Genomic DNA, 72,089 nt, shown 5'->3' with positions numbered 1-72,089 from the left:
CCATATGCAAATGCTGTCGGGTGCATGATCTATTGCATGGTGTATACAAGACCCGATTCAGCTTATGCTATAAGCATTGTCAGCAGATTCATGGCTAGTCCAGGGAAGGAACATTGGCAAGCTCTTAAGTGGATATTGAGATACTTGAATGGTTCAAAGGAGATAGGACTCTGCTATGGAGGAGCCGACATAAATGAAAATGTAATTGAGGGATTTGTAGACTCGGATTATGCAGGTTGTGTTGATTCAAGAAAGTATATTTAAGGATATATATTTACTGCTTATGGTGGAGCCATAAGTTGGAGAGCCAGCTTACAGAAGGTTGTTGCCTTGTCCAACACAGAGGCAGAATATATGGCTGCCACTGAAAGAATAAAAGAAGGAGTTTCGTTACATGGTTTTATAAATGAAATTGGAGTTGGTCAAAGTGAAGTGATTATACATTGTGACATCCAAATTGTCTTACATCTTATCAAAAATCCAATGTTTCATGAGAGGTCCAAGCATATTGACATCAAGCTTCATTTTATTCGAGAGATTGTGGCAAAAGGATAAATCAAAGTTGAAAAGATAGCTTCTGAGGATAATCTCGCAGATATGATGACTAAAAGCTTACCACTGTCCAAGTTTCAGAGATGCTTGGATTTGGTAAAAGTAACAAAACCTTAAAGCATAAGGGTCTGCAGTCAACACCAATCAAAACAAGAGGAGAAACATAAGACAGAACCAAGGTGGAGATTGTGAGAGTTGGTCCTTTTTCTGTACTTAGATATGAGGATGCGACTGATTCAGTTGTATTGAATAGTGTATATCAGTTAGTTAGCATAACTGAATTTCAAGTACAAGTATTTTACTTCTTGTGATGATCGGATAGGTAATTTCATAACTCTCTGAAATAAATAATAAAACTTCTCTCTTGGGGTGTTGGCTGCCGTGGAGTAGGTACGTATTGAATACCGAACCACGTAATATCCATCTTGTGTTCATCTTCTTCATTCTTATCTTTCATGTTTGCTGTGTATGTGAGAATTGTGATAAACTTGTGATCGTGTTCTTTGATTCATAAAGATCATAGGGGTGTAGAAATCACAACAATCTGGATAATACAGGACTTAAACGATTAGTGATGGCTCGAGATGCAATCTTGTAACACACATTGCATAAGCTAATCGGTCTGAAGTCCTTCATGAGCATCGGATCTTTTATTTTTGGGATGAGAGTTACCAGCGTGTCATTCCAAGAATCGATAGTGGCTGCTGCATTGAGAAATTGGAGAATGGCCCTTGACACATCCTCTCCCACCACCGACCAGAACTTCTGATATAAAAAGTGCGGGCATACCGTCCGGTCCTGGGGCTTTGTCTGGGTGCATATCAAAGAGTGCCCGCCGAACCTACTCTGCAGAGAAAGGCCGACAAAGTTCTTTATTCATTTGCTCATCCACAACATGGTTTATCGCATTAAGAACGAGCATCATATCAACAACTGGTCGATCACCCGAATATAATCTAAAACAATGTCGGCCATCCCTTGAGTATCTGTGCACCAGTCACCATGGGCTGAGATCAGCCCCTGAATAGAGTTATGTGAACGCCGCCTAGAGGCAGTAGAATGAAAATATTTGGAATTTTGATCACCATCTTTCAGCCACGCCATCAGTTCATAATTTTCCTCAGATATATTGCCTTCAACCAATTTCCTAAAAGGTATTTTAGGCAGTGGAGAAAGTGTGGTGTCACCACTAATTCCTTTTCTTCTACCCACCTCACGTGCCAACCTTTTCCACTGCTTGGGTGATTTCTTTTGATGTGATTCAGCACCCAAACTTACTAACTGCATGTGCTCGTGCGTTTCAGGTAATGATAGTGAGGACTTCATAGATGTGATAGCAGTATCATTATTTTTGGATGGATACGAGCATGAATTTGTATTCAACACTGTTGTCTTTACGAGTTCAAGAGCATTAACCTGATGATGGGAGGGCTCCAATCTGGCCAGCAGAGGGTCATCCAAATTCATATAGGCTTGATCTGCTGATTCATGGGTACCCTCTTCATCCGACGATGATTTGGTTTTCTGTGATTGTTCGTACTATCGCTCATTTGATCAGCTACCCCTCCCATTTCCGAGGTGAGAAGAAGCACGTAACCAAATACGATACTGATGATTGGATTTAATAAAATCTCCTCGTGCATGAGAGCTATAGGCAAATTATGGCAGTTGGGTTAGTCCAGCCTTGGGGCTCCTTAAATACCAAGGGCCATCCGACAGCGCCCGCTTACGATCCTCTGGGGAAGAAAATTCACAAACAAACCAGAGATTCGATGATCGCCTTCTGTTTTGTTTGCAAAATGCGAGGCATTTGCTGCCGAAATGCCTCCCGATTCACAGATTGTGGCGATTGCACTTTCGCCACCAAGCAGATAGGAAACTCTAAATAATTATTGGTTAGCCAATGTCATTTTATTAAAGATTGGAAAATCCCTCCAATCAAGTATTTTCGCTATGTATTAATTGTATTCATTTACGGAGTAAAATTTTAATTTGATTTTTTAATAAAATTTTTTAAAAAATTATTATAAATAAAAAAATATTTATGTTGAGTTCAAAAATGCAAGCAATCTTGATTTTTATGATAACAAAACTTGTTATTGTGTTTCTAACATATTTAGTTAAGTGTGCAGTTGATACATCACATTTTGGAAATGATAAGCTGCTCAAACAAAATTCCAGCACACCTTAGTTTCTGGCGAGTTGAGTTATTTTGATGATATCTCATAGCTCGATGATCCAAATGACCAGCAGCCAAAACCATTGAATAGCCAACTCAAAAATATTCCAAGTAATACATCAGACCAGTTGGACTAAATTGGATGTTATCTAGATCAAACTGTCGTCTCAAGACTGAACTAAAACTGAACTAGACGAGCTTAAAACAGACATCAGTAGAGCTTGAGCAGTTCTGGTATTTTGGTCATATCTTGCAGCTCGGTCATCCAAATGGAACAATTCAGTATGTGTTACGAAGATAAGACAAGTATCTACAAATTATATTCAAAAGTCAAAGTCTGAATCAGAGCATCAGGAGTTGATAAACTGCATTGAAATATCTGGTTCTGCACTGAAATTTTGCAAAACAGAATTTCAAACACATCTGAGTATTTTGAGCATATCTATCTCTTACAAAATCCGAATTGACTGATTCTTGATGCGTTGGAAAGACAGGACAAAGGAATACAACTTTTATGTTCATCACTTTGCCCAGAAGTTAATGAATCAAGATATATAAGCAAGAAGACCTGACTACTGAAAAGAGCAGTGCTGAAATCTGAAGTGCTGAAAAGCAGTAGACTCCGAAATGCAGCAGAGTCCAAACCAGTAGTCGCTAAAAACCAGTAGCCGCTGAAAACCAGTAGGCGATGCAACCAATAGCTGTTGAAACCAATATAAAGCCAGTAGCTACTACACCAGTAGAGTCCAAATCAGCAGAAGATGAGGAAAGTGGCCAGAAGCATGAATATGACTGTTTCAATAATAGAAACAGTACAAAACCATTACTAACGGTCATATTCTTGTATCTAATGTATATATCTCTCTTGGAGGCTATAGATACAACATCATTCAGAAAATCAAAGAGAGAAGAAGAGAATATAAACAGATTTATCAGCTAATTGAGAGCTTGACCTTGGTGTGAAGAACAATACAGAATTCTTGAGCTTTCACAGTCAAGTTCTTCACACCTCAACTCACTCACATACATTTGAGAGATAATCTTCATAAAATAGTTGGGTGAGAGTCTTTGCACAAAGACGTTAAACAATGTGCAAATCTTTGTAAACTTTGTAATGAGGTTTGGATGTGTTGTCCATTTGAGAGTGAGAGACTAGAAGTTTCAATTTAGGCAGTGGGTATGTCCTAAGATTGGAGTGGGGCAATTACAAGAAGTTTTAATGCTCAAAGTCTTCTAGTAGAATCATTCTAGAAACAGTAGAAGGAGAGATGTAGAAGGATTTGGCCTTCGAAATTCTATAAACAAATTCGTGTATCTTTACTTTATCGCATTTACTTCTTGTTGTTGTTTTTGGATGATTTGTTAAAGCATTTTATGTGTTTTTTAAAATACCAAAATGTTACATACAAAGTGTTTGATAAATGTTTCAACCAAACTGTTTTTATTATCTCAACTTGTAATATTTTCAAACGATTTTCAAAATGCTTAATCGGTTTTTTGAGGAATATGTTAAGGGTCTTCCGCTTGATTTTATAATCAAACTCAATATAATCTCTCGATGCTCGGTTTATTTTAAAATATTTCAAGAACGAGTTATTGTAGCTCAAAATATTTTAAAAGTGTGTATTCACCCTCCCCCCTTTACACATGTTTTCGATCCTAACAAGTGGTATCAGAGCGGGTCATTCTTGAAAGAGCATTTGAAACTGATTTTATCTTCAAAATTTTGGATTTTGAGATTTTCTAACATATATGTGCCTAGTTGAATATTTTTGACAGCTTGCAGCGACCTTGGAAAAAATAACATAACTTCTTACTCGTGTGTCCAAATGACAAACCGCTTTTTGAATTGTAAACTAAATTTGTAAAGGATTGCAGCGGCATAAAATTCGCGCTTGTTCTTGCACGAGGAGGAGCAGTTTATTGGTTAAAATCTGCGACAGAAAACAGGGCATGGATAAGAGTTGGTGTTTTTGTCAAGAAGTTCAAGGATGTTACACTCATCAATAGAAAGAAAAAAGAAATTCAAATTTCAGTCACACAACATCAAGAAAACTCGGTACAATTGTTCTAAAAACTTTTATACTTTCTTACAAAAGTACTTGAGTTGATGCCAACATAATATTCTATTTTGTGCTAGCATGTCTTTGGTGTTAGAATGTTTAGCAATTCCCTTACAATCGTGATTATACTTAGTGACTAAAAATGACTCTTAAATGTTTAATTAATATTTGAGTTGGCAAATATATCTTGATTTTGTGTTGTTTGACACTTTGAGTTCATATTGTATATTCTTGGTAAAGCTTTTGTGTGTGTATATATATATATATATATATATATATATATATATATATATATATATATATATATTTGTGTGTGTTTGTGTTGAATATGTCTCATAAATGTCTTAATTTTGATTGAGTTGAGATTAGTTATTTTGTGCTATTATTTTTGAATTCATGTTTTTGAAAATTTATGAAATGTCATGTGCTATAAAACTTTTTGATTTCTCTCTAATTTTTTTAATGTCCATATTATGAAGATAGGGGGAGTATTGATTTTTTGACTTGCAATTGTATCTTACACATACTTGCGCTTTTATAATTTCAAATATCAAATTCGTTTATTCGAAAAATGATTTGGGTTTAAACTTTATTTTCTCTACTTGCATAAGTAACCACTTGTGTTTGTGGAAAAGGGGAGAAGTAATATCATTGTGAGATTATTATTTTGTGAATACCCTCTACAAGATTAAATCTTTTTAGAATCATTAGTTGAAGGGACACATCATAAGCTTACTTGTTTTGGGATCACAATGATATTTTGCAACTTCTTGATCTACTTATATTTGTTGAGTACATATGGTGACAAAGGTAGAGAAATATGAAAAACGATTTGGTCAAGTCAATTTTTATTTATCTCTTGATCTTTGTGATAAATCATAACATGTGATATTTTCAAAAATTTCTCACGTTTTTTTTTGGCATTGTTGTCCGAAAATGCGATTTTTTTAAAAAAAAATAATCAAGAAAGGATAAAAATTCATTTTGTGCATACATATTTAAATGAAGTTATATTCATGTGTTAGTCACCACTCACCCCTCTACCTTTATAAAATTCATTTATTCAAACTTTGAGGGGAAGCTATAATGTGTTCTTATTTTAGTATTTCAGACCTTTTTTATTTTCACAAAAGGGGGAGAAATATGTTAGATAACAATATGATTTTTTCATTACTTGAGTTTCAAATTCATATTTTTATCCAAGTTTTGCGATCATAAAAAATGGGGAAATTTTTGAGTTCGAAAATGCAAGAAATCTTGCTTTTGATGATAACAAAACTCATTACTGTGGTTCTAACATATTTACTTAAGTATGCAGTTCATACATCATATTTTGGAAGTGATAAGCTGCTGAAACAAAATTCCAGCACACCTTAGTTTCTGGCGAGTTGAATTATTTTAATGATATCTCATAGCTCGATGATCCAAATGACCAACACCCAAAACCATTTAACATCCAACTCAAAAAATTTCAAGTCATATTTCAGACCAGTTGGACTAAATCGGATGTTATCTAGATCAAACTGTCGTTTCAAACTGAAACTGAACTAGATGAGCTAGCTTAAAACGGACATCAGTAGAGCTTGAGCAGTTCTGGTATTTTGGACATATCTTGCAGCTCGATAATCCAAATGAAACAATTCAGTATGTGTTACGAAGATAAGACAATTCTCTACAAATCATATTCAGAAGTAAAAGTCTGAATCAGAGCATAAGAAGCTGATAATCTGCATTGTAGTATTTGGTTCTGCACTGAAATTCTGCAAAGCAGAATTTCTGACACATCTGAGTATTTTGAGCAGATCTCTCTCATAAAAACTCCAAATTGAGTGATTCTTAATGCATTGGAAATATAAGACAAATGGATACAACTTTCATGTTCATCACTTTGCCCAAAAGTTAATGAATCAAGAGATATAAACAAGAAAACTTGACTACTGAAAAGAGCAGTGATGAAATCTGAAGTGCTGAAAAGCAGTAGACTCCGAAATGCAGCATAGTCCAAACCAGTAGTCGCTAAAAACCAATAGCCGCTGAAAACCAATAGCCGATGCAACCGGTAGTTGTTGAAACCAGTAGACAACTAGTAGCTAATGCACCAGTAGAGCCCAAAATCAGTAGAACTCAAATAGTGAGTAAAACTCAAAGATATAAAATGAATTATAATTGGAACTCGTATTTATAATAGTAATAAAATATAATTATTGATTTAAATAATAGATTTACAGAAAAATAGTCTATAAAAAAACAAAAATATTTAAGTTAATTCATAATTTTTACTCTAATATATTTATAATAGTAATAATATAGATAATAGATAGATTAATAAGAAAAATAAAATATACTATACAACCGTTTTATTTTAAATAACCACATACTATCTTGTATGATCCATAGAATAATAGTGTGTATAATTGAAATATATTTTGTAAAAAAAACACAAATAAGAAAAGGAGGATATAATAATAGTAGATGTACAAAATATGAGTGAACAACAGAAAAATAATGTGTAAAAAAACAAAAATATTTAAATAAATTCACAATTATTACTCATATATTTAGAATATATAGATATAGATATAGATAATAGATAGATTAATAACAAAAATAAAATACACTATGCAATTTTTTTTATTTTAAATATCCATGTAATATTTTGTAATATTAATAGAAAAATAGCGTGCATTAAATAAATTAAATATATTTTTTGAAAAACTCAAATAAAAAGGAGCAAATAATTCACATAATACGAAAGTGGATAACATAAAATATTGTGTAAAAATTAAAATATTAAGTTAATTCACAATTGTTATTCATAAAGCAGTCAATTTAGGTTGGGCCCGCAAAATCGGCCACCCCGTCACACAATTTAAGTGGGTTAAGTTGAATTTTTTTCAACCCAACTAAAGGCGGGCCAACCCGCTTGAGCTTGGAGAGATTTTTTTTTTAATTTTTTTTTTACTTTATGATGATACATGTATTTTATTTTAATGAAATTTGTGAAATTGTTTTATATTACTAATTACTTACTTTATATAAAGTTTACACGTGTGAAATCAATAAATAAAAATTTTATTAATATGTTTTTATTAATATTTATTTATTTATGAAATATATAATTAATTACAATGATTTTTATTTTTAGTGAGCCAATCTAGGGGCCGATCATCCTAACCCGCAAAACAGTGGGTTTTTGGTGGGCCGGCCCTTCCCGCTATCGTTTGGCCCGTCTGACAGCTCTAGATAATCGTATATATATTTATAGTAGTAATAGAATATATAATAGATAGATTAATAAGAAAATTAAAGCATAATGTGAAATTTTTAATTTTAAGTATTCATATACTATATATTGTAAGATAAGATAATAAATATTATTTTTATTATTATATAAATTAGTATTCTACGTACTTGTTCACGTGTGAATTATATAATTGCATAAAATAAATTAGAAAGAATAATAAAATAAAATTTTAAAAACATTAATAGTATTTTACCTTTTTATTTGAAAGAGTGTATGATATAATTTTTAAATTAATTAATTAATTTAAGAGATACATAAATAAATAATTAAAAAACACATTATTTATGTAATAATAAAAAAAATATAGCTATGTAAATTACAATGAAACTCACACACACATTCACACACATATAATAGTTTATTATTATTATTATTATTATTATTAGTAGTAGTAGTAATAGTAGTAGTATTTCACGTACTTGTTCATGTTCAAATTATATAATCGAATAAAATAAGTTAGAAATGATTGTAAAATAAAATTTTAAAAATATTAATAGTATTTTACTTTTTTTTATTTGATATAGTGCATAGTGTAATTTTTAAATAAATAAGTTAATTGAAGGGTCACGTAAATAAATAATTGAGAAAAAAAAACACATTAATTATGTAATGTTGAAAAAGGATAGTCATGTTAATTTATAATGTAACTTTATAGATGTAATAAATAATAGATTTATTTTAAGTATACATATACTTACTATCTTGTAAGATTCACAGAAAAATAGTGTGTATTAAATAAGTTAAATATAATTTGTAAGAAAAATACAAATAAAAAAATGAGGAAATAATAAATAGTAGATGAACAAATATGAGTGGAAAATAGAAAGATAATGTGTAAAAAAACAAAAATATTTAAATTAATTCACAATTGTTACTCATATATTTATAATAGATTAGAATAGATAATCGATAGATTAATAGCAAAAATGAAGTACATTATGCATTTTTTTTATTTTAAGTATCCATATACTATCTTGTAATATTAATATAAAAATAGTGTGCATTAAATAAATTAAATATATATTTTTTTTAGGAAAAACTCAAATAAAAAAAGAAGCAAATAATAAATACTAGAGTCACAAAATACGAAAGTGGATAAGAAAAATAGCGTGTAAAAAACAAAAATATTTAAGTTAATTCACAATTGTTACTTATATTTATATTTATAAAAGTAATAGAATATATAATGTAATAGATAGATTAATAAAAAAAATAAAGTATGATTTGCAATTTTTAATTGGAAGTATCCGTATGCTATATTGTAAGATAAGATAAGAAAGATTATTATTATTATTATTATTATTATTATTATTTTGGGTTCAGTTCAAGATTTTTTTAAAAAATTTCCTTGTTTCGATCTCGATCCCGAACCCGGTTTTGTTATTATTATTATTATTATTATTTTGGGTTCAGTTCAAGATTTTTTAAAAAAATTTCCTTGTTTCGATCTCGATCCCGAACCCGGTTTTGTCTATGCTATCCATTGGGATAGTGCCCGAATAAAATCCAACGGTTTATTATTTTTAAAATTTAATATAATATTATTTTAAATGAGATAATTACAAATGAAAAAAATATATGGGCCTTGGATTAGCACATGACGACAGAGCCAACGAACCCACCGCATCCACTCTGACTTGAATTCGTACCAGGGGCCAAATAATTTAGCAAGTCATATTTTTTGTCCTTTATTATTTTTATTATTACTGGCCTGGTGAGCTTTAAAGTTTGAACAGTAGTAAAACATAGTAATCATTCTGTTTTTGCGCGACAACAAATTGCGAGAGAGGAATGGAACTCAAGGGCACTCCTATTGACCATGGATTCTACATGCCTCCGGAGTGGGAGCTTCACTCCGGATGCTGGATTGGTTGGCCGGTGAGTTCGTTTGTTCGTCCTCCAACTTTTTGTTTTTATCTGTGTGACCTCTTTTGATTCATTTTTCGCCTGCACAAACACTTCTTTTTTTTTTTTTTGGGTGAATTTCTTGTCTTTTGGATGTTCTGTTTGGTGGGTTTTTTTTTTTCCTTCGATGGGATTTCAGGGCCACTGATGTTTATCAACAATTATTTGTGCTTTTTATCGGATTGCGTGGTTTTCAGTTAGATCAAAATTTTACCTCAATTCTGCGTGTCATAGGAACGTCCAGATAATTGGAGAGATCACGGAGTGCATGCTCAACGTTCATTTGCCAACGTTGCCACTGCGATTTCAAGATTTGAACCCGTTAACGTGTGTGCTAGTTCTGCGCAGGTTGGCATAACTCAGTTTTTAGTATTCTCTATTGCTCGATAATCTTTCTAGGGATTTTTTTTCTTGTTTTTAAAACGATAACATAAACGGCAGTGGGAAAATGCGCGTCGTCTTTTGCCCGAACAAATCAGGCTGGTGGAGATGAGCATGAATGATTCTTGGCTCCGTGATACTGGTCCAACGGTGAGCAATGATTGCTTCGTTATTTTTAAAAAATCTATTTTCGTTTATGATTAATTATATTTTCATAATGGAAGTAATTTTTTGCAGTTTCTTGTGTCAAATACTGAGAACCCGGGCAGCAGGGTTGCAGGGATTGATTGGAACTTTAATAGTTATGGTGGTAAGTCAGCATAGTTGACCCTTTAGTTCTTGTTCCCTGAGATCCTATGCCTGGGTCTTGCGCTTGAATATCACACCTTTTTTTGTCAGATTTGTATCAACTAAAGAGAATAATAGTCTTATTATAGCACTAGAGTATCCTTGCAGTTTTTATTTTATTTTATTATTATTATTTTTATTTTTTTTGCGGCGTTGGCCTACCCCTTCAAGTGCATCGTTGTTTTTAGCTTCTGAATTCTTGTTCTTTTATGTTGAAATTTTGTTTGCCTTTGGCCAGCGTTGAAGTTTTGTGCATGAAGATAAATTTGTATGCATAAATTGTTTCGCATAAAACATGTCGCCTTAACAAGGAATTGCTTTGTGTTACTCAATATCCAACTTCTTGAATTAAATTAATTTTTGCTTCTCACGTGGAGAACTGACTACATAGGCAACCAAGATGTCACTGTTCCTTTTAAATGATATCACACCCGGTGTATATTTATGAAATAGTTCTGTTGCATTTCATTCATCTGGATAATTTCTCTCTCGTGGAGTCATCTGTCTCTCTTTGTCGCTTCTCTTCTATGATTCCAATTTACTTTTTTACTAGAATCCTATTTTTCTGGGGCCTTATACTGGCTTGTCTGTTTTTCTTATGTTCTGCAACAAAAGTTTTCTAGGTGTGTTTCTTTGTTTTATGGAAAGAATGTTCATTCCACATTTATCATATTCTCTTCTTAACATGTGACAACATGTTCTAACACAGACTATTTCATTTACGTAGGCGTAGATGAAGGTTGTTACCAAGATTGGAGCCTTGACATCCTTATTGCTAGAAAGGTTGGTCAAGTTCTAACTAGCTGCAAATTTGAGACTGTCCAATCTTTAATTGGTCCAAGGTACAATTTACCACATTTTCATGTTTGCTTCTTAACATTTTTCATTTTAGGTTCTGGAAATTGAAAAGCTTCCAAGGTTTCCCCATTCTATGATTCTTGAGGGCGGAAGCATTCATGTTGATGGGGAAGGTTTTTGAAATGCTTCATTTCCCTTTTTCAGTAAACAGAAAACTTGCAAGAACCTGCATGCAATTTGTTATTCATGCACTGGAATAGTACAAACTTGTTAGGAACTATTTGCTAATAATCAGTGATTGCAGGACATTGGCCCTATGTTTCTATAAGAGAGAAATATCTTGAAACTAAAAGAAATTAATAGAAATAAAAATGATATATAATCATATTGAATTGAATGCTGAAGTTCCTGGGGTTTGTATTTTTTATAAAGTGAATTGAATTCCTGTAATTCATGTCTTCAAAGTTAAAAAGTTGCATTCTGTAAGTCAAAGTTTAGATCTGATAGATGTGAAAATATGGAAATTTTGAGAAAGTCAAAATTGTTTTGGAAGAAGAAACGAGCACCCTGATCCAATATGATGTTGCTGGATATAGCCTTTCTATATCTCAGAACTTGAATTGGAATGAAACTGCTTGCCACCAGTTTCCTGATTTGTTGATTTGGAAATAATCATTTTTTACCAAAAATACGTGATGTTTGTCTGAATCATTATCCTAAGTTGGTTGTTTAGACAACATTTATTTGATGTGAAATAGATGTTCTAGTTAGTGAATGCACCGACATGTTAAATATAATCTGAATAACCAATCCTTCCTGAACATAAGCATTTGCTAGCATAAAGGAAGTTGATTTTTTAGTTACGTGAATACTTGCATAACAATAAAAGTAATGTGAATAAATAAATTTTGTTTCTTCCTTCAGGGACTTGCCTTACAACTGAAGAGTGTCTCTTAAACAAGAATAGAAACCCTGGGTTAACCAAAAGACAAATTGAAGATGAGCTCAAATCATATCTTGGAGTCAAGAAGGTCATTTGGCTGCCTCATGGGTTATTTGGTAGTTTCCTTGTTCACTTTCTGGTTTCCTTTCAAGTTTTGGGAGACCATTTAAATATTGAAACTTGAAACTTTGGCTAATCATAGGTGAAAATTTATTTGACAGGTTTGCTTTATTACTTTGTTAATCTATGTTGAAGATAATCAATCGTTCTTCTTAACAAATAACTTCAAGTCTATTAACATGTGAAACCTTCTTGGTTTCTCTTGGATTTCCTTTTGATTGAAGAGGCATGGTTTGTCAATCAGATATTGCCAGCACTAAGTTTGGATAATGGTTTTCCAAGAAGATGGTAATAATTGAAAGTAATTTTTTTTTTATGTATGGTGGCGATTTTTGTTCTTCACTAATCTATATTAGCTTCTTCTTCATAGTGTTTTATCTCCTTCTTGGCATATAATTTAGTAAGCAAAAATTTTTGCTTTTGTGAGTGAAAATTTTTGCTTCACAAACCCTTTAAATAATCAGTAAACTTCTGGTGTTGTCATAAAGACCAAAGACACGGTTCTTGCCCTTATTTACATTGGGTTGGGTCGTTGGGAAAAAAAAGAGCAATAAAACACGCACTTTGTCAGTGCTTAAAGTTTGTCTTGCTTATGTTTTGAGACAAGATTGAACTTCCGTTTATTTTGAGACAACAATAAATATAATTAGCGTGACTTCCTGTAAAATGCCACTATCTCACTTGCTTATTTATTGGTTATTTACCATCTAAGTTTATTCTATTTTTTGAACGAGTCATTAGGATTTCAAAGCATAAAATTTTATCCTTGAAAGCAACTTGGTGTCCTGATTCTTAGATCGTGTCCTCCAGGCGACAATGACACTAATGGGCACATTGACAACATGTGCTGTTTTGTAAGACCGGGTGTTGTGTTGTTGTCGTGGACTGATGATGAGAGTGATCCGCATTATGAGCGTGCTGTGGAAGCCCTTTCAGTTCTTACTAAAGCCACAGATGCCAAAGGTAGAAAACTAGAGATAATCAAACTTCATGTGCCTGGGCCACTCTACATGACTGATGAGGAGGCCTCTGGCTTGGAACAGGTAGAAAATTTATGCTTATTTTTCATTCGACTCCCTGTGTTCTGGTTCCATTCCATACTGCTCATTGTCTAATCTAATCTAATCTAATACTGCTCATTTTTTTGGTCTAGCTGAACCCCAATTTTTTCCTTTCGTATCCCAAATATTAACTCTTTTTGGCTCGAGTTTGGCTATATTTAAAGTTTGCATTCAAGCTATCTATGTAAAGGCTCAAATTGTGGCTTGAGCTTGATGATTAAGTTTGAACTCCATATTCAGCAAATACTCAAATTATGGTTCGAACCATTGAGCTAATTCAAATATATAAAATATTAGTAAATGTACAAAAGCCCACTATCAACTCATAAGATATCGTACCAAATGATTCAGGCTTGAATTCAACTTGAAAATATATTATGTTCGGTGGCTTTGAATAGAGATCGAATAATGTTCATGACAGCTCAGTATATTTACAGCCGTAGATTATTTTAGAAATTATGATTCTAGGAAATGGTTATACCTTTGTTTTACTGATTAATGGGTCCTGCTTATGATTGCATCTATAATACGATAAGATTAGCTAGTAGTTAGATCCCTAATTACTTCCTTCGCGAAAGTATGCACCATTTTTGCGCTTTGCAATGAAAATGCACAAAGAGTTTGTCTATGGATAATTATAACACCTATCCGCTCAAAAAAGGCTACCACTACCATCATAATGCAAAGACTAAAAAAATATAAATTCGAAGATATATTGTGATGTCTTGTTCCACATCCAAATGATGGGGCAATATGAATTGGCTTATAAAAAAGTGTAATGGATTCCTCAAGAAACTTTGATTAATCATTCTTATTCTTATAAAGTGAATGCATGTGTAATGTAATGATATGTAGAAACAATTTTGCAGTGCCTCACTTTCACAGTCACCAACGTTTCTACTTTTGGCTTGATGTTTAAACAGGCTGGTGATGGTACGCCAAGGGTTGCTGGCATGAGGCTGGCTGCTTCATATGTGAACTTCTACATTGCCAATGGAGCAATTATTGCACCCCAATTTGGTGATGAAAAATGGGATGATGAAGCTCTTCGTGTCTTGTCTTTGGCATTCCCAGATCGTGAGGTGAGAAACTTTAGTTCATGTTAAAAATGGACACTCATCAGTCAAGTGGTGGGGTAACCAATTTTTGAGTTTCTATTATTTCTTTGAAGTTAGCCAGGCTTATGGCATGAGTTCTTTTGATCCCATTTACCCTCTTGGGGAGAATTTTGTGCTCATTTTCAGTTTCTTCATAGTGATCCTTTACACGCTATGGATCATATGGAATATCAGACGTTGATTTGTTGTTAGTATTTATGGTTCGTACTCGAAATGTTCTACATTTTCGTGAAAATATCATTTTCTTGAAATTTGTGGTTCAGATTGTTGGAGTCTCAGGTGCTCGTGAGATTGTACTAGGAGGAGGAAACATACATTGCATCACGCAACAGCAACCGGCCAGTCCATAATATCTTTTAGGGTGCAAGATTGCTTTGAGTATGAAGTCAAACAAACACATCATGGAGATGAGAACAGCTCAGATTTGAGCAAAAAGGCGCGGTGATTCAACTGGAGTTGGGTTGTACAATTTTCCAACTGATGTTTAACAATCGACACTATTAGATTTCTTCCATGTTTTGGTGATAATTTATAATATATTTAAGGGAACAATTACATCTACCTCCCCAAGATTTATCATTTTTTTACAAAAAGAATCCATGTAAATATGGCCTTTAGAACTTGAATCCAGTACCATAATTGAAATAGAAACTGAAGTATGAAGGTTTCATCACGGCAGCAAAGAACTGGACAAATCGGACGGATTTTACCCTTCCAGCTGCTGTTTTGACCTCGAATCTTATAATTCTTGAAGGTATAACATGTCATTTTGAGTTTAAGTTTCGATTTTTCGGTGTAAAGATGGTGTTTGAGTCAAAATCTTGACCGGATCATGTGGAACTTTGCTAGACAGTTTGAAATCAGGAAAAACGGGTTTTTTTTATTTCTAATGTAAATTAAAAAATAAATTTCAAAAATATCGTAAAATCAAAAAAATTTCAAAAATACTGTAAAACTCCAAATCTGACAGCGGATGCTGTGTACACGTAAGCAGCGTCCTCCGCCACGAGAAGAGGACGCTGCCCAGTAAGCAGCGTCCTCCGCCACGAGGAGCGGACGCTGCCCAGTTGGCAGCGTCCTATCCCACGCGGCGCTGTCAAATATATTATTTTAATTTATTTAATCCGTAAATAATAAAAAAAAACGTGTTGACGGATGCGCGTAAAATAATTTAACGCGTAAACAATTAAATAAAATTAAATATATCGTCTAACGCGTAAACAATTAATTCTACGCGTTATTGTATTACTATATATATGTTCACAAATGTTATTCGAATATCACTCATAAAAATATCAATCTCTTTAAAATTCTCTCGTTTCTTTTATTCGTTTTTCATTTTTATTTCAACAAATCTTGTCGAGAATGGAAAACATCGATATATTTTTATATTTTGGTGGTCATATTATTGTGGATAATGGATCGATTGTGTATAGTATTCCTTATACTAGACCGATGCGAGTTCTACGTTCCATTACTTTGTCCGAGTTGGTTGAAGCTGTGCATCAAATATTGAGGATTGATCCAACTACTTTTACTCTCAAATTGTCAACGAAATATTCTTTCATGGAAAATTCATCTTGGCATGAAATTCAAGTCAATCTTGTCGATGACAACGCTTTAGAGTTTATGATGCAATCTTCCAATATACGTATATTACATTTGTACGTGGAGGCAAACGAAATTGACCATCACGTTGGTCATGTCGGCCAAGAATCAGATATTTTACACGTCACCGAAGGAATGGACAACATGTATCTTTATCCTGAAAGTGGATTGTGGGATCAATTTATCGCCGACACATGCGAACCTGATCCTGCAAGTTGGCCGCAAAGTACACGTGTTTGGGAACAAAATTTTGGTGAAGCAAATTGGAATTTAGAAATTCAAAATTTTGTGCCACGTGTTGATGATCCTAGGAGTGAAAACGAAGATATCCAGAGAAGCGATACAGAGCCAGAGATGTCATACGGGGAGTTTGAGGAAGAAGATGATGACGATGTTGAAGATGTGAATGATGATGTACATGTGAATATCCATGTAAATACTGACGAGGGAACATCATCTCGTCCACCACCTCGTCAGAAATTACAGAGGCAAGATGTTCCATTCTTTTCTACCACTTCTGATATGCCATCTTTCTTCAATACATATTTTGGAGAAGAGATTCCTGATTCTATTGGCGTACCTCATGACATGCGGACAAGATACTATAATGAGGAGAGAGGAGAACTATGTGTAAACATGGTTTTCAAGGATAAAAAAGATCTGATTGCATCTGTGAAGGATTATTCGGTCAGAGTTTCTAGGCGTGAATATCTTGTCGTTGAGAGCACACGCATTTTGTGGAAAATTCAATGCAAAAATGATTCTTCCACTGTCAGATGTCGTTGGGGTCTTCGCGCATCTTTCAAGGAGAAAACAGGTTATTGGAAAATAACCAGATATGGTGGGCCTCATACATGTATATCAACCAACGTCGGCATAGATCATCACAACTTGAATAGCGATATGGTTGCACATACACTATTGGGCATTGTACGATGTGATCCTTCGTACGAGATTAAATATATAATAGAGAGTGTGAAAGATAAATATGGATATCAAATCTCGTATACGAAAGCGTGGCGGAGTCTGAAACGTGCAGTGAAAATTGTTTATGAAACTTGGGAGAGCTCTGTTCAATTACTACCGAAATATATGCGTGCTCTTTGCAAATACAATCTGGGAACAATTGTCGACTGGAAGCATCTCAGAAACAATGAAGAAATAAAAACATTGAACTATTGTTTTTGGGCATTCAAGCCGTGTACTAATGGATTTCGACACTGTCGAAAAATCATTAGTGTCGACGGTACACATTTGTACACAAAGTACAAACACAAAATATTGATCGCTGTCACTCTGGATGCTAACAATCAAGTGCTACCATTGGCTTTTGCAATTGTGGATGAAGAAACGTCTGATTCCTGAAAATGGTTTTTGGAAAATGTTGGTCGGCATGTTGTATGTGGCGAAAATGGTGTGTGTCTAATATCTGATAGGCACAAGGGAATCGTGCGAGCCATTGAAGATATACCTTATTTCAAACCTCCACAAGGTGTGCATCGTTTTTGTTTGCGGCACGTGTGCTCAAATTTTAATTCCAGGTTCAAAGATGTGCATTTGAAAGATTTATGCTGGGAAGCAGGGAGCCAACATCAAATTTGTAAATTTGATGCAACAATGGAGGCAATTAAGAACAAAAATATTTTGACACACAGATATTTGGATGGAATATCAAAGGAAAAATGGAGTATGGCCCATGACGGAGGTTGGCGTCGTGGAGTGATGACGACCAACATGTCCGAGTGCTTAAACAGTGTGTTGAAGGGAGCTCGTAGACTGCCTATATCTGCAATAGTACACTTGACCCTTCTGAGATGTGTTCAATACTTCATTGAACGTGTGACGAAAGGTCAACGTATGGTTCAAGAAAATCAACTGTGGTCGGATTATGCACGGCGAAAGTATGAGGAATGGGCGAAGAAATCTAGTGAACATCGTGTTGTTAAATATGATGTACGATCACAAACTGCTCAGGTTGCGACCGGAGGAAGGCCAAGTCGCGGCCAACACATGCAAGTGGTGAGAATATCAACAACAAATTGTTCATGTGGTAAATGGACAATTTTCGGCATCCCGTGTTCTCATGCTATTTGCACCGCTAAATGGCACTCGTTAGATCCCACGACACTTGTGCAACCATGGTACAATATATCGGAGTACCTCGCAACGTATGAAGAAAGATTTGAACCTCTTGCAGATGAAAGATATTGGGATCGTCCTACCTTTGAATTGCAACACAACCCAGTTAGACGTGAAAGAAGAAGAGCAGGTAGGGATACAACGACTCGACTAAGAAACGAGATGGACAGGCCGGTAGCGAGAGAGAGACAACAACGAAGAACGAACAGGTATAATCTTTGGAAATCTAATTTGTTGCTAAAAATATATTGTGTAATATATTTTAAATTGTATATGTCTATTTTTTGTATTTCAGGAGCATCAGATGAACGTGGACAATAGATTGCGTGAAGAAAAATTGTAGCATATTTGATATTGGTTTAAATGCATTTATCTATTACACTACTAGCATTTTTCTTCATATTGGTTTGAATCAACTTAATAAAATATTTAAAATAATTGTGGTGTAATTAAACAAAACTCATACGAAAAGAAAAAAAACAAAAATCACATGCATAACTAATTATCAATTACTATAAAACAAAAAATATATATCATGATTGTTCATGACAATTGCAGTTATACAAATGACCATCGGTACCACAAGCAGGTGGTCTACGTCTACGTTGTCCTCTACGCACAACAGGAGCATCAACAATTTCTTCACTCCTCTCTTGTTGCTCATCTGAATAACTAGGGAATATTACAGGTGACGGAACGTTTCTTTCAGGAGCCAGAGTATTGTGTTGACCAGCATTAAGAAGATCTGTAAAACTTTGGATATTTTCACAAAATGGAGTATGATAACCGGCATCAACATATGAACCAGATGGTCCTGCACTGTAAAATCCACCGAATGGTCCGGTATTGTACAACCCACTAGATGGCCCTGCGTTGTAGAACCCACCAGATGGACCTGCGTTGTAGAACCCACCAGATGGACCCGCGTTGTAAAACTCACCAGATGGCCGAGGAGGAACAAACCTCGATGATGACTGATGCGAATCAGGGGATGACACACCAAAATTTTGTGGAATATTATTGTGTCCGCCAATATCTAAATTCGATTGATATGGCCTAAAACCAAGCCCAGTTACTGCAGGAGATATAAATCGTACAGTAATGCGATCAAACCATGGAAAGTAATCATCATCGACTTGCCTAGATCTTCCGTGGCGTTCGCCTCGGGCAACATTACTCAATTTTCCATTCCAAAGAATAATTGCATCTTTATGATACTCTTTCCAATCTGTGTTGCGATGACCTGTTCTATTAACATTGTGTAGGTTATCGTTGTCAACTGCAGGCCTAGGAATAGATTGTCGCATTTTGAACTGCCTCAAGACCCGGTCAGGACGATGCATCTCCACAATATCAAAATAAATCAGAGGACAAACACATCGCCAGATTCTATTATCGTATGTACTAATAATCGCTTTAACATCAGCATTTTTTTTGTTGTAAACTATCCAGTTAAACTGCATAATAATAATAAAATCATTTTTAATTAATAAATATAAATTAATATAATTGTTGTAAAGTTTCAATAATCCAATAACACACCTCGACATTAGTCATACGATCGAAGCAATCTCTTATAATTCTAACAGCATGTGTTGGTGAATGAGTGTAACTAAAACTAAACACATTTGACCACCTACAATAAAAAAAGATTATTAAAATTATTATAAAATGAATTTGTAATTTATACAATGCTAATATTTTTCAAATATTATCGTGCACCATAAGGAGCATATGGAATATTTTCCTCCAATTCATTTTGGCGCACAATAAGAGATAATCCATTCATATCAGGATTAACAAATGTAATCCTGCTCCATGCCCATACCTGCCATCAGTAATAAATTAAATTAGAAATTATTATAATGTGATATTAGATGAACTTCAAAATTTATACCTGTAAGATAAATAGAGGCCCGGATATTATAGCTTTTCTTATCCGTGTTGCATTGCATAACTCACGATATAGGAATGCCAGAACTGCACTTCCCCAACTATAAGATCTTATGCGTTCAATATCCCGAAGTAGTTACAAAAAAATCAATCTAACAGATCCTCCTTGATAATCTGGAACCATGATTCCTCCAATAATCATTAATGCTACACAACGGGTATATTTTACGACATCTATTTCTGGACTATTATCATCGATATGTGCAACCATGCAATGCTCATATAAAGCGGTCATCGATAAGTGGCCACCTTTGAAATGCGACGTAAGTGGCGTAAATCCCAATAAATTCAAACATATATGCTGCCACTCTTCAACTCTGTGTGAAACATCTATACCAATTACAGGCTCACCATCAATAGGCAGACCCCAAATAATGGAAATATCCTGTAAAGTGATGGTTGCTTCACCACATCTAAAATGAAATGTATGTGTTTCATGTCGCCATCGTTCAACCAAAGCAGTAATTAAATTATTATCATATTGTCGAGATCCACACAGCAAAACACCATAAAACCCCATGTTATTTAAATATGCAATCACACGACTGTGCAGACCATGATCATTAAATAACTGCCAAATCAAATTATCGGATCGTTTGACTCGAACTATGTCATCAATTGTTTTTGTGGAAACTTCTGACGACATATGTGTTGCTTGTAAATATAGCACACTGGAATCTATTGGCCCTCGATTTGTTGTCATCCTGACAAATATACTAACAATTATATAATGCAAACCAATAAATACATATTATAAAATTACAAAATAACAAAACATAAAAATAAAATAAAATAAAATAAATTTTAATCTATGCATATAACAATATATGTCTATATATGACACATATTTAATATAATAACGATAACAATAAAGTATATATATATATATATATATATATATATATATATATATATATAATTTTGCTATCCTGCCCACTCACTGTGCCCACCTAATGTGCCCACCATGAGGTGTCACTCAACTATTGGATGTGATGAATTGTACGTCCAATAGTTGAGTGTCACCTCTTGGTGGGCACATTATGTGGGCACGGTGGGTGGGCAGGATAGCAAAACTCTATATATATATATATATATAAACGTTATTGTTATTATATTAGATATATATGCATATATATTACCTTATTATTGATATATATATATATAATAATAATATATATTCTATATTTATATAGTATATCAATAATAAGGTAATATATATGCATATATATCTTATATAATAATAATATATATTTCAATCTAATAATATATATTCTATATTTATATAGTATATCAATAATAAGATAATATAATAACAATAACGTTTTATATATATATATATATAATTCTATATTTATATATATTATAAGATTAAAATAATAACAACACGTAACATAACTATTCTTTATATTATTATATTGAAATATATATATATATATATATATATATATATATATATTTCAATATAATAATATATATTCTATATTTATATAGTATATCAATAATAAGGTAATATATATGCATATATATCTTATATAATAACAATATATATTTCAATCTAATAATATATATTCTATATTTATATAGTATATCAATAATAAGATAATATATATTCATATATATCTAATATAATAACAATAACGTTTTATATATATATATATATATATATATATATATATATAATTCTATATTTAAATATATTATAAGATTAAAATAATAATAACACGTAACATAACTATTCTTTATTATTAATACATTTAATTTTTATTATATTAATATAATATATTTAATTATAAAAAAAAGAAATTTGAAATATATACTAAAACATATTATTAAAATAAACTTAAAATTCAAAATAATGCTTAAAAAAATTCTGAAAAATAATCCATACCTTCGAATGACTTTTTTTTTTTATTATTATTACATTTAATTTTTATTATATTAATATAATATATTATAAAAAAGAAGAAATTTGAAATATATACTAAAACATATTATTAAAATAAACTTAAAATTCAAAATTATGCTTAAAAAAATTCTGAAAAATAATCCATACCTTCGAATGACTTTTTTTTTTTTAGTACCTACAAGCAACAATTAAACATATTTCAATTATAGTAACTCAATTAAACCAAAATACCCAAATTTCAAAACCCTACTCTCGAATTTACCTTCAAATTTTGAAATAGAGCTCCAACAAACCTAAATATCTTCTTTCTAGCTTGAACAACGATCGGCGGTGATGAACGACGATGAAAAAAAACACGGTTGGTCAGTCGATGTTTCCGAGAGGGCGAAGAAAACTCGAAAAATTGGTGTAAAAAAAAAATCTTGTTGCAAGGATTCCGAAAGTACTCTCGGATTTGCAATTGGACGAACGATGACGGAAAAATCTACGGTCAAAGAAACTAAAATTGAGAAGAAAAAAAATGCCGTAGAGACAATGGAGGAAGAAACATGAATTATTGAATTCAATTCACAGAGGTGGGTGGGCGCAACAAAAAACATGAATTATTGAATTCACAGAGGTGGGTGGGGATTAATGGCATCCGGGACACTTGGAGCGGATGGGGTGGGGATTAATGGCATCCGGGACACTTGGAGCGGATGCTGCTGGCGTGGCACGCCACGACGCAGCATCCGCTCCAAGTGTTAGCGGACTCTGCCACGTACACCTGAGCATCCGCTGTCAGATTTGGAGTTTTACTGTATTTTTGAAATTTTTTTAAATTCACGGTATTTTTGAAATTTATTTTTTAATTTACAGTAAAAATAAAAAAAACCCCAGGAAAAACCCTTTTAACTTAGTGCCTGAAAATCATGTTGCTTGAATCTGATTATGAGAATTTGCTTTTGGTGTCTCAAGATGAATCGTAGATGTGAGACGATGCTATGATACACTGGGAGAAACACTTACCGTGTATTTGTACAAGATTTTCGGATGAAAATCTCATTTGAAAATACACATGTGCGACTTATTAGTATTTTTTCCATCGAACATCTTGTACAAAATATGCACCAAAAGTTTTTCTCCTAGAGTGGCATACAACATCAATGGATTGCCTTCTTTTCTTTTAAAGATATAACGTAACTGTCCATACTATTGACGGGATTTTTGCTCATCTCGAGTATAGAAATTACAAAGAAATTTCTAAATTTACATGAATAAATTAGGAAAACTACCCGCAGTCAACAAGAATTGAACCTAAGATATCCGCTGCTGGATTGCCTTCTTATTATTTAGCTTTAAGCCAATTTTGGAGCTCAAATTCAAATTAAAAAAAAAATCGTTTAAGGATTCATTAGTTCTTATGCTCCATTCAAATAAATACTTTCGCAAAAGTAATTTAGATGATATTTTTGCTGTAAAACGGCACCATATATAATATTTAACTGATTGTTTATATTATTTTTTATTTTTTTATTTGGTCGTGTCATATTTATTTTTTATTTATATGAAATTTGAAATTTTGTATTTTGATTTTCATTTTAAATGCTTTGTTCTAGAAAAAATAGGAGTGTAAAAAATGAACCTAACCCGACAGGAGTCAATCTCAAATCTTGGGTTAGGGTTGAAGGTTTTTGGGTTAAGGATTCAACCCGAAAGCTAACTCGAGAAAATTAATCGCGTTCGGATCGTCCGGATTGACCCGAGATGACCCGAATTTTTTATTATTATTTTTATATAAAACTAAAAAATATTTGCTATATTTTTATATGTTGTACGTTTGAAAAAAAATTATTTTATATTGATCGAATAGATTTTCATCATTTAATATTTATTTTATACAATTTTGATTTTTTAAAATAAATTTTGATTTTTGTAGTAAGTATACTTTAAATTTTCTACAAATAAACTTTTAAATTTAAATTTAAATTATATATAAGCTTAGATTTTGTTATTGTGATTTATTATTTTGTTAAAAAATAAAATTAAAAAAATCGGAATGATCGAGTTAGCTGGTTCGAGTTCAGGTTGGTCATTTTCGGGTTGAATCGGGTTTGGGTTCAGGTGAAAAATTATAAAATAATATTCTCGACAACTCGACCCACAGAGATGTAGCCAGAAAAATTTTTAACCCGGGGCTGGCTGTTTCGGTAAAAAGTTAAAATAATATAAATTAAATATTTTAAAAATAAAATATAATAAAAAAATAACATATAATCAAGGAATAGTTGCAAAACATTTAATGGTAAAAATATAAACTGCTGATGTTTCAAGTGAACTGATTCGTGAAAATTCTTGGTGGTTGTAAAAGATATAAGTTTCACATATATAACATACTAAATTTTCCTCTTCAATATCAATATTCTTACAATATAATCAAAAGAAAAAAATATGTTGTTTTAAGTAATATAGATCAGATCATATATACCATGAAAAAAAAATCACACGTGAACGACTCAAAAAATATCTAATCAGTTATAATAAAAGAATGAGAAATTTTCTTGTAAAAAAAAGATTTAAGAAATTAAAATGCAAAAATATTTATTTCAAATGAAAAAAATTCAAAATGACATAGAAAATTATAGAAACTAAATCATTTCAATAATATATATCAGAAAATCTGCATCACAATTATTTTTTAGAAATCCATGATTTCACACATCAATTAAATTAAGCGGTTAAAAAACAAAATCCAATTTAAAAAAACACAAAAGTCCAGATAAAAATTGAATGTTCGGAGCGAGTGAGAATAAACTTGAATGAAAAAATAAATGAAGAAGAAGATGTGTTTCATATGCTTAATTCACTTTTTTTGAAAAACAATTTTATAAATCAATTAGCGCAGATCCCACAAATATATTTCAGAAACATATGCTTTACCAAGTCTACACAAATATGTTTTAGAAAATAGATTGAACTAAGTATTGGGCTAAGCAAAAAATTTAGGATGAGCTAATATTACAATTTTAACCTTAAATAATTAAATATACAATATAACTAATAATTTTTTTTTAGCATTGGCTGGACCGCTGGAGCCCACCCCAACCTTTGGGGTGGCTCCGTCCCTGCCAACTCGAACCCACCCAGCTTGACAATAAAAAACATCTTATCGATAAAAAAAAATTAGTGTATTGTATTATTTAAGAGACCTACTTTTAAAATTCGTTCTATTCCAAAAAAGAAAATGTCAGGTGTGGCCTAATGATTATCAATATGCAATGACCATTAATCTAATTTATAAATATAGTGTAAACACGAGTTTCACAAAATTTTTTTAAAGGACTTAAAATTCAAAAAATCGGTCTCTTAGGCCAAATCCAACGCTGCCATTTTGGCGCAACATATTCTCTCGAATGGGGGCACTATTTTTTGCGCCAAAATAGCATCCCCATTTTTGCACCAAATTTGATGCATGTCTTTAGTTTTTCTTTTCTTAAAATTTTTTAATATTTTTTATTTGTTTTTTATAATTATAAATAATAATTTAATATTTATTTTATTATTTAATAATTAAATATTAGAACAAATTTTTTTATAATTATTCATTTAATTTAATCAATAAATATTTAATTATTAATTTAATACAATTGTGTAATTTAAATGCAAATAATTAAAATAAAATGCAATTGGACTATAAATACCTAATTGAAATACGAATACAAATTGAAATAAATAATTGAACTACAAATACATAATTGAAATACACGATTAAAATACACATGCAAATTGAAACACAGAATTCAAAATACAAAGACAAAGACAACAATTGGAACAAAAACACATTTAAAAGATAATCAATAATATGATGGTAAATTATAGAGCTGTCAAAGCGGTTCGGGCGGGCAGGCCAACCCGCAACCCACCAAAACCCGCCTGTTGGCGGGGCGGGGCAGGCCGACCCACTATTTAGACGGTTTGAGAACTTATCAACTCAACCCGCCTATTTGACGGTGCGGAGTGGGCCGAGGCCGACCCACCATTTTTTAGTTATATTTGATGGGTTAGGGCGGATTGGCCTACAACCCACCACAACCCGCCACTTTGCGGGGTGAGGCGGGGTGACCCATCATTTAGGTGGGTTAGAAATTTGTCAACTCAACTCGCATATATAGAAGGGTGGGATGGGGTGGGCTAACCCAGCGGGCCCAATCCACTTTGACAACTCTAGTAAATTAGATCCAAATCCTCCAATGTCACCCAAATATTTTCCAAACATATCACGATCTTGTTGTTCAAATGATTTTTTTTTTTTTTTTTTTGCATAATTTTTGCTCGTTCCTTTCGAACAATTTCATGCATTTCTGGATCACCAATTGTGCTCAAATCCATATACAGAACTCTATTTTCCTCTTGAAGGGCAGTCAATGTCAATTCTTGTTGTCGAGTTTCAATTTTTTTTTTCTGATTTTCTAATTTTAATTTATTATTTTGCAGTTCAAGCATTTTAAGATCAACATTTTGATGAAGTTCAGTGGATCCCTTTTCTAGTACATCAATAAGTTCGTGATGCCCTTGTTTCATTGTAGATAATAATTCTGAAATGTTTTCATCTCTTTTTTTCTTTAATTTTTCCTTTTTAACCTCAAGAGATCGATCGGATGAAGTGTCATCTACATTTTCATCACTACTTATATTAATTGAAAATAAATTTATTCCATGAAAACCTGATGATGGAGTCTCTGATGTCTGAGTTTCTGAATGCAATGAATCCAAGTTTGTGACATGAATTTGAGGTACTAAGCTCGATGGATGGATGTCACCAGAGAATTTTTCAAAATTGGTCATACATGATCAAATTTGAATCCTTTGTTGTAATTAGGATCTTGCATGAACAGATCTTTTGCTCTGTTCAACTGCATAAAAATACCTAACTCATATAAGAGTTTAAATTAGTAAACAAAAAAATCTAAAAATAATACTCACAATATCCTCGTCAGATGAACCACTTGGTTTGAGAATTTTGATTTGGCGAGTACATCCCCTAAGTCTTCCAACTTGACGTATTATAGTTTTTATGCGGCAATACAATGATTTTTTGTTATGTAGTAGGGTGTTTGGTTTGTTGTTGTTGTAAGCTTCTTCAACACCAGTCCAAAACTGATCTTTGGATTGATTGATACATATGATAGGATTTTGTGTTACGTCAAGATAAACATGACATAGAATCATATCTTCTTCAATGATGTAAGAAGCAGTTCTAGCATTGGATGTCATTGACTTGCTTGGAAAAGATGATAAGATTGAAGTTTGTAGGTGTGATGGTAATGAGTCTGCTATAGTTTATTTATACCGAAAATACAGTAAGATTGAAGTTTGTAGGTGTGATGATAATGAGTCTGCTACAGTTTATTTATACCGAAAAGACAATAAGATTGTAATCTTATCAAATGGTTAAGATTACATGTAATCTGATCCAACGGTCCTTTTGTAGATAAGATGGAATCTAATCTAACGGGTGTGATATAATAAGAAACCTATACCAACGGTCACGATCTAGATCTGAATATAATTCATCCAATGGTTGTCATGTAGATAAGAAATCTATGCCAATGGTCAAGATCTAGACCTGATTATAATCCATCCAATGGTCGTGATATATAGATATGAATTCGAAATTCAATGGTCACGATCTAGATCTAAATATAATTCATCCAACGGTCCTTCTGTAGATAAGATGGAATCTAATTCAACAATGAAAATAAGATGAAAATCTAATCCACCGGTTGTGATATAGATTGGAAATATAATCCAACAGTGATGATCTAGATCGGAATATAATACATCCAACGACCATAATATAGATAGGAAATCTACTTCAACGGTTCTGATATAATCCATCCAACGATTATATTCTTAAAAACCAATATATAATGTGATCGAATTATCCTTTTTTTTTCACACCACTCATTTTACCTTCTCATTATCTTGAAAATGAATTCTCAATTCAAATCGCATGTATCGTCCTGTAGATCATCTTCGTTATCGGACAAAAAAGATGAAACACAGAACGATTGGATGAATGTTATTGAGAATTTTATAAATAAAAGAAAAGCAATTTTAAATGTTATAGCTCAAGAGAAAGAGTTGGTTGTTGCGTACATCGTCCAACAAGAACAAGGAGCCACATATAGAGGTTCGATTCCAAGTCACGTAGTCATCCATCGTGATCGCAAAATCATCGATCGTAATATGTTCAACGATTACTTTGCTGAAAATTCAACTTAATGAAGCAATGTTTCGAAGACAAATCCGAATGTCTCGAAATTTGTTCATTCATATCGTTGATGGGGTAAAGAATCACGATTCTTATTTTATGCAATGAAATGATGGTGTGGGGCGGCTCGGTCTATCGACTATGCAAAAAACAACAGCCACATTGCGAATGCTAGCATTTGCTTTACCCGCGGATGCCACTGATGAATATATCAAAATTGATACTGCAATTGAGTGTATGCAATAGTTTTGTCGGGCTATAGCGGAAGTTTTTGCATAACGATACTTGAGATCACCTACTTCCGAAGATGTTGTCAGACTACTCTATATAGGTGAACAACGAGGATTTTCAGGGATGTTGGGAATACTCGACTGTATGCATTGGAAGTGAAAAAATTTTCCAACGGCTTAGGCAGGCCAGGTCATAGTGGTTCTCCAACATTTATTTTAGAAGCAGTAGCTGATTACGATATTTAGATATGACATGCATATTTTGGTATGCCCGGATCCAATAATGATATAAATGTGTTGGAGGCGTCCGGTTTATTCTCCAAACCTGCACAAGGTATTAGATGTGTTCATCGGCCGGTTCGGTTCGATTTTTGGTTTTTTATTTCGATTTTTTCGGTTTTCGGTTTTAGAAATATATAATCTGATATCCGAACCATTTTATTTCGGTTTGGTTTTCTATTAAAACGGTTCGGTTATTTCGATCGATTAATTCGGTTTTGATACTATTATTTTAATTAATATTATAAATATATTTTAAAATATAATATGCTATATTTTTACATGATTTTTTTTTGTAAAACCTTAAAATTCAAAGTCTAAATGACTTAAATAAACAACAATCAACTAAAAATTATTAAAAATAATTATTTATTCATTAGATATCATCTCATAAAATATATAATATAAATAAATATATAAATAAAATTATTAATTTAATGAAATTTCGATTTTTTCGGTCAGTTTTTGGTTTTTACATATATAATCCAAAACCGAACCAAATAATTTTGATTTTAACATTTCTATCCGAATTTCAAATTTGGTTTTCGGTTCGGTTTGGTATTCAGTATTTTCGATTTGGATTTTTGATTTTATCCAAAGTTTGAACACCCCTACAAGGTATTTCTCCTACTGCTCATTATACAATTGGAGGAAAATAATATGATATGTGATATTACTTAGCTGACGGTATTTATCCGAAATGATCAACTATTGTGCAAAACATTCATGATCCACTTGGTTCGAAAATTTTTTTTTTTGCAATGAAGCAAGAATCTTGCAGAAAAGATGTTGTGCGTGCATTTGGCGTTTTTCAATCAAGATTTTCAACTATGGCATCCCCAGCATGTGGTTGGAAGAGAAACGTCATTTACATGACATAATGGCAGTGCTAATTGCATCCACACCCCCTGTGAAAAGTCTAAAAAGCATAAAATCCCTTAAAAATATTAATAGGCTAATGCATCCCGCAGTTTTTTAAAATGTAGCACATTTCACCCCTATGTTATACAAACTCGGTCACATTTATACCCTCTCATAGGGGTTTTTATGCTAATTTTTTTAAAACATAGGGTCTTACATGCTATTAATTTTACACATGGGGTTTTATGTCTTTTAGACTTTTCACAGGGGGTGTGGATGTAATTAGCCCCATAATGGCATCATGTATCGATCATAATGTACAACATGATTATCTAAGACAAACGTGATCTCAGTGCACTCATTCAAGATGCGAGAGAAACATCAGCTCCGGACGTAGAAATGATTGTCGATGAGCATATAAAATTTCAAGAATTTCTCGGTCGATATAAAAAAAAAAGACAAAGATGCTCACTTTGCACTATAAAATGCTTTAATTGATAATTTGTGGGATGAATATAGTCGTTCAAATGTTTAAAGTTGTATTTGTATTGTATCCATATTATGTTTGAAGTTGTATCCGTTTTATATTCGTATTATGTTTGAAATTGTATTCGTATTTATCAATTTTAAAAATAAAATTTTCATATTATCTATAATTTAATTAATGTAATAATAATTAAATAATTTTTAATAATTTTTGTATATTATTTACGTTTATTAATAATAAAATATTATTTATATAATGAAAATATTAATTATATTGTTAAATTTGTAGATATTAAATAAATGATAAGAATTAATATAGGTAAAATAAAGAGACTATTCCGAGAATATTTTTTTTGGTGTAAGATTTGATGTAAATGAGTTGAAGATGGATGTTGTGTTTGGTGCAGAAATTAGTATTTTAGTGCAAAATTTGCACCAAAATAGTGTTTATGGTTGGAGATGGCCTTAGTGTACAAGGGCGGAACCACATTATAGCCCGAGTGGGCCCGATTTTTTTTTTTGAATTTTGTATATAAAATTTTTGAATAATTTTGGTTTAATTTGGTGGTAGCCCGGGTAGTTCAATCAAAATATTAAATGATACGAGGGCTTATAATTTTAGCCCGGGTAGACTAAAAATCCTGGGTCCGTCATTGTTAGTGTGGACAATTAAGTTTAAACCTATTAATCATTTCATGATTTAGTATGAAATTGATTCACATGGTAACACATACGGACACTATATTCCATGTTTATTTAATTTAATTTAATTTAATTTAATGAAAAGAGCGTATTCTTCTGTTGACCGAAATTATTATGTTGATTAAACGAAGATTACTAAAAGAGGAAATGTTATAATGTTCTGCTTAGTTGGATTAATATTATAATCCAATAAAAGAATGTTTGGTTGCAATTTTGTGTTTAGATTATTTATCCCACTGCTATCTTTTTATCAGTTTTTATTTATATTATTAAAAAAATAACAGTTTTAATTCATTATCTTATTCTAAATTTAATCAATCAAAGCAAACTTATTATAATTATTTATATTTTCAATTATCATAATATTATATATCTACACAATATTATTTCATCAACAAAACTAAAGGACCCTTAACTGGAATGCACCTAATCTCATTTATCTTTGACTGAGGCCATCGGTATTTATTGAAATAGTGGCCCACCATGTTAATTGGCATTAAAGAATTCTATGATTTTAATTTTTAATTTTTCTAAATTATGTACCAACTTCTTTATTAATGGAAACACCTCATTTTTTATTTAAAGGGAAACTGGATAATTTTATGAAAAATTTGTTTTTAATGTAATCAATTTGATAGACTAAAAAGCAATTATAATCAATATAATCTCTTTTAATAAAATAGAGAAAAATAAAGCTTTAATTTTTTTCTTCTTTTAAAAAATGAAACTTTACAATAAAGCGGTATTTTATACATTTTAAAATTTTCGATTTTACTGTTTTTACAATAGACTTCACATTTATATATACATACATCTATATCCATACAGTGCATCTAATAGGTAGCATCACCCCAGCGATTAACACATGGGTGATTGCTCATAAGATCAACTATATATATATATATATATATATATAAATGTGTATGTATGTATATGCATATATATCCAAGAAAAATTTTCAACAACTTCACTTGTTGAGACTATTGTGGTTGTCTCTCCACACACACAAAAAAAAGGCTCCTCACAATTAGACATCAAGCCATTTGCAACTTTTTTTTTTTTCAGACATTTATATTCTTTCCCCTCTCCACATGTTTGAAAATCACAGCTTAATTATGTAGAAGGGCCTCAAAAGATTTGCATGCCATCATTCCCAACACCACATTTAAAAAAAGGTAAGTCCAAAACTTGCTCGTGCTTTAGAAGGAATTTAAATCACTTTAGCCTATTTTTTGGGATTTGATGGAATATTTTTGGCTCTAATCTCTGTATCAGTTTCACCTTAATTTTCACTCTAACATAAATGGGATTCATACATTGATGTTCGTTTGTGTCAGATGTTCAAAAAATGATTTACGAAAATGAGTCATAAATCAAAGAAATATTAGTCTAAGATCATACATCAAATTAATCAGTACACGGTCATTATATTGAATGTATAATTTGTTTGATTTATTCAAATTAAAACATAGGTATATTGGAGAATACAAGGGTAAATTAATGAAGAAATGCGATCTCTAAGCTACTAGATTCTTGATTTATCCATCCATGTACACTAAATTTGTGTTCTTTGTGTGAAATTTGCAGAAAATGGATCCATCAAAAGGGAGCACTCATTCTCCTTGCAAGTGCTTGTTTGAGGTATGGTGAATGAAAATCTTTTGGTATTTTTTTCTTGACGAAGGGCTAAAAATGTAATTTCCGCCGATAACGTAGAAATATTGTGTCTGATGTGCAAGATATTCAAAGTCATTCTGTAAAATCATGTGCTTTTAAATGCATTAGGACTTTTGAAGCCACTCCCCCCACCAAGAAATGGACAAAAACATAAGTTTACCTTATTACAACTTAGAACATGTTCCGGTTTTCCAATGGGCACCACCTCAAAAACAATATGTCAGTGCTGTCTCCAAGCCACATATCATCATGTATTTGTAAGCTTTGTTCAACTTGTGTAATTTGGTGGTATCTGTCACTCGAAATAATGTCCGTTTTACATGTAATTTGTCTGAAAGTATAAGATTCGCAAACAACATCAGGATTCGACCGTTATATAGTTTCAAATATTTGAGTTGCAGCGTTTCTATATGTACAACAAGAAGATTTTGATCCTATCCTGCGAATATTAAACGGTATACGTTTTTAAAATTTGAATTGCATTGATATATAGTTTCGGGTATTTACTAATTTTATATTTCGAAATCTAGATCAAAATCTTGATTCTTGTATAGTGATATAATTTGTCAATTGTCATCAAACAAGGCAATGCAGGATGATCATTCGCAGAGTCCACGTGGACGCAGAATCGCATCCAAGAATCGACTCAAAGACTTGATTCACTCCCTGGAAACATCTAAAGAACTGCTCAAAGCATTGAGTCGCATTTGGCGCCTTGAACATCAAACTTCGGCGAGTTTATCGCTTGTCTCAGCTCTGCAGTTTGAGCTTGATAGGGCTTGTACACAAGTCAACAAGTTATTCAAAGAAAAAAGCTCGGAAAGGGGCGAAATTGATCTGATCTTGAAGCAGTTTCAAGAGGAAAAAAGGATTTGGAAAATCGAACAAGAAGATAGGATACACTGTGCCATTAAGTGCATCTCTGGAGAGCTCAGTAAAGAGAGGAAGTTGAGGCGACAAACTGAGAGATTGAACAAGAAACTCGGGGGCGAACTTGCAGGAATGAAGGCTTCTCTATCTGTGGCAAGCAAGGATCTTGAGAGTGAGAAGAGGGGGCGTAAACTTCTGGAGCAAGTATGCGAGGAAATGGCTCGGGGCGTAGGAGAAGACAGGGCTGTGGTAGAGCAAATAAAGAGGCGGTCTGATAAAGTTCGACAAGAGGTCGAAAAAGAGAGGGAGATGCTGCAGTTAGCTGATATATTACGCGAGGAACGCGTTCAGATGAAGCTTTCGGAAGCCAAGTATCAATTTGAGGAGAAAAATGCAGTTCTTGATGAGTTGAGGGATGAGCTTGAGGCCTATTTGCAGTTCAAGAAAACTGAAAAACAAGACAAGGCCTCTCCAACATTTGATAAGATCAAGGAACTTGAGGTGTATTTGAGGGAAACTTTGCCTGGATTGTGCAAATTCCAATCCAATGATCAAGAAAACATCGAAGAAGTACGTAAAGAAGAGTGTGCAGATGATCCACATTCCATCAAACTAGACGTCGTGGACGACATGAGTAAGAGTTTCCAGTGGAGTTGTGCAGTTAAGAATGATGGAACCAAGAAACCAGCCATTTGTACAGAAACAGACAAGAGTACAGAGTGGGAATTTAGTACCAATAAACAAGGGGATTTGGAGGTGTTTGATAACAGAGGGTTGTTCGAATTTGCATCACAGTCTTGGAAAGTAAGTATGGAAGACGAACTCGAAAGGTACAACATGATCAAAGATCTAAGGGATCACATTGTTTCTTGTTCAAGAATTAATGCAACAGCATCTCAAGACTTGGATGATCCAGCCCAACAAAGTCATGTTGTTTCTTCGAAAGACATGGAGAGGGTGGCATGCCAAGTATAGCGATGATACGACGACGTTTTCGACTCGTTTCAGCGAGATCATCTTATTTAATGTATGCTAATATTTCTATTGGGAAAGGGTAGAAATTAAATCATCTTGCGTCCAAGAACGTAGATCCAATTTTGTTCCATAAAAAAAACACAAGTATATACACTTGGATGTTACATTTTTCTCGATAGGTGTCACTCAAATAATTGAAAAGCTCATTCAAATTGTGATGCTTTTCTTGTCATCTTGCAACATGGCCTAGTTTTAATGGCCCCATATAATTTATGCATGACATAGTCTCTCTGTGTGTCTTCTGCTTGTCAGATTTTACAAGGCTACAATCACCCACAAGTTTGTACCCATCCAATTGACATTAATTTTCCAATCCTTACGCAATCGATCTCACTACTATCTCCCTTCAAAATATTTGTGATGAACTTCATTATACAATATATTCTTTGTCAGTTTGATATATCATTTTCGCCAAAGGAGGACGGAGGAAGTCGATAGTACTATAATATTTGTGATCTCAGAAAATTTAAAAGGAAATGGAATGTAAAAAACATATAATGTGCTTGTCAAGATTCTATAGAAAGAATATAGAAAGAACGATCACTGACAGCTCACCCCTATATTATTAATTAGGCACTGGATGTTGTTACATGCATGTTTTGTTTACTGAATAAAGAAAATGGTTTTGTTTTGACTGCTGATACCCAATAATTGTTGTAAATAAAGAATTAAAGAAAATAGTGTTGGATTATTATTTATTCAGGTCACATGCATTCAAATCATTGGTGACTACAGCTGGAATTGGAATTGGATTCAACTTGATGTTTTTATCAACATAGTAAGGGACATTCAAACTTCTACAAAAAATCATATACTTCACTGTGACATTATAATAAGGAGTCCCTAGATTCCGAATGCCTCCCGCAAAGATCATACATATTTGTATCTATCTGCGCTAGGGACGGGGGGCGAGCAGCTGGCGCGCGAGGATATCCTCCCAACCCACAACTTTTTAAATAAGAAAATTTCACAGAGTGACATAATGAGTCTAACTCTAAACACAATAACATGCATAATGCTAGATTACAATAATCTGAAATATGTAAAGAAAATTACATCACGTATCATCCAATGTATTGACAATAAAACAAATGATCACTAGCGTGCAAGTAAAAATAAAAATCATTAATTTACATTTCATCTTGAATTCACTGCAACTAAATTTAAGGAGTGGCTAGAATGCGCTATGAGCCTTTAAACTGCACCAAGGCACGCTTCATGGTGAAAGCATGAATCGAAGGAATCGAGAGCCTTAAGTTTAGGAGCATTCCTTTTGTGGTTTTAATATCTATGATCGGATTCACAATCAAAATCCATATCATGGAGACGGATGATTTCCAATATATCAAGAAAATAAATCCGGGCAACTAGCTTAACATCGAAGACAAGTCATTCAGGGGATGATCTCAGTTTTAAGAGCCCCTGATTGTTTTAACACCACGGGTTAGAAATGTACCATCACTATTGAGTGGTCTCAGATTTCCCAGATGCTGAAGTGAATGACACAGGACACATGTGGTGGTCCTTCACGACGAGACTGAGAACTTCGGGACGAGCATAGTGACCAACCACATCAAAATCAAATTTTGCACGTACTACGTCCCCAAGATCTGCATATATAAAGTTATTTTGATAAGAAACGTCTTGAAAGGAATACATTTGGTCACTTGGCAAAAACCACAAGGCAGCCAAACTCGATAAAACTCAAAACCAATTATCAAAGTTGTAAATTGGAGGCCTACGGCCTACCTAAATCAGCAGAAATAAGCGCCTCTCCTTCATAATTTGGGCCTGCCAGCACAGCTCCTGATGGTGAGATTATGACGCTACCGCCAGCACAAACAACAGAATCTGGTGTAAGATCTTCGTCCACGCCAGAAAACACGTACTCAGGTGGTGGTGGATAATCTTTCCTTCGACAGAACTGGTTGGCAGATAGAACGAAACACCCACCTTCCAGAGCAATGTGGATCATCGATGATTGCCACACATTTCTTGCATCAGCTGTGGGTGCACAGTATATTTCAACACCTGAAAACATCACCATCCTGAAATCAAGCAATATGTGGATTGGCAGATCATGATATTAGAAAATCGAGTGGACCAAGCCTGTAACTTAGAAAGCATTTTAGCCTGTGGAACACTATATACTCAGACTCAGTATCATAGTATGGTTGGGAGCTACAATTCCCTGCGCTAATCCAATTATCCAAGTGGCTGTTTACGTGGTAAAATTATCAAAATATGACGCTTGGATTACTTCATAGTTTAAGTGATTTGACTTATAATGTCACTGTCAACTATAAATCTTGGTACAATGGCAAGTGGTTCGTCCTGTGTAGTGCCAGTCTTTTTGTCGTATTTTCGTACAGTGAAAAGTATAAATACCACTAAAAAATCTGACCTTTGGCATACATAGCTGTCCTTAGAAGTGGCATCCTGTTTTCCCAACAAATTGCTGCACCGATTTTTCCAACTGGAGTCTCAAAAACAGGAATTGTGGATCCATCGCCAAAACCCCAAATTATGCGCTCTAGTGCTGTTGGCATGACTTTTCTATGCTTTCCCAGATAACGACCTTGAGAATCAAAAAACAAAACGGCGCAGTACAAAGTATATCCGTCTCTCTCGATAACACCCATCACTAGATGCACCTTATATTTTCCCGCCATAGCAGCCAAACGATCAACTTCAGGACCTGAAACGAAAATCATATTTTCATAAAAACTCCAGTCCCAGAAACTCAGAGCTAACTTGCAGCCACATTCTCTTAAGATATACACATTACGTGCTTGGTACGAGATCTCAAGGGTTTATTTAAAATAAACCCTTTTTTTTCATTAAGACACAAAATCCATGTGTATAAAAAAATTAAAAAAACATATATATCTTGTGATATGTTTGGTGTAACAACTTTTTACATTAAGTTGTGAAAGACAAATGGAGAATCACTTTTTTAGAGGTTGCAAACAACACCTAAAAATAACACTCTGGGTGTAACGAAAATGAGTGTATCCACCAATGAACCTTTTTATATAACTTCACCAACCTAAGCAAGAATCATCACTGATGGTTGTACAGCAGAGTTACTCTAGCTAATTATAAGTTTCTGTAATGGTCACAAAGGATGCACACACTTGCCTAGACCTATATAGGCCCGATAGCTAGCCTGGCCATGTTAAAAGATGTGACTAATCAGCATTTCAGCACGGGAAATTCTGGAAACTTGTTACTTCTTCCTGTTGAACTCTAACCTATTTTATTTATTTCTGTTTATCCATTTGTTTAAAAATAATGATAACTCATTATCCCATGCGAATAAATGAGGAAAGAAATAGGATGGGAAGGCTTGATTTCAGGGATATTTTTTATTGGCCAGAACTTGGGTATAAATGCAAGTGAATATCCATAAAACACAGAATTGCTTCCTAAATATTGCTACAAGATCCAGAGTTCTCTCATTAACGAGCCTCTACTCAAATTCATCACGATAGTGAAAAAGGGACGAAGATCATCCAAGACAAGAGTATCACAGATCTTAACAAACAACCGATACACCATCCCATAACTTGGTCAATATCCCTAGGCAGTAAAGGTTTCATGCTGCAGAAATCTCAATTCAAATTCTTCAGCAAATCCCCACATTCTGCCGACATCTATGTCACCTACGACTTCAATTTCAATGCTTCAACAGCAGTCAAGCTAATCTTATGGTATAGTATCAGAAAATGCAAGGCAGAAAACTGTATTGATAGTGGACTCACGAAATCAAGACAGCCATTATGTGATAGTATGGATGCTAAAGATTCTTACCAGGAACATCGATAGCAGCAGCATGATATTTTCGGAAATCTTCCTTACCCTTGGCCGTCCGGTTGCCAATTGTAACACCAAAATCTGATCCACGGGGATAGCCACCTATAAATGCTTCCGGAAACAAAACCAACTGAGATCCATATGATGCTGCTTCAGCTAGAAGCCTCTCAGCTTTATCTATCAGAACAATCAAGCATTTTCAGTACTCTCACTCAGCAAATTCCAAAGGGCAGAAGTTTCTTACACATGAAACAAGAAGCACAGTGTCTGCCCTATCCCTTTCCCATCAGGTGCAGCAAGCCACGGATTTTAGTCTAAAGGGAAATTCACGGGTTTTCTAGTGTAAGTTACATTTGAAATGCGACATTTTCCCCCCTTCCGCGAACTCAATACGAGGTGCTGACACCAAAAACTTAACCTTATTCCGATTATAAACCTCATCAATACTATTTCAACTGAAAATAATAATTTCCCCCCATCGTAAATTTCCCACACCAGCCAAACATGAACATGCATAATACAAAAATAAAAGCATCAAGATTATAAACCCAAATAGCAAATGAATCCAATTGTCAAGAAAAATGAAAAGAAGTTGAAACGGAGGCAACCAAGAGTGGCGGCGGTGTCGTAGAAGACGGTGGCGGCCTGAACCACGGTGGCGCGAACGGTCGGCGGCCCAGAAGCATCGGCACCGCCCATGTCCACCTCTGCAAACAGTGGTCCTTCACTCACAGCTGAACTTGGAATCAAATCCATGTTTCTTTTCTAGCCTTAGGTAATCTGCAACGAAGTTTTAAAGGAAAATGCTCTTTTAAAAAAAAAAAATTTAAAAATAAAATTGCTCAGGCTATATGTAATATGGGTACAATTATGTATGCTTTATTATTCAAATACATTTTATACAAATCATAAATTAAAAATCTAATCATTATTATTTAATGTACCAATTTACAAACTCAACAGAAATTAGGAGCACATTTTTTGGGGAGCAATGCTATATGTACAACCAAATTTGTACATCAATTTTTACACCACAAAAAATTCAATATAAAATTTTAATTTATCAAATCTCACAATACATTGAATACAAAATCTCACGATATCATATCAAAATGTCACAAGATAATAGCAAAATATCACGATATAATTGTTGTAAATATCGTTGTACTGTATATTGGTTGTACCTCTAGCATTATTCTTTTTTGGTTTAGTAGTTTTGGGGACAACATCTAGCTGAACCTCTTTTTTTCCAAGATATAGCTGGATAACTATCTATTCGAGATAATCATCCTAAAAAAGGTTTTAATATGGTTGGTATAACACACAAGCTATTTGTAGAACTCAAGCTGGAAATATATGAATCTCTGGTTGGTACACTCGAAACTTTTCTATTGGTTTGACAATTCGGATATCATTCGACTGATAATTATGCACATTAGCCGATATCTTTCAATGATTCAAGAATGTCCTCTTATAAGACAAAGTTACCTTTGTTTGTTTAAATGTCAAAAAAACATTAATCGTGACATACTATGAAAAGAAAGAATACAAAATTAAAGGGTATTCACGAACTATCATCGACAATAAAATCTTTAAGTGCAACATGTCTCCATAAAATAGGGGAAAACATTTTATAATTTTTTTGGTCAGGTAATTTATTTATTTTTTTGTTTTGGTTCATTATTTTAATTTTTGATCTTGGTAAAACAGTTTATGAATTTCGGTTATTTCGGTCTATCTACGATCGAAATATTCAATTTTCACCAAAATACGATGATTAGGTGATGGATAAAACACATTTTGATGTCACAAACATTAAATTGTTACGATGCAATGAAAACAAGAATTGAAGTTTGTTTGATTTGTTCTATTTTTTAAAATATTAAATCACTTTCAAATAAATTAATTTTCCTCCGAAATCAAAATTTCACAAATTTTTTTTGGCAATAATCAACGTTTTCCCATAAAAAAAAAGAACTTTATGATGTTAGATTAACCAAAATAGCTAAAATTCAAAAGTTATTGTGTCAAAATCAAAAAAATAAATTAACCAAAACAAAAAATGAGACAATTAATTGGATAAAAAAATTATTTCAAAAAAAAAAAAACCCAAAATAATTTATTTTGTTCAAGTAATTTCTCAAATTAGTCGGGGAAGTGTCAAAAATTCGAAAAATGATCCAATTTCAGGCCTCACCCTTGTGATTGGAGTAAAAGCCCAAAATAATACCTATTTTTAGGCCTATTCCCCACATTATTCGTCCCTGGACTACATTTGGCTATTTTTAAAAATATGGGGGGTGAAAATCGCATTTGCAATTCAAAAGGGACTAAATATGGTTATATATCTCTACTCTACCCCCAAGTCCAGTGCATACATATATAATTCACAGGTGTTGAAGCATTTAATTTTATTTATCACTGTTTGATTTATTTATGGAGTAATAATAAAATCTCACTCTTTTCATTTTGTTTGCTTGTTCAAATTTCGCACCCTTTCAGCAGAGATTGCCATGCCGCAACCCGAATATCCTAATCCGACCCGACCCGGACCGGAGGACCAGCGTCATCCAATGGAAGGCGGCTTTGAATCGATGCCCGTCATCGACGCGGTACCAATTTCCATGGTGGCTCCAGATGATGATTTGGCGGAGCCGACCACCAAGGTGGTGAAGAGGCGGAGCATGGAGGAAATGGCCAAGAAGCCCGAATGGCTGCCGGAGGACTGGAAGATTGACTTGAGAGTTCGCACCTCTGGCGCCTCTACTGGACTTATTGACAGAGTATGGTTTCTTTGCTTCTACCGTTGCTTTTGTCTCGTATGATTCGTTTGTAATTTTTGTGCATTCTTTTTTTTTTTGTTCCTTCTACAAGTGTAGGTTTCTGTTACTGCTCGACTGTGGGTTCTAACCGAGAATGTAAATAGACTTTGGCTATATATTGAATTGATGGGAAACATATAAGTTTCTTGAATACCCACAAATCTGCCAAGTTTTAAGTGATAAGCTTGTTCAATCTTGAGTTATGTTTGTTACCGAGCTTGTTCGATTCTGGGCAGTAGTCGGGATAAACAAGAATTTGTTGACTAGAACACACAGTTATGCAATTTGTTATTAACTAACTGTTGGTAGAACTCTATAAATTGGTGAAACATTATGGTAAAATCCTTGCCTGGCCTCTATAGGTAACTGATTTTTTCCTTTTCAGTAGTTGGGCAAATTGATGACATTTTCAACTAAAAGAAAAATGTGTGTTTGTGTCTTCTTTCGGCACTTTTATTCTGTAGTATTGTTTTTGTAATGCCCAATATTCCATTTAGAAAAATGTTTCGACAAATTCAGATTGGCTTTAACATTAACTCCACATATCTGGTGGTTATCTCATTCCAAAATAACCATCTAAAATTATGAAAAATTCAATTTGCAAATTCTTGCTTTAACTTGAGAATGACGTGCTTGCTTGTTATAGGAAATAGAGGGCCCCTTTATTGTGGCAATAAGTCATGGTGATCTTAAGAATGAAATTTTCCATTTAGCAACTCGAGGAAAAATATGGAACTTATTGTATTTGTATGTAGGTTACCCTTTCTTGCAGCCTCTGTTGTTTATGTTAACGGCAGTAAATGGTGCCTATTTTATATCGTGTCTTGAAGCCAAAATTTCAGAAATAAACAAATAAAATATTAATTGTCGGGCCAAGTTTGTTGTGTACTAAACGTGTGCAATACATTATACATATCCAAATAATTTGTCCTTGCAAAGGCTCAAAACAATAACTTGTGCCCTTGTTGGCCATAAACCATCCCAGCAAGGATCCGAACCCATCGGCCAAAGAGGAAATTATTTACAAATGCTACACGCATGGGAAATTCAAGAACTCTCCAAGTCTGGGATACTATTTAATTTCTCTCTCTTTGAATAAATTATCGTCAATTATGTTTTGTTACAATAAAATAGGATGTTATCTTTCTTTATTTCTATTGGTTAGCAGATTTTGAATTTTTTCTTTAACATGAATGAGGGACAGTTTTTTGTATTTATTGAAGGAATTCATGAATAAAATTTTACCGTTGCATTCTTACAAAAATATATTGAATATGAGATCGCGAGGTTCTCTCCAAGGAGCCTCGATCACGTGTTCACATAATAGGTTGTTAAGGCCGAAAATCAAACAAGCAAAAAGGAGATCGCTGACTTTGTGGTTCAACCATTTACAAGACCCATAACTCGATCCGTTTTAAGGGGATGTAGCAAATTGGCATCAGAGACCAGTGTTATGGGTGAATTGCAAGGATTTCAGCAGGAATTTGAGGTTTTTCTTATAGTTGTACAAGGATGACAAGGCTGCATCAGAACGCCACCACCATGAACTGGCTGAACAACTGGTACTGTTAGCTTTCACTCTACCACTAACCACACAGGCAATCATGAGAGCCATATCAGAGCCGCACCAGACCAGAACCCCGTTCCTGGCCCGCTCGCTAGTTAGGGACCATCGGCATCCCTAAATTCTTTAAGATTGATGTCCCATGCTACAATAGCCAAAACAATCTGCTAGGTTGGCTCCAGCGTTGCGAACAGTTTTTCTGCTAATGCATTCCAGAGGAAGAGAAAGTGGGCCTTGCCGCTTTTCATTTGGGGGGAACTACGCTAACAAGGCTCCGTCGAACACTGATAGTGGCGGTTTGGACAATTATTTGCACGAGTCGGGATTCTTGCCAGCTAACCAGAAGTTCAAATATTCTTTAGTGGAAGAACGTATTACGATGGAAGTGGATTGCGACGAGTCTTGCTAGATTGTATGAACGGAGGCTAGATTGAACCCCACCCACTTGGCGTATCACACCAGCACCTCGTTCGCCATTAGTAAAAAAAAAATTATCTCACACAGAAATAGAATAAAGATGCTCACGCAGACTATGTTTTAACTGTGACGAGGTTTATACACCTCGTTACTAATGCAGTTATTTAGCTTTGAAAGGAGTGCAGACAAGCCAGTTGATCCACTTGAGACAGAAATCCTGAATGATCCATAAATTTACATACATGTGCTTAGTAGGATGTGGCGGGTCCAAACAATGCAAGTTTTGGATTTATTCAGCAAACTTCTATCCCGATTCTTATTGATTCAAGGAGTACTCACTATTTCTTGGATACTTCATTGACCGCACGATTGGGACTCCACGTGCACCAAGGAATGGCTGTAAGCGTCATCGTTGTCATTTGTCATGACAAATGTTTAGGTTGTTCTGGGGCCTTCCTGGACGTGCTTCTTAGCTTGGAAAGCCAAGTTTTTTGTATGGAATTTTTTATTCTCAACCTCGGGGAATTTGATGCGGTCTTAGTCATGAATTGGCTCAAAACCATGGACACTATGCACTGAGAATTCACTGCGATGAGCATAAATACTTCAGGAATGGCACTGCCATTGAAGTGTGTGGCCTCTGCAACAGCCCTACCTTAGCGAGCCTTGCTTCTTGCAATCTTTATCTGCTACATGAATTTGACCATACTCACCAATTACAACTGCTTTGTGAATATTTTTGACGAGTACATGGGTCTTCCCTTAGCACGCCTACTATTGGTTGTATCTTGCAATTAATCTTGTGATTCTTGCTCTAATCAGTACAGTTAGGATTCACAGTTATTGCATCTGACCTGGAATATCAAAATTCTTATACTCTAGGACTTTACAATACCTGCAGGCCCTTAGTGGCTTGAATAAATTATTTTGAACATTACAGCAAGAACTTTATTGCTGGGCTCTTCTTGTCAGCTTATTCTCTCACTTCCCCTAATCATTGTGTTTGGCCATCTTGTTCCCTGTGAGAATCTAACCATCTTTATCTTTTCACTTTTGTGGAACTCCTAATGCCAGAAGAGGAACAGATTTTAGTCCTGTTTTGTTACAGTATTGTTGAAAACTTCAAGCAAAACCCAGAAGAGTCTAGAAATGGAGTTTCAGGACCGATTCGTTGCATACTTGATGATGTGCCTAGCATAAGTCGTTGACCTGTCTCGATGAGGATAAGTTCCACATTCCATGGAGCTAACAACAGCTAGATTTCTGTTGAATCACCCTGACACAGGACTAAAATCTCTTTTATTCTTAGCTTATTAGGTGAGCGTTCCAAATTGGTTCCCCATGGCTGGAGATTGGAGAATCAGTTTTGAAGTCTGGTCCTCCAGGAATACAGCTAAAATGCTGATAAGGCGATTTCCCTCAGTTTTTTGTTCACGAAAGATATAGATCTGTTGCATCTTTTTTGCAGTAAAAGATATATATATTTTGAAAAGTAAAAGATATATATTTAAAATATGGGATTTACTCAATATTTTTCATATATGCACTTATATACACTCGTATGAATTCTGTTTGCATTTATGTTTTGTTCATTGGATAGATTTTAAATGTGATTTTTGTGCCTGATGAAGAACATGTGTTCTCCTTCCATAAAGTTCTTTTCTACTGATATTTTGAAAACCAAAAATCTATTATTTCTCATTGAATGTAATTTTCTTTTTTTACATTTTTACATAAAATTTGCCTAAGACTTTAGCAAGTTGAAGGATGGACTTCATAAGTGCTGACATTTGCAAATGATAAACATAACTTAATTAAAACTCTATAAATACGTGTCAGTTTCTCCTTGTAAATATGAAAAATTATTTATACTGAAAGGTTTAAATGTGTCATGTTTTTGGTGACAATTTAGAATTTTGGTTTGTATTAGAGAAAAGACTTTGTTGGTCCTGCTGTCCACTGCCTTACATGAGTTTATTTGACTGATTTGGAGTTCTAAGGTTGCTCTAAGTTGTAATCCTATTCTTGTTACTGAGCAAGTGGGGAGTTTACTGCGAGATGTTGACCTACAAGTTTGTTTAGAGCACTATTTTGATTCTAAAGTTTAAGGTAGAGGCTCGGTCGCATTTATAGATGTTGATGTTTTTCCCTTTTCTTAATATTTGATTATGTTACTTTTTTAATCACCTGTTATTATGGTAAATCCAACTTGAGATGTGATCACCAACACTACTTACCGGGTAATACTTTATTTGATGATAGAGATCAGCACTGCAATGATTGCCTCTTCTCAAATATTTTACTGGGAAATCAGATCTAATATAACAAGGTTTGGTGACAGTTATGTTAAAACATACACAAGAGTCAAGACTATGGTGTCTTTGGCAGAATTTTGTTTCATAAGATAGTGCCTGCAAGAAATGTCATAGAGCTAACCACGTAGGTTGTGTATACCATATTTCAGTCGATGACTATTCTCTCTTTTGTTCATGGTGCAATATGAGCCATTCAGTAGTTATGAATGCCGGTATGTGTTGATCCATGTCATTCTTATTTCTTTAAATTGTTACTTTATGTAGTTTAAGAAAAGTGCTGCTTATATTAAAGGTCCTTCTGCTCTATATTTCTTATGCATGTGTCGACAATTACTGTCGTTTCGTTTCAAGTTCCCTTTTGACATATAGAGGATCCACCTGAATGGCGAGCAACTTGAAAATGGGACTGTTTTAAGAAAATGATCGAGTCTATACAATAATAAAATGTTTTTCTGTATTTGTTTTAGGCTGCGTCCTTTCCCCTCCTGAAACTATGTCATCCTTGGAGAAAATTACATTTTGCAATTAGGTTTAAATTTTCTAATAAGTTGTTGAGTTCATTTTTATTTAGATGTTCTAATCCGTTGTTGAGTTCATTTTTATTTAGATGTTCTAATCCGTTGTTGAATTCATTTTTAGTGCTATTATTTTGCAAACAATTATTCATGATTTCCTATGATACACTTTCTTTTGTGTTCCAAAAGTATTCAGTCATTTTATCTATTTCACATGTTTTTTCGTAGGCAATGCCTTTTCTTATGCATTTCTAAATGCATGCTGTCAACTATGTCGATGGCTATTTGTGACTAACATCCGGCATATGCAGTACTTCTTTGATCCATCGGGACGCAAATTTCGTTCCAAACATGAAGTGCTCCACTTTCTTGGAACAGGCAAGAAGCTTAAGAGAAACGCCGATAACGTGGTTAGTGAGTTTTAATTTTAATTTTAATTCCGATACCCACTTTACAATTCCGTCCTTCAAATGTTGTACACCGGTGGCAACCCACCATAAGGCGGGGTGGGGCGGCCCACCTTCTAGATAGGTTGGGAAAACACCAACCCAACCCAACCCAACCCACCTATTTCAGGCGGCGGGGCAAGCCAACCCAGCAGGTCTACGTGTAATTTGACGGATTTTAACGGGCCAACCCGCACTAGAGCTGTCAGACGGGGTCAACTCATGGCGGAGTAAGCCGGTCCGCCAAAACCCCACTGTTTGGCGGGTCGAGGGCGGGCCGGCCCCCCATCCCGACGGGCCAGAAATCTTCAACCCAACCCAACCCAAGGTGGGTTGCGGGTTAGGCAGGTCGGCCCGCTGGTTGGCTCAACACAAATAAAAATAAATAAATAAAAATAAAATTACTATAAATTATAAGTTTCATTTCATAAATAAATATTATGGAAAATAATTTTTTTGGTCCATTAACTTGTCCATGTTTTGGTTTTGGTCCATTAACTTTTCCAATGTGAGTTTTGGTATACTAACTTTGCATTTTCAGTGTTTTTTGTTCCAATTTCATACGTGTCAGCTTCTGATTGGTCCAAAATGATGATGTGGACCAATTAAAAGCTGACACGTATGCAGTTGGACCAAAAAACACTGAAAATGCAAAGTTAGTGCACAAAAATCCACATCGAAAAAGTTAATGGACCAAAACTTAAAGGGGATAAAGTTACTGGACTAAAAAACTTATTTCCCCAAATATTAATAGAAACATATTAATAAAATTTTTAATTATTGATTTTATACGTGTAAATTTTATATAAAGTAATTAATACAAAAAAATTCACAACTTTCATTAAAAAATACATATATTACCATAAAGTAAAAAAAGATAAATTAAATTTTTTTCTCCAAGCCTGTCGCGGGTTGCCCCGCCTTTAGTTTAGTTGAAAATTTTTTAACCCAATCCACTTAAATTGTGTGACGAGGTAGACCGACCGACGAGCCTAACCCGAATTGACGGTTCTACTTGCAACCCACCACAACCCACTATTAGGCCCGCCCCACCTTTTAGACGGGTTGAAAAATTGTCAATCCAACCCCACCTATTTTGTATGGCGGGGCGGAGCGGAGCGGGGCAACCCGACGTACCTATCGCATTTTGACAACTCTAACCATGCATAAAAATATGGTCTTGTTCCCGCTATGTTTCGTAGCATGCTTTGCTTTACTTGATCCATCTTACATCTCTTGCAGCCTTCTGGGAGCAAAAAATCGAAAAAGCCTAGCAGCATACCATCAGATATCCTGAACAATGTTCAAGCAAATTCACCGCAGAGGACATGAAATGGTGCTCGAACATTGCTGCGCTGCGTCATTGTCGACTTGAACTGTGTGTTGGCCTACCCTTTCATCGGTTCATGGACGAACATTATAGTTCTTTTTCCTGCATCAAATTCAAATTATCTTCTATTGGACAGCTTATATAGGACGAATATTTGATTGAAATCTGTAGGAAATCTTTTAAATTATATGTGAGTTTGTTAAACCCATCAGCATAAATAGACTTTCAGCCCGATGCACAATTTTATTCACGATCAGGGGAGAAGAATTACGTCCCTAAGTTAGATTTGTGGCAGACAATTGCAACCAATCTAGGTTATGTTTAAAAAAAAATTCGGTAAATAGTGTGGAATCAATACTGTAGGATAATATTTGGAAATAAATTCTCAACGGTTATATGAAAGTTTTGTTGCAAAAAGTAAATAATAAATAATGTTTTCAGTGAATGACAACGTAATTTTAACTATGTTTCAATCATTATGTTATGTTGATGTTGCAGAAATGAAGCATGGAAAAAGAGTATGGGAAATTTTTGAATGAAAATTTAAAGATTAAAGTATTTGTTAGTTTGGATACAGAATCTGTAACTTAAAAAAGTGTTTCAGCTTCCAAAAAATGCTTCTCAAACATTACAAGTGCTTTCATAAAAAAAATCAGAAACGATTTTGGCGTATCAAAATTTTGCGAAGAAAAAATGCATAAACATTTTTTGGAAACAATCTCAAACATTACAAGTACTTTTACTAAAAAATTAGAAGCTATTTTGGCGTTTGAATAAATATTAAAATATTTTTATTTTTATTTGAAAGTGTAGCTAAAAGCAAAAGCTAAAAAGCTATAAATTCCAACATACCATCAAACCATCAAAAAGAGTTTAAGATGAGCTAATAAAAAAAGAGTTTAAGATGAGCCAATTAAATTGACCTAATAAAAAAAGCTACATACCTAAAAAAAAAGTTTAAGATGAGCCAATTATTTTTATTTATTTTCACAATAAGATATAAATTGACCTAATAAAAAAAGAGTTTAAGATGAGCCAATTAACCATCAAACCTAATAAAAATAAATAAATAAAACCATAAAAAATAAAATTGAAAATGAATGACAATGGAAATTCAAATCTTGTACTTCTTTAAAGCTACAAACTCCTAACCAAATAAGCTACATATATATTTATATCTTATTGTAAGTTTAGTTTCTTAAATGTTATATATACTAGTGAAAAATGCACACGCTTTGCATGTGTAAAAGAAAAGTTTTTTTTTAAAAGTAAATCATGGAGTTAATGAGAAGTTTTCAGTGAAATATTGGGTAGAAAAGGGTAATTTTGGAATAAATTAATTTGGTATCCTTAAGGTAGTTACTTTAGCATACTCATCTTTTATAATATAGAATATATATATATATATATATATATATATTGAACAAAAAATTCATATATAATAATAATATTTCGAAATTTTTTTGAGGAACCGTACTATAGATATGTCCTTGCGTGCATCAAGCAGCATGTGTACATAGTGTATGCAATGTATGCAGAGTGCGTGTAGAAACTGTGTGCAGTGTGTGTGCATATAGAGAATGTGTGATGTGTGTGTAATATGTGTGCGTATTTGCATAATGTGTGCAGAGTGTGTGCAATGTGTGTGCTTGTAGAGAATGTTCATTTTTGTATAGTGTGTGCAAATAGTGTGCATGTAGAGGGTGCACTGGTGTAGTGCATGTACGTGTATGCAGAATATGTGTAGTGTGTGTGCAAAGTGTGTGCATTATATGTTTGCGAAGTGCGTGCAATATACGTGTGAGTATGTGTGCGGACTGTGTGCAATGTATGTGCATGTTTATATGTGTGTGTGAATGTGCGTGCGTGCAGTATGTGTGCACTGTGGGTAGAGCTGTCAAACGGGCCAATCCATGGCGGGGCGGGGCGGCCCACCAAAAACTCACCTTTTGGCGAGTCGATGGCGGGCCGACCCACCATCCTGACGGGCTGGAAATACTCAACCCAACCCAAGGTGGGTTGCAGGTTAGGCGGGCCGGCCCGCGGGTTGGCTCACGACAAATAAAAATAAATAAAAAATATTATAATTAATTATAAATATTATTTCATAAATAAATATAAATAGAAACATATTAATAAAAATTTTAATTATTGATTTCATGTGTGTAAATTTTATATAAAGTAATTAATACAAAAAAAATTCACAACTTTTATTAAAAAAATACATATATCACAATAAAAATAAAAATAAATTATTAATTCTCCAGGCCCGCGTGCCAACCCGCGCGGGTCGCGGGCCTTGGCGGGTTGGCCCATCTAGGCCCACCTTTTGTTGAGTTGACAAAATTTCAACCCAACCCACTTAAATTATGTGGCGGGCCGGGCCAACCCAACAGGCCTAACCCAAATTGACGGCTCTAACTGTGGGTATAGTGTTTGTGCGGATAAACTGTGCAGCGTATGTGTAGTATGTGTGCGTATTTGCAAAATGTATACAAAAAGAAAGGGTGTCAAAAATGAATACGACCAGTCAACCCGACAGGAGCCAATATAAAAAATATTGGGTTAGGTTGGAGGTTTTTGGTTTGGTTTTAAATGGTCGTACCTGCTTTTAGAAACATGAAAAATCAAAATTTAACTTAATAAAAATCCTATTTTCCCCCCCACATTTTAGACTTTATTTAAAAATTTAATTTAAAGTTCAGAAAGAATTTTTATTTTTACTAATTTTGTATATTTTTATGTAGACATATAGAATGAGTGAAAATAATATTTTAAAAAAAATTAGATTTTGATTTATGGGATATTTCCATAAAAAAGACAAAAATTTAGTCAAATCAACAAATACCAAATATGAGTTCAACAATAAATATTGAAATTGGTCTAATAAAATATATTATAGATGAGACGATTAACTACTGAGCTCAATAAATAAATACAAATAAGTCCAATAAAATAAAATAATAAAAGCTTAAAAAGTTGGAGTTCAACAATATAGATTGAAATTGACCTAATAAAAAAAGATTGTAGATGAGCCAAGTAATTATTAAGCCCAATAAAACAAATAAATAAAACCTTAAAAATCAAAATTGAAAATGAATGACTATGAAAATTCAAACATATATATATATCTGTGTGTGTGTGTTGTGTGTACTGAACAAAAAATTCATATATAATAAAAAATATTTCGAAAAAATATTGGAGGAACCATACTATATGCCTTTCCCCGCGTGCAGCATGTGTGCATAGCGTATGCAATGTGTCTGTTTGTAGAGGGCATGTAGAAAGTGTGTGCAGTAGGGAATGTACGGTGTATGTGTAGTATGTGTGCAATGTATGTGCTCTAGAGAGTGTTCATTGTACGTGTGTATAGTGTGTACAAAAGTGTGCATTGTGTGTGCATGGAGGGTGCAGAATGTATGTAGTGTGTGTGTAAAATATGCAATATGTGTGTGTATGTTTTCAAAGTGCATGCAATATACGTGTGGATATATGTGTGGGTTGTGTACATTGTATGTGCATCTTTGTATATGTGTGTGAGAGAGAGTGTGTGCAGTATATGTGCACTGTGTGTATAGTATTTGTGCGGATAGAATGTGCATCGTATGTGTAGTATATGTGCGTATTTGAAAAATGTGTGCAAAATATAGGGGTGTGAAAAATGAACTCGACCTGTTAATCCGACACGAGCCAACATGAAAAATATCGGGTTAGGTTGGATGTCTTCGGGTCCGGATTGAAATAGCCAGACCTGATTTTGGACCCGCGAAAAATCAAAATTTAACTTAATAAAAACACTATTTTTTCCTATTTTACATTTTATTTAAAAATTTAATTTAAAGTCCAGAAAGAATTTTTTTCCACTAATTTTGTAGATTTTTTTCAACACAAAGAGAATGAGTTAAAATATTATTTTAAAAGTTAGATTTTGGCATATGGGAGATGTCCATAAAAAAACAAAAAATTAGTCACCTCAACAAAGATTCAATATGAATTCAATAATAGAGAATGAAATTGATCTAATAAAATTATATTATAGATGAGGCGATTAACTACTGAGCTCAATAAAGACAAAAAAGTTCAATAAAATAAAAATAAACACTTAAAAAAATTGGAGTTCAACAACAGAGATTGAAATTGACATAATAAAAAAAGATTGTAGATGAGTCAGTTAATTACTAAGTCCAATAAAAACTAATAAATAAAAACTTAAAAAACAAAATTAAAAATGAATGACCATAAAAATTCAAACACACACACACACACACACACACATATATATATATATATATACTAAAATAATTAAAATATTTCGGTAAAATATCGGGTGAGCCGTACTATATATTTGCCCCCGCATGCAAAATGTGCTTAGTGTATGCAATGGGTGCGTGTTTAATTTGTGTAGAAAGTGTGTGCATTGTGCGTGCATGTAGAGTATGTGCGGTGTATGTGTAGTATGTGTGCAATGTGTACTTCTAGAGAGTGTTCATTGTGTGTATAGTGTGTGCAAAGAGTGTAACACTCGATATTTTAAATACGTAAATTCGCATGCATAATTAGGGTATTTAATTATTTAAATTTGTGATTTATGGGTTAAATAATTATGTGAATTATTTGTGCATGATTTAATTTATTTTTAAGCATTTAACCCATAATTAGTGATTTTTAGCATTTTTAGTATTTTAATTATTTTATCGCGTAGACGGGACCGTGGACGGACGAGATGATAATTTTCTATCCAATTTATTTCATGAGCCTTTTAAGAGCCCAAAAATATTATTTTGAGTTTTATTTCCTCAATATTTTTAGTATTTAATTTTATATAATTTTAGGAGTCCGTTTTTATTCAAAATAAGCCAAAATAATGACTTTTTAGTATTTTTAAAATTCCCTTAATTATGTATTTCGGGATTTTTAAATTTATTATCAGATTTTAATTGTTAGTTAGAGTTTTAAGTTATATATTTTAAATTTAAAAACCCTTATTAATATATTTTAATTATCCTAAAACTTACTTTTAATTAAATTAAAAACTTAAACCTAAACCTAACCTACCTAAACCCTTCAACCGATCACTTAGCCGCCTCCATCAGTTCTCACCCCCATCTCCATCGTGTTCTTCGAGTTCTTCAGCCTCCATAGCTCGATTTTGAAGCTTCCAAGTCGGTTGTCATCGCCCCGTCGTCCCGGAATCGTTCTACGCACTCCTTTCTCTTCAAACTACGGTGCAAGGCATGATTCTTTCTCTTTTTTTTTACCATATCAGTTATTATGTGCGTGTGTGTGTGAGAATCAGAATTTTCTTCGAAAATTTCAGAAACAAAACGGGATCGGTTCGATTTTATGCATTTGTTCTTGTGTTTATTGATCAATCTCACGTTTTTCTTAGCCATGGCTCGTACCACTGCTGGTCGAAGGGTTGTAGGGTGTGTGAGGGTTGCCTAGACTCGAATGGCTCGAGTGGTTTGAGCCAAATGAGCCCAGGAAACCACCAAGAGCCGATCGGCCTCCATGGATGCGCAGCTAGGGTTTCGGGGAAAGGGGCTCGGCTGTTGGTCTGTGGGGTGCATGGGGCATGGGCTAGGGCCAGGTCGGGACCGCCCAGACGTGGGCTACGTCTGGGCGGTGGGGCTTCGGCCAGGGGCGGCCGGAGCTGGCCGGCAGCAGGCCATGAAGGCCTGCTGCTCACGGCCGAGGGGAGGTCGGGTAGGGGGGATCGGGTTAGAGGTTTTTGAGGGATCCGGGTCGGGTTGTTGGGTCCGGGTCGGGTTCAATAAGTTGTGGGTCAAGTCTAGTGGGTCCGGGTCCGGGTTAAGTTAGTCGGGCTCGGGTATTTTATTTTTAAGTTAATTATTAATTTTAGGTGTTTAATGGGCCTAATTAAATCCCAAAAAAATTTAATTGGGTTCCATTTAATTTCTTCGGGTTAAATTTAATTATTTGGGCTTAATTAATTCAATTAAGTGAGCCCACTAATTTTTATGGGCTTTGGGGCCCATGGAAGTCATTGGGCCAGTCTTTGGGCTTTCGGGCCCATTGGGCCAGATTAAGTTGTTATTGGGCCTAGAATGTTTTAATGGGCTTTAATTATTTAATTGGGCTTAGAATAATTTTTATTGGGTTCAAGTATGTTATTGGGCCAGTCTCAGTGTTAATGGGCCAGATTTAAGTAAATGGGCTTGGGTGTTAGGGCCAGCAGTCCAGTACAATCCATGAGAAATTGCATGTGTCCTGATTATATATTTAATTATTTTTATGCATTGAAGTTATTTTAATATGTATATGTTAGTATGAAATTACATTAAATATATATGAAGGACACACATTTTATTTAAGTACATGCATTCATGAAATAATTTTATGTACGATTAAATGTTTAAGGTTGAGCAATAAGAAAATATTTTATGTTGGAAGTTGAAGTAGTGCGACAATTTGAGATTTGAGGGGGATTTGTCCCCATATGTGAACTATTGAAGGGCAGTTTACTGCCAATTTAAGAGGTGATTCGTCACCGCCACGTACGTTGGTTTCCACGCTGATCAGTATTTAATGTATGATTTAAGGTTACACTACGGATACAACCATGCGATGTTAGAAAATAATTTGCTCAACAATGTTTATGTATTATGTATGATTATGATATTTAAGTTAATTTAAGTTATGTTATGTCGTGATGTTATTTTAAGCATGCACATTCATGTATATGTTATGTATTAGTATTAAAGTGATTTAAATTATTTTAAATCCTTGTTATGTTAGCATGTTGGGCTTCTAGGCTCACTACACTGGTATGGTGCAGGTGAGTACGTAGAGGATGTAGTACCCACCGGAGGCAAGGACGTATGAGCAGACTGGCAGTGATCCCCGTGACCGTGATAGATGTCTGAGTCACATTGCATGTTTTGAATATTCCAGCACGTTATACATTTTAATTACTTTCAGTGGTTGTGGTTTGAAATATTTTATTTAAATATTTTTCAGTGCATGCAAACTTTAATCATTTTATTTATGCAGTATTTTAATTCAATATTTGACTCAGATATTTATTTTATTAAAGAATGCATTTTTTATTTGAGTTATTTATTTATTTATTTATTTTTAAATCTTTTTATTCTGTGCATATATGTATGGGCATATATGTACATATTTTATTTAGTAAGTATAAAAAAAAAAAAAATTTCGCATATTTATTTATTAATTATAGAGTTAGGGTCGTTTCAGTTGGTATCAGAGCACGGTTCTTGGAGGGGTCATTACTGCTCCACGCTACCGGTCTGTAAGTTTTAAGTGTTTATAGTATGATTTATTTTTTTTAAGGATTTAAGTTAGCATTACTTTTAAACCACTTAGTTATGCATAGAGATTTACGTAAAGAAATATGTGGTGGTGCAGAATGCCTCCCAGACCGATGAACAGACGTGGGGGATCTCCACCTACACCTCCACCTCCACCTCCGCAGAACCCTCTAGCAGCATTGGAGCAGGCCAATGCGAATATGATGGCGGGTATTACTGCTCTGTTAGAGCAGCAGGCTACACGTCCTAGATTGTCCCATGAGGAGGACGTTGCTGAGAGGTTCCAGAAGAAGGGACCCAAGGAGTTTTCTGGTACCACCGATCCTTTGGTGGCTGAGGGGTGGATTCGCTCTCTGGAGTCCATCTTTGCTTATATGGGGATCACAGACGCCGACAGGGTGAACTGTGCGACATATATGCTGAAGGGAGACGCAGCTCTTTGGTGGGAGGGTGCTGCCAGGGGAGTTCACCTTCCTACACTGTCTTGGGCAGAGTTCAGGCGTATCTTCTACGCCAAGTATTTCACTAAGGATGTGCGCAGTCGCATGATCCGGGAGTTTATGAGTCTCCGTCAGGGGGACAAGTCAGTGGTTGAGTATGTGAGACAGTTCGAGAGGGGCTGTCGCTTTGTGCCTCTGATTTCAGACAGTCCACCGGAGAAGTTGAGGCAGTTTGTGGAGGGATTGAAGGCGGATATCAAGCATGATGTTCGCATGGCAGACGTCCTTACTTATGAGTCTGCAGTCAGTAGAGCCTTGCGTTCAGGAGGGTCGGAGAGAGATCCAGAGGGAGCAGCAGGGTAAGAGACAGTTTCAGGCTGGGTATCAGCGACCACTTTCGCAGCCTCCTGCGAAGAAGCAGTTTACTGGGCCGGCTAAGGGCCCGAATCCACAGCAGAGGCCGCAGCAGCAGAGGCCACAACAGCAGAGGGGCGGGGCCCCTAATGCCATAGGTTTTCCTACTTGCCCGAAGTGTCAGAAGATGCATTCGGGACCGTGTCTATTGGGAGCAGGAGTTTGTTACCACTGCAGAGAGCCAGGGCATCAGATAGCTAACTGTCCAAGGAAGAAGAACACTGCTGGTAGAGTGTTCGTCATGCAGGCAGAGGAGGCAGACCCAGACACCTCCTTGATCACCGGTATATCTTATCCCTAGTATTTTATAATTTTTCCTTTGGTTAAGAATTTCGTTTTCTTTATGGAATTGTTGTTCTTTGGGTTATCTATCTGCATGTTAGAATAAGAAGCATATTTTACTTGTGATTAGAATTAAGGATTTGTAGTGACTTGTTGGGGAAAAGCTTAGTAGTGGTATGAAATTGTTGGGAATTTTCTGCGTGCAGGGAGAATTTTAGTTGGAGGCAACTCCACGTTTGCGTTGCTAGATTCAGGGGCTACGCATTCGTTTATCTCCCTGGAGTTTATCAGGCGGGTAGGCATCACGCCTGAGATTATTGACAGTGGGTATGATGTTACTATGCCGTCAGGGCAGATTATTTCTACCTCGAAGGTTATTCGAGGACTGGAGTTGGAGCTGAAGGGATACTCCATTCGAGCAGATGTGGTGGTTTTGCCATTGAGTGGTTTCGATTTGATTTTGGGTATGGACTGGTTGACAGTCAATGGAGCTTCGATTGATTTTCGTCGGAGGTCAGTGTCAGTGAAACCGTTAGGAGGCGACCCGTTTACTTTCTATGCATCTCAGAGCAGTGATTTTCCTCAGGTGATATCTCTTATTCAGGCGAGAAAGTTGTTGAGACGGGGTTTCCAGGGGTTTCTAGCGAGTATTGTCACGGCCTCAGAACCATCTAGCAGATCATTATCAGAGATAGAGGTGGTTCGTGACTTTTCGGACGTCTTTCCGGAGGATGTTGCAGGAATTCCACCAGTGAGAGATGTGGAGTTCAGTATCGACTTATTGCCAGACACCGTGCCTATCTCTAAGGCACCGTACAGACTTGCTCCTACCGAAATGAAAGAGTTGAAGGAGCAGATTCAGGAGCTATTAGAGAAAGGCTTTGTTCATCCTAGCTTTTCTCCATGGGGAGCTCCGGTGTTATTTGTGAAGAAGAAGGATGACAGTATGAGATTGTGCATCGATTACCGAGAGCTCAACAGGGTCACAGTGAAGAACAAGTATCCACTGCCGAGGATAGAGGATTTATTTGATCAGTTGCAGGGAGCTTCAGTGTTCTCCAAGATCGACCTGCGATCTGGTTACCATCAGCTACGAGTTAGAGAGGCAGATGTGTCCAAGACTGCTTTCCGGACACGATATGGGCATTACGAGTTCCTAGTGATGCCATTTGGGATGACCAATGCTCCAGCGGTTTTCATGGATCTCATGAACCAAGTTTTTCAGCCGTATCTAGATCAGTTCATCATAGTATTTATTGATGATATCTTGATCTACTCTAGGAGCATTGAGGAGCATAGACAACATCTACAGACAGCCTTGCAGACCTTGAGGGAGCATCGGTTGTATGCCAAGTTCAGCAAGTGCGAGTTTTGGCTCGAGCAGGTGGAATTTCTTGGCCACATTATTTCGAGAGATGGGATTGCAGTGGATCACTCGAAGGTTGAGGCAGTGCAGAATTGGGGTATTCCGAAGAATGCTTCGGAGATTCGCAGTTTCTTGGGTTTGGCAGGATATTATAGGAAGTTCATCAAGGGTTTTTCCTCTATTGCAGTACCCTTGACTTCCTTAACCAAGAAGAATGCGAAGTTTATCTGGAGTTCAGACTGTCAGAGGAGCTTTGACCAGCTGAAGGAAGCACTCACTACTGCACCGGTGTTAGCAGTGACAGTACCACACGAGGAGTTAGTGGTGTACACCGACGCGTCTAAGCTGGGTTTAGGCGCAGTGCTTATGCAGTGTGGTAAGGTTATTGCTTATGCGTCGAGGCAGTTGAAGATTCATGAGCAGAACTATCCGACGCATGACTTGGAGTTGGCAGCAGTGGTTTTCGCTTTGAAAATCTGGAGGCACTATCTGTATGGCGAGAAGTGCAAGATTTTCACAGACCACAAGAGTCTCAAGTACTTCTTCACACAAAAGGAGTTGAACATGAGACAGCACCGATGGTTGGAGTTGGTGAAAGATTATGACTGTGACATTAGCTACCATCCGGGTAAAGCTAATGTAGTAGCAGATGCTTTGAGTCGGAAGTCGTCAGTGGTCTCATGTTTGACCGTACAGTTACCACTACAGAGCGAGATTCAGAGATTTGACTTGGAGTGTTATCCGAGTGGTCATGCACCGAACTTGTCAGTGTTGACGGTGCAGCCAGTTCTGCGAGATCGGATCAGGGATGGTACAGAGAGATGAGGCTAGGGGTAACCTCTTGTATACAGTGGTGGATGGTATCGTTCAGTACCGTGGTAGGATGTGGGTATCGAACGTCGATCAGTTGAGAGCTGAGATTTTAGCAGAGGCTCACACATCTCCGTACTCCATTCACCCCGGAAGTACGAAGATGTACAGAGATTTGCAGCTATTGTATTGGTGGCCCGGGATGAAGAGTGACATCGGGAGAGTGGTGTCAGAGTGCTTGACTTGTCAGCAAGTCAAGGCAGAGCATCAGCGTCCTGCAGGACTTCTTAGACCTCTTCCTATTCCGGAATGGAAATGGGAGAATATTACGCTGGACTTTGTGGTTGGCTTACCGAGGAGTGCCAGAGGTTGCACAGCGATTTGGGTGATTATGGATAGACTCACCAAGTTTGCTCATTTCTTGCCAGTGAGGACTACCTACTCATTGACACAGTATGCAGAGCTTTACATCAAGGAGATTGTTAGACTGCATGGCATACCAGTGTCGATTGTGTCAGACAGAGATCCGAGATTCACATCTGCGTTTTGGAAGAGTCTGCACACAGCATTGGGGACTAGACTTTTGTTCAGCACAACATTCCATCCCCAGACAGATGGTCAGTCTGAGAGGGTGATCCAGGTTCTCGAGGATCTTCTGAGAGCTTGTGTCATCAATTTTCAGGGCTCGTGGGAGACTAGACTGCCATTAGTGGAGTTTACCTATAACAACAGTTTTCAGTCGTCTATAGGTATGGCTCCTTATGCAGCATTGTATGGGAGGAGATGCAGATCTCCTGTGCATTGGGATGAGGTTGGTGAGCGGATTCTACTGGGTCCTGAGATTGTGCAGCAGACAGCTGACATTATGACTCAGATTCGAGATCGGATGAGGACTGCTCAGAGTTGTCAGAAGAGTTATGCAGATACCAGACGACGAGATTTGGAGTTTGCTGTAGGTGATCACGTATTCCTGAAGGTGTCACCTATGAAGGGAGTAGTGCGTTTTGGCCGGAGAGGCAAGCTTAATCCGAGGTATATAGGGCCATTCGAGATCTTGGAGAGAGTTGGCACGTTGGCCTACCGTTTAGCTCTACCACCAGGGCTAGCGGCAGTGCACAACGTTTTCCATGTATCCATGCTTCGGAGATATGTCTCTAACCCGTCGCATGTGTTGGATTTCGAGCCCTTGCAGATGCCACCAGATCTAGTGTATGAGGAGAGGCCAGTGCGGATCTTGGCTAGGGAGGAGCGGAGGCTTAGGACGCGGGTCATACCGATGGTCAGAGTCCAGTGGCTGAATCACTCAGAGGAGGAACCTACTTGGGAGACCGAGGCAGACATGAGGACTCGCTACCCGGAGTTGTTCGGGTAAGTACTTTAAATTTCGAGGACGAAATTCAATTTAAGGGGGGGAGAATTGTAACACCCGGTATTTTAAATACGTAAATCCGCATGCATAATTAGGGTATTTAATTATTTAAATTTGTGATTTATGGGTTAAATAATTATGTGAATTATTTGTGCATGATTTAATTTATTTTTAAGCATTTAACCCATAATTAGTCATTTTTAGGATTTTTAGTATTTTAATTATTTTATCGCGTAGACGGGATCGTGGACGGACGAGATGACAGTTTTCTATCCAATTTATTTCATGAGCCTTTTAAAAGCCCAAAAATATTATTTTGAGTTTTATTTCCTCAATATTTTTAGTATTTAATTTTATATAATTTTAGGAGTCCGTTTTTATTCAAAATAAGCCAAAATAATGACTTTTTAGTATTTTTAAAATTCCCTTAATTATGTATTTCGGGATTTTTAAATTTATTATCAGATTTTAATTGTTAGTTAGAGTTTTAAGTTATATATTTTAAATTTAAAAACCCTTATTAATATATTTTAATTATCCTAAAACTTACTTTTAATTAAATTAAAAACTTAAACCTAAACCTAACCTACCTAAACCCTTCAACCGATCACTTAGCCGCCTCCATCAGTTCTCACCCCCATCTCCATCGTGTTCTTCGAGTTCTTCAGCCTCCATAGCTCGATTTTGAAGCTTCCAAGTCGGTTGTCATCGCCCCGTCGTCCCGGAATCGTTCTACGCACTCCTTTCTCTTCAAACTACGGTGCAAGGCATGATTCTTTCTCTTTTTTTTTTTTTTTTTACCATATCAGTTATTATGTGCGTGTGTGTGTGAGAATCAGAATTTCCTTCGAAAATTTCAGAAACAAAACGGGATCGGTTCGATTTTATGCATTTGTTCTTGTGTTTATTGATCAATCTCACGTTTTTCTTAGCCATGGCTCGTACCAATGCTGGTCGAAGGGTTGTAGGGTGTGTGAGGGTTGCCTAGACTCGAATGGCTCGAGTGGTTCGAGCCAAACGAGCCCAGGAAACCACCAAGAGCCGATCGGCCTCCATGGATGCGCAGCTAGGGTTTCGGGGAAGGGGGCTCGGCTGTTGGTCTGTGGGGTGCATGGGGCATGGGCTAGGGCCAGGTCGGGACCGCCCAGACGTGGGCTACGTCTGGGCGGCGGGGCTCCGGCCAGGGGCGGCCGGAGCTGGCCGGCAGCAGGCCATGAAGGCCTGCTGCTCACGGCCGAGGGGAGGTCGGGTAGGGGGGATCGGGTTAGAGGTTTTTGAGGGATCCGGGTCGGGTTGTTGGGTTCGGGTCGGGTTCAATAAGTCGTGGGTCAAGTCTAGTGGGTCTGGGTCCGGGTTAAGTTAGTCGGGCTCGGGTATTTTATTTTTAAGTTAATTATTAATTTTAGGTGTTTAATGGGCCTAATTAAATCCCAAAAAAATTTAATTGGGTTCCATTTAATTTCTTCGGGTTAAATTTAATTATTTGGGCTTAATTAATTCAATTAAGTGAGCCCACTAATTTTTATGGGCCTTGGGGCCATGGAAGTCATTGGGCCAGTCTTTGGGCTTTCGGGCCTATTGGGCCAGATTAAGTTGTTATTGGGCCTAGAATATTTTAATGGGCTTTAATTATTTAATTGGGCTTAGAATAATTTTTATTGCGCTCAAGTATGTTATTGGGCCAGCCTCAGTGTTAATGGGCCAGATTTAAGTAAATGGACTTGGGTGTTAGGGCCAGCAGTCCAGTACAATCCATGAGAAATTGCATGTGTCCTGATTATATATTTAATTATTTTTATGCATTGAAGTTATTTTAATATGTATATGTTAGTATGAAATTACATTAAATATATATGAAGGACACACATTTTATTTAAGTACATGCATTCATAAAATAATTTTATGTACGATTTAATGTTTAAGGTTGAGCAATAAGAAAATATTTTATGTTGGAAGTTGAAGTAGTGTGACAATTTGAGATTTGAGGGGGATTCGTCCCCATATGTGAACTATTGAAGGACAGTTTACTGCCAATTTAAGAGGTGATTCGTCACCGCCACGTACGTTGATTTCCACGCTGATCAGTATTTAATGTATGATTTAAGGTTACACTACGGATACAACCATGCGATGTTAGAAAATAATTTGCTCAATAATGTTTATGTATTATGTATGATTATGATATTTAAGTTAATTTAAGTTATGTTATGTCGTGATGTTATTTTAAGCATGCACATTCATGTATATGTTATGTATTAGTATTAAAGTGATTTAAATTATTTTAAATCCTTGTTATGTTAGCATGTTGGGCTTCTAGGCTCACTACACTGGTATGGTGCAGGTGAGTACGTAGAGGATGTAGTACCCACCGGAGGCGAGGACGTATGAGCAGACTGGCAGTGATCCCCGTGACCGTGATAGATGTCTGAGTCACATTGCATGTTTTGAATATTCCAGCACGTTATACATTTTAATTACTTTCAGTGGTTGTGGTTTGAAATATTTTATTTAAATATTTTCAGTGCATGCAAACTTTAATCATTTTATTTATGCAGTATTTTAATTCAATATTTGACTCAGATATTTATTTTATTAAAGAATGCATTTTTTATTTGAGTTATTTATTTATTTTTAAATATTTTTATTCTGTGCATATATGTACATATTTTATTTAGTAAGTGTAAAAAAAAAAAAATTTTCCGCATATTTATTTATTAATTAGAGAGTTAGGGTCGTTTCAAAGAGTGTCCGTTGTGTGTGTATGCATGTAGAGGATGCAGAATGTACGTAGTGTGTGTGCAAAATGTGTGAGTATGTGTATGTATGTGCAAAATGCGTGCAATATACGTGTGGGTATGCGTGCAGAATGTGTACATTGTATATGCATATTTGTGTGTGTGAGTGTGTGTGTGAGAGAGAGAGAGAGAGAGTGTGTGCAATATATGTGCATTGTGTGTATAGTGTTTGTGCGGATAGTGTGTGCAGCGTATGTATAGTATATGTGCGTATTTTTTAAATGTGTGTCAAAAGTAAGGGTGTAAAAAATGAACTCGACATGTCAACCCGACACGATCAACATAAAAATATCGGGATAAGTTGGGTGTTTTTGGGTCCGGATTGAAAATGTCAAACCTGATTTTGGACCTACGGAAAATCAAAATTTAACTTAATAAAAACCCTATTTTTTCCCATTTTACACTTTATTTAAAAATTTAATTTAAAGTCCAGAAAGAATTTTTATTTTTACTAATTTTGTAGATTTTTTTCAACACAAAAAGAATGAGTGGAAATAATGTTTTGAAAATTTTGATTTTGGTTTATGGGAGATGTTCATAAAAATACAAAAATTTGGTCAGCTCAACAAAGACCCAATATGAGTTCAATAATAGAAATTGAAATTAGTCTAATAAAAATATATTATAGATGTGAGGATTAATTATTAAGCCCAATAAAATCAAATAAATTAAAAATTAAAAACAAAATTAAAAATGAATGACCATGAAACTTCAAAGATATATATATATATATATATATATATATATATATATATATATATATATATGTATCTTTCTCTGTTTGTGTATACTGAACAAAAAATTCATATATAATGAAAAGATTTCCAAAAAATATTGGGGGAACCGTACTATGTATTTGCCCCGCGTCAGCATGTGTGCATAGTGTATGCAATGTGTGTGTGTGTAGAGTGCGTGTAGAAATTGTGTGCAGTGTGTGTTCATGTAGAGAATGTGCGGTGTATGTGTAGTATGTGTGCAATGTGTGTTTCTAGATAGTGTTCATTGTATATATAGTGTGTGCAAAGAGTGTGCATTATGTGTGCACGTAGAGGGTGCAGAATATGTGTAGTGTATATGCAAAATGTGTGCAATATGTGTATGTGTAGTAATCCGTATCCAGAATTAACAATTTATAAGTAATTAATAATACGATCATGTTTAGATGTAATAAAACGTGATTAAGAGAGTCCCAGATGGATTAACAGAGTTCGGAAATGGATTCAGAACGCTCGATAATGGTTAGAGGGTAGTCGGGTTTGGAGGCTCCGTTGGTGAGTTCGGACGGTCCGAAGTCCGAGTTCGAACGGTCCGAAGAGTGGTTCGAACGCTCCGATCGTGCTGCCGACAGTCGTCATGGATGACGTCATTATGCTGACGTAAGCAATGACGTAATATTGGGTTCGGACAATCCGAAGTCCAGTTCGGACGATCCGAACGCGTTCGGAGGGCCCGAACTCTGTCTATAAATAGGGGGTGCCGAGCTCACATTTGAGTGCACCAATTCCTCTCTTCTCTCTCGATTCCTTAGTCTTCTAACTCAGATCTAGGGAATTCTAGGTGTCCCGTTGGGAATTCGGAAGTGGCATAGCAGTCCAGGCGTTGTAGCGAAGCTGTGGCCTAGTTTTGAGGAAATTGACAGCAAAGGGCTAACGACGGACGAAGGTATAACTTTTGCTTCCTAAAAATATTTAAGAGTATGCTTTAGCTTAGTTAAGGCTTTTAGAGCGCTATAATTATAGTAGTATCATTTGGCAGTGTAGCGCGGATTATAGGCGTAGACCTAGGGCTGATAGCACTTGCCTAGTATTTGAGGTACGAAAGTATTGTTCGAGATATCCTGACTGAGTATGAATGTATTATGTGACTGCATGATTTATATGTCATTGATTTATGTTGCATTCATTTGCATATTGAGCTATCTCGTTCGAGATGTCTGTTAGTAGGGTTTTTCCTTATCCTGTTAGTGGTTGGACTTCCATCGATTTGGGTCCGGCATATCCACTGGTATTTTGGTATGGGAGCCACCTCCTGCAGCGACGGCACAACGTGCTACATACCAGGGCCCGGTCTGTCTTTGTTCTCTGATCCTTGACCTCGAGTTTTTAGGGAGTTCACTTTGCATGCATGTATACTCATACTCTTGTGTTGAGCGTTTTATGCTCACGTCTCATACTCTGTGTTTCTGGACACCCTATTCCATGGGGCAGGTTTGCGATTGGACGAGGCGGGTGGATCCAAGAGGGGCTAGACAGTGGTTGATCAGCTGGAGCTTAGTTTAGGTTTTTATTCTGTTGTTTTGGGGTTTATACAGCTATTCGATTTGGTTGTATATTTTTTTGGATATTTACAGATTCTTTTTTTTGAGATTGTGTAAATGTTATGGTTTCCGCAGTTGTATTCTGATTTCTGTTTAATTAAGTTAATTGCATGCCTAAATTCTGTTTAGTAGGTGATCCGGGTAAGGGTCACTACATTTATGGTATCAGAGCATGCATGATATTCTTGGGATTTAGATTCTGCATAAGGTAACCGTGAGGTACTTTTGTAGATGGCGAACTACGATGACCAGAGTAGCCATGGTAGTGGAGGTGGACGCTGGGGAGATGACGATCGTGAGCGTCTTTGGGACCGTCATCATCGTCGTCGTGATGAGGAACGTTTTAGCGTTCGCCGATTCTTACAGATGGCACCGAAGCCCTTGGTTGGAGGTGAGTCTCCGGAGGATGCGGAGAACTGGTTAGACCGCATGGAGACGACTTTTAAGACTTTCCACTGCACCGAGGAGCAATAGATGGAGACCCTTGGCTATCTTCTGGATGGGCGAGCTCGTAGGTGGTGGAGGTTTACTTTTGCACCCTTTGTTACGGCGAGAGGAGTAGCCACCTGGGCCGAGTTCCGCACAGCTTTTCAAAAGCTGTATTTTCCTCCTGCACTCCGTCAGTCGAAGGCGGGCGAGCTACTGAGTCTGCAACAGGGAGCCATGTCTATTGACGAGTATCAGAATAAGTTCTTTGATCTGCTATCCTATTGCCCCGAGATTGCTGACAGCTCTGGGATGAAGTATAATCTGTTTCTTCAGGGCCTTAACCCTGAGATCCACGAGCGTGTGGCGGTCGGGGATGACATGTCCTACGAGGGTTTGGTGAGCCGTTGTCACCAGGCAGAGGACAGCATTCGACGGAACATGTCTTTCTTTCAGTCGAGGCCTGCTAGTTCTTTGGGTCCCCGTGCCCAATCTTTCAAGAAGTCCGGATCTACTTCTTCTTCTGGTTCTGGAGGTGTTGTTCGCTTTGGGAAGAAGGACAAGTGCGACCATTGCGGAAAGAACCATCCATCGGACAAGTGCCGTAGAGCTTCTGGAGCTTGTTTCCGATGTGAGGAGGTTGGTCATATCCGGAGGGATTGTCCACTATCTGGGGGAGGTGGTTCTGGTTCAGGATCAGGTTCTCAGGCCACCGTTCAGCAGAGGTCGCAGGGACAGTCTGCTGGGAGTTCTCATTTGAGGCCGCGGTCTTCTGGTCAGGTGTTTGCCTTGAGGCATGATCAGGCTGTGGAGGAGAATGAGAAGGTCATCGCAGGTACATTTTTACTTTATGGTATACCTGCTATCGTACTTATTGACACTGGTGCATCTCATTCCTTCATTTCTGCACGTTTTTTTAAGAGGTATAAGTTACCATGCATTGCACTAGACGTAGTAGTTTCTGTTTCTACTCCGACGGGTCAATCTGTTTTGGCCAAGCGTTTAGTGATGGGTTGCCCTTTAGAGTTCGAAGGGAACTTTCTGTTGGCGAATCTCATGGTCCTTGCGATGGACTATTTCGATTGTATTCTGGGGTTAGACATGCTGACTACCTATCGAGCTTCAGTGGACTGCTATCAGAGATTAGTACGCTTTCATCCGAATGAGAGTGATAGCTGGTTTTTCTATGGTGAGGGAGCGCGACCCCCGATTCCTTTGGTATCAGCTTTGAGAGCCTATCGAGCTCTAGAGTCTGAAGGGGAATGTTACCTTATCTATGCAGTTGATTTGTCCGCTGAGAGTATTGAGATAGAGAGTATTCCTGTTGTGGATGAATTCCCAGATGTATTTCCAGATGAGATTCCGGGTTTTCCTCCTGCTAGGGAAGTCGAGTTTGACATAGAGTTTATGCCAGGTACTTCGCCTATTTCTCGAGCACCGTATCGTCTGGCTCCGTCAGAGATGCGTGAGTTGAAAAATCAGTTACAGGATCTGTTGGACAAGGGATACATTCGTCCTAGTGTATCTCCTTGGGGAGCTCCTGTTCTCTTTGTAAGGAAGAAGGACGAGTCTATGCGATTGTGCATTGACTATCGGCAGCTGAATCGAGTTACTGTGAAGAACAAGTATCTGTTGCCTTGCATTGATGACTTGTTTGATCAGCTGCAGGGTACTTTGGTTTACTCCAAGATTGACTTAAGATCTGGGTATCATCAGTTGAGAGTCCGAGATCAGGACGTAGCCAAGACTGCATTCCGTACTCGCTATGGGCATTATGAGTTTCTAGTGATGCCATTTGGATTGACTAATGTGCCGACTATATTTATGGATCTGATGAACCGTGTCTTCAGGGAGTATTTAGACAAGTTTGTCATGGTTTTCATTGACGACATCTTGGTGTATTTGCGTAATGCAGAAGAGCATGTTTCTTACTTGCTAGTGGTACTGCAAAATCTTCGAGATGAGCAGTTATACGCCAAACTGAGCAAGTGTGAGTTCTGGATGGATCAAGTGGTCTTTCTTGGCCATATCATATCCAGGGAGGGGATTTCTGTTGATCCGAGCAAGATTGAGGCTGTGCTTAATTGGTCGCTTCCAACGACGGTTGCTGAGATCCGTAGTTTTCTGGGTCTAGCAGGATATTATCGACGCTTCATTCTGAACTTCTCTCAGCTAGCTCGACTATTGATGCAGCTTTCCCGCAAGGGTGTGGATTTCGAGTCGTCCTCCGAGTGTGAGGAAAATTTCTGTGAGCTTCGACGGCGGTTGACTTCTGCGCCGGTGTTGGCATTACCGTCAGGATCTGGAGGGTATGTGGTATACACTGATGCTTCTCTTCAGGGGTTAGGTTGTGTCCTGACTCAGAATGGGCATGTGATTGCATACGCTTCTAGACAGCTAAAGCTTCACGAGGACAACTATCCAGTTCATGATTTGGAATTGGCAGCCATTGTGTTCGCTTTGAAGATCTGGCATCATTATCTGTATGGCAAGAAATTTGAGATCTTCACCGACCACAAGAGTCTCAAGTATTTGTTCACTCAGGCGGAGTTGAACATGAGGCAGAGACGTTGAATGCATTTGCTTAAGGACTATGATTGCGAGATTAAGTACCATCCGGGAGCTGCTAATCTCACCGCTGATGCTTTAAGTCACAACGTGCGACTATCTGCACTGCAGACTTGTTCGATGTCTAGTGCGATCAGTGACTGTTGTACTTCGGGTTATACCTACCTTCAAGCATAAGAAATTTATGCAGAGTATCCAGATGTTTGCGATACTATCTGAGCCAGCTTTATATTCGAGGATTCGGGATGCTCAGATGTCTGATTCGAAGACCCAGCGTTTAGCTCGCCTAGCTATCGAGGGTAGCTCGTCAGGATTTCACTATCAGTCAGATGGTTTTCTGTGTTTGTCTGGTAGACTTGTGATTCCGCAGGATGAAGAGTTGCGAGAGGAGATCTTGTCTCAGGCACATCGCACCAAGTTGAGTATTCATCCGGGAAGTAACAAGATGTACAAAGATCTACGTACTCGGTTTTGCTGGAAGGGGATGAAACGCAGCGTGTATCAGTATGTCTCGAGATGTTTGGTGTGTCAGCAGGTCAAGGCAGAACACCGACGACCTGGAGGTTTGCTTCACAGTCTGCCTATTCCTGAGTGAAAATGGGAGTTTATCACGATGGATTTTGTGACCCATTTATCGATGTCCTCGAGGAATTATGATGTTATCTGGGTTGTGGTGGACCGACTCACCAAGTCAGCGCATTTCATCGCCTATAGTTGAGAGTACTCTGTGGATCTCATGGCACATCTGTATGTTCAGGAGATCGTTCGACTTCATGGAGTTCTTGTGAGCATTGTCAGCGATCGAGACCCCAGGTTCACTTCTAGGTTCTGTGGGAGTGTTCAGCGCGCGATGGGTACTACTCTCAGTTTGAGTACTGCCTATCATCCGGAGACAGATGGTCAGTCAGAGCGCACTATCCGTACTTTGGAGGATATGCTTCGAGCTTGCACTATGGATTTTGGTTCAGCCTGGCAGGATCATTTGTCATTGATCAAGTTCGCATACAACAACAACTATCATACTAGCATTGGGATGACACCTTTTGAGGCATTGTACGGGCGACGTTGTCATACTCCACTCTTCTGGGAAGAAGTGGGGGAAAGACAGGCTGAGGGACCGGAGTTTATCCAACAGGAAGTAGATATTGTTGATCAGATCAAGAAAAGGATTAAGACTGCACAGGATCGTCAGACCAGCTATGCTAACACTAAGCGTAGGCCTTTGCAGTTTGATGTTGGGGAGAAAGTGTTTCTGAGAGTGTCACCTTTCCGCAGGATTCTCAGATTTGGCCTTAAGGGCAAGTTGTCTCCCAGATTTATCGGTCCATTTGAGATCTTGGAGAGCATTGACGATTTGGCTTATCGTTTGGCTTTGCCACCGTATCTGTCCAGTATTCACAACGTGTTCCACGTATCTCTGTTGCGATGGTATGTGGCAGATCCGTCTCATATTCTGCAGCGGTCTGAAGTTCAAGTGGATAAGGATTTGACCTATGTTGAAAGACCTATTCGTATCCTGGATCATAAGGATAAGGTCTTGCGGAACAAGGTCATTCCTTTGGTTTTAGTACAGTGGCAATGCCGAGGTGCTGAGGAAGCTACTTGGGAGCTCGAAAGCAGGATGCGTAAAGAACATCCTGAGTTGTTTTGATTTCATTTTGAGTTGTAATCAGTTGTGAACTCTGTAATCATTTAGTTGAATAAAGAATGTTTTGGATTATTGTTTTACATTTGGTACTTAAGATCGGATTTCGAGGACGAAATATCGTAAGTGGGGGAGAATGTAGTAACCCGTATCCAGAATTAATGATTTATAAGTAATTAATAATACGATCATGTTTAGATGTAATATAACGTGATTAAGGGAGTCCCAGAAGGATTAACAGAGTTCTGAAATGGATTCAGAACGCTCGATAATGGTTAGAGGGTAGTCGGGTTTGGAGGCTCCGTTGGTGAGTTCGGACGGTCCGAAGTCCGAGTTCGGACGGTCCGAAGAGTGGTTCGGACGCTCCGATCATGCTGCCGACAATCGTCATGGATGACGTCATTATGCTGACGTAAGAAATGACGTAATATTGGGTTCGGACGATCCGAAGTCCAGTTTGGACGTTCCGAACGTATTCGGAGGCTCCGAAGTCAGTTCGGAGGGCCCGAACTCTGTCTATAAATAGGGGGTGCCGAGCTCACATTTGACTGCACCAATTTCTCTCTTTTCTCTCGATTCCTTAGCCTTCTAACTCAGATCTAGGGAATTCTAGGCATCCCATTGGGAATCCGGAAGTGGCATAGCAGTCCAGGCGTTGTAGCGAAGCTGTGGCCTAGTTTTGAGGCAATCGACAGCAAAAGTCTAACGACGGACGAAGGTAAAGATTTTGCTTCCTAAAAATATTTAGGAGTATGCTTTAGCTTAGTTAAGGCTTTTAGAGCGCTATAATGATAGTAGTATCATTTGACAATGTAACGCGGATTATAGGCGTGGACCTAGGGCTGATAGCACTTGCCTAGTATTTGAGGTACGAAAGTACTGTTCGAGATATCCTGACTGAGTATGCATATATTATGTGACTGCATGATTTATATGTCATTGATTTATGCTGCATTCATTTTCATATTGAGCTATCTCGTTCGAGATGTCTGTTAGTAGGGTTTTTCCCTATCCTGTTAGTGGTTGGACTTCCATCGATTTGGATCCGGCATATCCACTAGTATTTTGGTATGGGAGCCACCTCCTGCAGCGACGGCACAGCGTGCTACATACCAGGGTCCGGTCTGTCTTTGTTCTCTGATCCTTGACCTCGAGTTTTTAGGGAGTTCACTTTGCATGCATGTATACTCATACTCTCGTGCTGAGCGTTTTATGCTCACGTCTCGTACTCTGTGTTTCTGGACACCCTATTCCATGGGGCATGTTTGCGATTGGACGAGGCGGGTGGATCCAAGAGGGGCTAGACAGTGGTTGATCAGCTCGAGCTTCGTTTAGGTTTTTATTCTGTTGTTTTGGGGTTTATACAGCTATTTGATTTGGTTGTATATTATTTTGGATATTTACAGATTCCTTTTCTTGGGATTGTATAAATGTTATGGTTTCCGCAGTTGTATTCTGATTTCTGTTTAATTAAGTTAATTGCATGCCTAAGTTCTGTTTAGTAGGTGATCCGGGTAAGGGTCACTACAGTATGTATGTGCAAAGTGCGTGCAATATATGTGTGGGTATATGTGCGGAGTGTGTACATTGTATGTGCATGTTTGTGTGTGAGTGTGTGGGTGTGTGTGTGAAGTATGTATGCACTGTGTGTGCAGTGTTTGTGCGGATAGAGTGTGCAACGTATGTGTAGTATATGTGTGTATTTGTAAAATGTGTGTAAAAAATAGGGGTGTGAAAAATGAACTCGACCCGTCAACCCGACATGAGCCAACATGAAAATATCGGGTTAGGTTGGGTGTTTTTGGGTCCGGATTAAAATGGTCTGACCTGATTTTGGACCCACGGAATATCAAAATTTAATTTAATAAAAACACTATATTTTTTCCAATTTTTAAATTTATTTAAAAAATTAATTTAAAGTCCATAAAGAATTTTTTTTACTAACTTTGTAGATTTTTTTCAATATAAAAAGAATGAGTGAAAATAATATTTTGAAAAGTTAGATTTTGGTTTATGTGAGATGTGCATAAATATACAAAAATTTAGTCAACTCAACAAAGACTCAATATGAGTTCAATAATAGAGATTGAAATTGGTCTAATAAAATATATTATGGTTGAGACGATTAACTACTGAGGTCAATAAAGACAAATAAGTTCAATAAAAGAAAATAATAAAAACTTAAAAAAAATTGGTGTTCGACAACAGAGATTAAAATTGGACTAATGCAAAAAAATTGTAGAATAGTCAATTAATTATTAAGCCCAATAAAATCAAATAAATAAAAAATTGAAAAACAAAATGAAAATGAATGACCATGAAAATTCAAACATATATATATATATATATATATGCAATGTTTGTGT

General features: G+C 36.0%; 4 protein-coding genes across 5 annotated transcripts; 3 read left to right on the top strand and 1 right to left on the bottom strand.

Annotated features, from left to right (window-relative positions):
• The first annotated feature begins 9,817 nt into the window (after positions 1 to 9,817).
• Positions 9,818 to 15,559, top strand: LOC140881171 (agmatine deiminase). The gene is made up of 10 exons (XM_073286256.1): positions 9,818 to 9,976; positions 10,238 to 10,351; positions 10,445 to 10,534; positions 10,622 to 10,694; positions 11,460 to 11,515; positions 11,625 to 11,703; positions 12,455 to 12,589; positions 13,404 to 13,636; positions 14,578 to 14,736; positions 15,036 to 15,559. The coding sequence occupies exons 1-10, from the start codon at positions 9,890 to 9,892 to the stop codon at positions 15,120 to 15,122; spliced, it is 1,113 nt and encodes a 370-aa protein (XP_073142357.1). The 5' UTR covers positions 9,818 to 9,889; the 3' UTR covers positions 15,123 to 15,559.
• Positions 15,560 to 32,273: 16,714 nt separating this feature from the next.
• LOC140884964 (uncharacterized protein At5g41620-like) lies at positions 32,274 to 34,901 on the top strand. Of its 2 annotated transcripts, XM_073291874.1 has the most exons (3): positions 32,274 to 32,364; positions 32,777 to 32,830; positions 33,452 to 34,901. In XM_073291874.1, the coding sequence occupies exons 2-3, from the start codon at positions 32,780 to 32,782 to the stop codon at positions 34,709 to 34,711; spliced, it is 1,311 nt and encodes a 436-aa protein (XP_073147975.1). In that variant the 5' UTR covers positions 32,274 to 32,364; positions 32,777 to 32,779; the 3' UTR covers positions 34,712 to 34,901. The 2 variants fall into 2 exon arrangements, with proteins under 2 accessions (XP_073147975.1, XP_073147976.1); XM_073291875.1 differs by lacking the exons at positions 32,274 to 32,364; positions 32,777 to 32,830 and adding an exon at positions 33,288 to 33,321.
• Positions 34,902 to 35,780: 879 nt separating this feature from the next.
• LOC140881157 (bifunctional nitrilase/nitrile hydratase NIT4B) lies at positions 35,781 to 39,400 on the bottom strand. The gene is made up of 5 exons (XM_073286227.1): positions 39,196 to 39,400; positions 38,585 to 38,764; positions 37,176 to 37,469; positions 36,521 to 36,802; positions 35,781 to 36,381 (listed from the first exon to the last, which is right to left on the bottom strand). Exons 1-5 carry the CDS (start codon positions 39,341 to 39,343, stop codon positions 36,233 to 36,235), a joined length of 1,053 nt encoding a protein of 350 aa, XP_073142328.1. The 5' UTR covers positions 39,344 to 39,400; the 3' UTR covers positions 35,781 to 36,232.
• Positions 39,401 to 41,016: 1,616 nt separating this feature from the next.
• Positions 41,017 to 48,248, top strand: LOC140881158 (methyl-CpG-binding domain-containing protein 6-like). The gene is made up of 3 exons (XM_073286229.1): positions 41,017 to 41,370; positions 46,532 to 46,630; positions 47,909 to 48,248. Exons 1-3 carry the CDS (start codon positions 41,101 to 41,103, stop codon positions 47,996 to 47,998), a joined length of 459 nt encoding a protein of 152 aa, XP_073142330.1. The 5' UTR covers positions 41,017 to 41,100; the 3' UTR covers positions 47,999 to 48,248.
• The last annotated feature ends 23,841 nt before the right edge of the window (positions 48,249 to 72,089 follow it).

This window comes from Henckelia pumila, chromosome 2, assembly GCF_033568475.1.
Source record: "Henckelia pumila isolate YLH828 chromosome 2, ASM3356847v2, whole genome shotgun sequence".
Classification (NCBI taxonomy): domain Eukaryota; kingdom Viridiplantae; phylum Streptophyta; class Magnoliopsida; order Lamiales; family Gesneriaceae; genus Henckelia; species Henckelia pumila.
This window is presented reverse-complemented; position numbering and strand designations above follow the sequence as displayed.

Coding starts and splice junctions, on each gene's coding strand:
- LOC140881171 (XM_073286256.1), top strand. CDS start 9,890: ATGGAACTCAAGGGCACTCCTATTGACCATGGATTCTACATGCCTCCG. Junction 10,695..11,459: donor GAACTTTAATAGTTATGGTG/GTAAGTCAGCAT, acceptor TCATTTACGTAG/GCGTAGATGAAGGTTGTTAC. Junction 11,704..12,454: donor CATTCATGTTGATGGGGAAG/GTTTTTGAAATG, acceptor TTCTTCCTTCAG/GGACTTGCCTTACAACTGAA.
- LOC140884964 (XM_073291874.1), top strand. CDS start 32,780: ATGGATCCATCAAAAGGGAGCACTCATTCTCCTTGCAAGTGCTTGTTT. Junction 32,831..33,451: donor CTTGCAAGTGCTTGTTTGAG/GTATGGTGAATG, acceptor TCATCAAACAAG/GCAATGCAGGATGATCATTC.
- LOC140881157 (XM_073286227.1), bottom strand. CDS start 39,343: ATGGATTTGATTCCAAGTTCAGCTGTGAGTGAAGGACCACTGTTTGCA. Junction 37,470..38,584: donor TGCTGCTATCGATGTTCCTG/GTAAGAATCTTT, acceptor TTTTCGTTTCAG/GTCCTGAAGTTGATCGTTTG. Junction 36,803..37,175: donor GACAGCTATGTATGCCAAAG/GTCAGATTTTTT, acceptor TGATGTTTTCAG/GTGTTGAAATATACTGTGCA.
- LOC140881158 (XM_073286229.1), top strand. CDS start 41,101: ATGCCGCAACCCGAATATCCTAATCCGACCCGACCCGGACCGGAGGAC. Junction 41,371..46,531: donor CTACTGGACTTATTGACAGA/GTATGGTTTCTT, acceptor CGGCATATGCAG/TACTTCTTTGATCCATCGGG. Junction 46,631..47,908: donor AGAGAAACGCCGATAACGTG/GTTAGTGAGTTT, acceptor CATCTCTTGCAG/CCTTCTGGGAGCAAAAAATC.